This window comes from Tachypleus tridentatus, unplaced genomic scaffold, assembly GCF_004210375.1.
Source record: "Tachypleus tridentatus isolate NWPU-2018 unplaced genomic scaffold, ASM421037v1 Hic_cluster_1, whole genome shotgun sequence".
In the NCBI taxonomy this organism is placed as follows: Eukaryota; Metazoa; Arthropoda; class Merostomata; order Xiphosura; family Limulidae; genus Tachypleus; species Tachypleus tridentatus.
The window spans coordinates 17,947,247-18,019,335 of record NW_027467777.1 but is presented as its reverse complement, the minus strand read 5'-3'; the positions used below and the strand labels follow the sequence as shown (position 1 = coordinate 18,019,335).

At 34.3% G+C, this 72,089-nt stretch overlaps 2 protein-coding genes across 2 annotated transcripts in view; both read left to right on the top strand.

Moving 5' to 3' along the window:
* The first annotated feature begins 12,364 nt into the window (after window positions 1-12,364).
* On the top strand, window positions 12,365-49,505 carry LOC143241894 (uncharacterized). Its single transcript, XM_076485200.1, has 5 exons — window positions 12,365-12,470; window positions 32,698-32,815; window positions 33,673-33,774; window positions 42,865-42,898; window positions 48,321-49,505. Exons 2-5 carry the CDS (start codon window positions 32,741-32,743, stop codon window positions 48,422-48,424), a joined length of 315 nt encoding a protein of 104 aa, XP_076341315.1. The 5' UTR covers window positions 12,365-12,470; window positions 32,698-32,740; the 3' UTR covers window positions 48,425-49,505.
* Window positions 49,506-61,438: 11,933 nt separating this feature from the next.
* The window catches only part of LOC143241664 (alpha/beta hydrolase domain-containing protein 17B-like), an 11,618-nt gene continuing 967 nt past the window's right edge, over window positions 61,439-72,089 (top strand). Inside the window, exons 1-2 of the mRNA XM_076484891.1 lie at window positions 61,439-62,302; window positions 69,800-72,089. The exon at window positions 69,800-72,089 is cut by the window's right edge and continues 967 nt beyond it. Coding sequence (XP_076341006.1) covers window positions 61,638-62,302; window positions 69,800-70,013 — 879 coding nt within the window. The 5' untranslated portion in view covers window positions 61,439-61,637 and the 3' untranslated portion in view covers window positions 70,014-72,089. The remainder of the gene's footprint in view (window positions 62,303-69,799) is intronic.

The following is a 72,089-nucleotide window of genomic DNA, read 5'->3' as shown; positions in this document are numbered from 1 at the left end:
GCGTGAGCAACAAAAAGGCCTGCATTAAAATTGTTCTGGTTTATTAACGGACTTTTCTGTAATTCAGTTACGCAAATTTCGAAAATAATATTAATTTTTTTTCTATCGGGTAAGGATTTTTTACTATTCGGAAAGAGAAACACTCTTACTGAGATCAAATTTACCACAAGTATAATAGAATACGTTTGGGTTGTTTACACAACATCTTGTTGCCATATCAACGAATAAATAACACTGAAAGAAAAAAATAATGTTAAATGCAAGCACTAAGAAATACTATGTAGCAATGAAGTGTCATGTGGCCTCTTAACTGTTCATATTCTCGCGGTGTGTGTCTCGTGGGTTCTAGAACGATCGGTAAGACTCTCACGTCGCAATTGGCTTAGAGAAATCTATAGCCAGTGGTTGTCAACAGTTTAAACATAAGGAAACCTTACCCGATTTCGATGAAAACGATTCACTTATGTAAAAGCACATATGACGTTTTGTAAAAATTCTGTACGTGATGGAGAGAAATGGATATCCTTTTCGGATTCAGCGTACTGTGATTACTGTAGAACATGTACATATTTCAAGACAATAAAACCATCGCAGGCCTGTGTTGTTGACATTACTTCTTTAATGCCACTTTCTTTAACAGTCGAAATTATTTTTCTTCATAGGAAAAATATAGACAGATTGATATACCGGTAGATAGAGACTTACAGGTTTAGTGTGTCGTATTTAACATTGTTTGGTGCTTCGTAGGTAGTGTGATGCCACCTAAATTATTGCTGTTGGGATGGGCGTGTAACAACACTTTCGGATAATAAAGATGTGTCAATATCGGGGATTTAAAATGCCTGAATATATCTTATACTAAAGACATTGACAAACAAGAAGTATGGATCAACTTGGGCTTTAAGGGCCACCGAGAAAGAGACCTGAGCCAAGTCGTATCCCACTGTGGTTAGCAGAGTGCAGCGTTTTGTAATAGATGGCATTCAACATACACAAAAGTTGGTAGAAATAGCTGTCTACGTATCCATGGCAACAATACGTAACATGATCAAGAACGGTTTCCGTCTGGATGAGCGACACAAGTACCGTGTATACAAGCTGCTTCCACGACTTGTCAGTTCAACTGTCACATACCTGATCCAACTGGAGAATGAAACGGGTATACGTGCTATTTTATTTGAACTGTCGAAAGGAGTGTTGGGAAACTGTCGTCCTTGTATGTTAAATATATGACAGCCTTACAACAGAGCCCATTGCAAGGAAAACTAAACTGTAAGGTTATTATATAGAACATGGTAAGTGGACTTTAACAATGTTGTGAAACTCCAAAATTACTGGAATATGACGTATTCAACTTTGGTATGCTTAACAACTTATAAATGTAATGTTCGAGACATGGGCATGGCATATGTATTCCGTAATGAATTTGCAGGGATTGTAGGTGAGATAGGCTTAACATGTCTTTATTATGTAAAGAATTTCATAGACGATGTTTGGAACATGGTTTACCTTCATCGTACGAGGAATTTAATAAATGATATTTGCGACAAGTGTACTACGTTTATACCATATGAAAAAATATGCATTTGTTATACGAGAGAGTATTGGGATATTCCTACTGAGAGTTTCTTATATAGATAATACTTGCGAAAAATGATATAACAGATATGTATACCAACGACATTGAAAATCTCAACCTAATATCCGAATACGACACAAAACCTTGACATTTCTACAAAAATAATAGATTCAAAGCGTGTTTATGAAAACCAATGCTGAACGAGACTTTTTAAAAATGTTTTTTTATTTCTTTTTGCTGTATGAACGACATGAGGCAAAGTAAGACAGTCCACAAAAGCCAGAATCTCCCGCTGTTCATGTTGACCTCTCACGTGACGTTCTAATAGGAGGCCTCGAAGAGTCAAGAGGTTGGCTTGTCAAATTCCAGAAAAAATATCTTTACAGACAGCTGTACTGATAAATACGACGCATTCCAATGCGTACTCAAGTCTTATGACAACCCTCCCCGTCCTCTTTAAATATGCTCCTGTCAGGGCACGAACAGTGCATCTAATATGAAACGTAGTGAAAATCTAGCGGTAGAAAGTAAATACGTTGTTTCTCGATAGGAGTGTTTTTTTTTTTTTATCTTTGCTTATAAATTCCTTTGACTCCTTTCTTCAATAGCACAGCGGAATGTCTGCGGATTTACAAAGCTACAATCCGGGTCTCAATACCCATGGTGGGCAGAGTACAGATAGTCCATTGTGTTGTTTTGCGCTTAATTTCAAACAAACAAAATCTACCGAAATGAACCGCACTGGTATGTCATTCTGCCAAAAACATTCAGAGAAATAAATATTCTATTTGTTGCTTCGAATTAATAGGCTATCTGCGTGTGGAATCGAACTCTGAATTTTAGCATTGTACATATTGCATATTTCGTAAGCAGGTTGCCAAGGAAATTTAAATTATCAGAGTAAATGATAATTTATTTTAGCTTTTCTATTATTATTTATTATAACTAGTGTTACACCAGGGTTTTTATGTTATAACTAGTGTTACACCAGCTTTTCTATGTTATAACAAGTGTTATACTGGCGTTCCTATGTTGTAATTCGTGATACACTAGTGTTCCAGTGTTATTATTACTGTGACACCAGTGTTACAATGTTATGATTAGTCTTAAACCAGTGTTCTTATGTTATAATTAGTTTTACACAGGCGTTCCTATGTTACAATTAGAGAACTGTTATAAAATAGGTAAGGTTAAAACAAGTTTGGTTTATTTTTAATTTCGCGCAAAGCTACATGTGGGCTATGTGTGCTAGCCGTCTTTAATGTGGTAGTGTAAGACTAGAGGGAGGGCAGCTAGTCATCACTACCCACCGCCAACTCTTGGGCTACTCTTTTACGAACGAATAGTGGGATTGATCGTTGGTTATTGCATTCTCACATGTGAGAGGTCCAACACTCTGAATAAAGGTATTCGAACTCGCGACCCTTAGATTACGAGTTGAGTTCTCAACCACCAGACCCTTCGTTGCCGTTTACTTATAAAGTTACCCTTTGTTTTATTGTCTTTAAGAAAGTTTTGACCAATCCTGGTTAAGAGTAGACTTTCTCTAATTATTACTTATAAACCATGATATCTTTGATGTAACCGTTTAGCCCTGTACTTTGGTGTCTCTGATGTAACCGTTTAATCCTGTGTCATGAGGTCTCTGATGTAACCATTTAGTCCCTGTACCATGGTGTCTCTGATGTAACCGTTTAATCCTGTGTCATGAGGTTTCTGATGTAACCATTTAGTCCCTGTACCATGGTGTCTCTGATGTAACCGTTTAATCCTGTGTCATGAGGTCTCTGATGTAACCATTTAGTCCCTGTACCAAGGGGTCTCTGATCTAATAACCTTTAAGCCTCCACCAGGTGTCTCTATTATAGTCTCTTAGCCCCGTTCCATGGTGTCTCTCAATGAAGCTGTGTCGTACAAGGAAAAATAAATTCCCATTGAAAATTCCAATCCGAACATTAAGTAGCGATACAATAGTGGGCAAGAATTTGCTGTTAAACCTACGTAAAACAGAAGACAAACGACATGTAGTGTTTGTTTTATTTATTTTTTTTAGATTTTTGACTTGTCATTTTTGGATTACTTGTGCATCATTTTATTTCTAGATTTGTCTACTAGCATTCAAGACTGGTTTATGTTATAAAGCCTAAAGCTACACAATGGACTAATTGTGCTAACCCACCGCAGGTATCGAAACCCTAATTTTGCGCTACAAGCTCACTGATTTTACACCAGGAGACACCAAGGCCAGTTAGTACGTGCCGCTTTTTTAACTGTGAAATATGTGGTTGAATAAGGTAAGTCCAGTCAACAGAATAGATTAATCTATCACATGTTCCGGAGGTGACAACAATATAATAAAAAAACCTTCATTGTACTTTTAAAGACGCTTGGTTTGTATCCAAATAATTCTTCTCCTATCAGAATATTAAATCTTGCCAGTGATAATAGAGACATTCTTTGTATAAAATAAACAACATATTAGATAATTACTGTTCCGTCCATGAATACAAATATGGAATTATACTTTTGATTCTGTTATTAGCGACAAAAAATACAAGAAAAAATAAAAGTAATAAAAAATTCCTGTGATTGAGAGTCAACTTATAAAGCTGCTGCCATCTCGTGTTAATATTTGTAACTACCTTTTCACTACATGCTGAGCACAGGTTGATTTTAATTCTACGCAAATATTTAACTGTTATAATAAATCTTTCTGTAAATGTATTATATTAAGGAAAAAGTAATATCTGATAATGATGTGAAAACAATTTAACCTTTGGAAGATAATAAAATTGCGTGTTCGTCTTGCCACAATTATTCAACCTACAGAACAAAACAACGCTAAAAGTTCCTTACGTCATCACAGACGATAATCTAGTTCTAGACCTAATGCAAGTTAAATTACTGACAAATTAGTATAAATAATAAAGAAACTATGATGCTGTTTTTATGATGTCGATATAAATTGGATCTATTAACTGAAAGCTCAAATTAACCAATGATACTCGAAGAACTTGCGCAGGACCCTCCAAATCAGTTAACAATACACACAAAAAAGTATTCATACATTTATGTTTTATAACGACCGCACTTCTTTCTCAGCCTATTAGCTCAACTATAAAGTGTTGTATCTAAGTGGGACAGATCCGTAAACTTACAACTCTAAAATACGGGATTCGATTTTGTTTAAGGGTCATAACAGACAAACAGGTGCAGGAACAAGGTTTTTAATTAATTCTATTTGACAGTAGTCTCCTTACGTAATAATACAAACTCTACAAGGGCTCTTCTGATATTTACCTCTAGAATGTTCCGTCTTGCTCAAAAAAATCAAGTTTGTATTGTCCACACGGTGGATTATTGGGAAAAGTGCTTAACTTTTAAAGCAGTCGTAGGCTCCAGGGTGTAGATCCTAGGGGTATGAGGGTATACATCTCCCTCTTCATTTTAGGTGGGGGTATGGTGCATACAATCATCCCCCCCAACAGTTTGGTCTGTTGAATTGTTTTATTGCATCACAGTCCTACAAATTGTGTGTTTGTTCTTGTGGTTCTCGTGTTCTTACCAATCGAATTACATAATTAGGCCTAGATGTAGGCTTTTTCAGTAGCCGAAATGTACATCTTTAATATAGGCGTGCGTCTAAGCTTTCGATCTAAGCGATAGTTCGTAAGTATCAGTCAGTAGGCCTAAGTATACATGCAAGTATCGTGGCAACAAGATTACTCTGTGACTGCATGTTTACAGCTTTCAGGTTCACGTAATCAGAGATTACCAATTTGCAAATTGAACAGTCCACATAAGTGGTTGTAAAATCATCCCCCCATCGGGTGTAAAAAAGCATTTATACTAATTTGATGAGTGTCAATTTTACTGAAAAGAGGAAGTCACACACGACCTGGAGAGAGTGACTAATTTAAACTTAATTATAAACTGAAATTTTTATTTCACTTCTTTAAAAGTTTAGCGTATCTAATGTCACTGTATTTACATTTTTGTTTTCAACAAGTTTTGAGGCCCGGCATGGCCAGGTGGTTAAGGCACTCGACTTGTAATCTGAGGGTCGCAGGTTCGAATCCCCTTCATACCAAACATGCTCGCACTTTCAGAAGCAGGAGCGTTATAATATTACGGTCAATCTCGCTATTCGTTGGTAAAAGAGTAGCTCAAGAGTTAGCGGTGGGTGGTGATGACTAGCTGCCTTCCCTTTAGTCTTACACTGTTATATTAGGGACGGCTAGCGCAGATAGCCCTCGTGTAGCTTTGCGCGAAATTCAAAAACAAACAACAAGTTTACTCTTTGGCGCAAAGAGCATCTCGAAACCATGTAGGTACGACAATAATATCAGTTACGAGAAGAAACCACAACTGTTTAAATTCAGTGCTAACCAATAAACAGATGGGTTTACTATTTCTAAAAGGGAAGTTTTAACATAGTGGTAATAAAGCAATAGAAACGTTGCTAATGGTAAATAACCCATTTAAAATGTTAGATAATAGATAAAGTTATTCAAGAGTTACTTCAAGCATAGACATAAACAGTCGTAACCAAAATGTTGATCTAGTGACATGTTCCTATCACAATGTCTCTATAATTACTACAGTAACTACAAGGTCTAGTTACAAGTTCTTACCAACACGTTTCTATAATTACTACAGTTACTACAATGACCTAGTTACAAGGTCTTATAAACACATGTTTATATAATTACTACAGTAACTACAATAGCCGAGTTACAAGTTCTTATCAACATGTTCCTGTAATTGCTACAGTAACTACAATGGCCTAGGTACAATATTTTATTAACACAAGTTTCTATATTTACTGCAATAACTACAATGTCCGAGTTACAAGTTCTTATCAACACGTTTCTATAATTACTACAATAACTACAATGTCCTAGTTACAAGTTCTTATCAACACTTGTTATTTGTTATCAGTGTAATACGTCTTAGTGACATGAACTATCAAAGGCTATTTGATTGAATTCGTCTGGAAGTAAACAAAACTTGTCGTTTCATATTCTCGTGTTCAATTGTGTGATATGTGTCTAACTGAGACATAATTTTCTTGTAAATATTTCATCGATGTGTGTCTAACTGTGACATAATTTTCTTGTAAATATTTCATCGATGTGTGTCTAACTGAGACATAATTTTCTTGTAAATATTTCATCGATGTGTGTTTAACTGAGACATAATTTTGTTGTAAATATTTCATCGATGTGTGTCTAACTGAGACATAATTTTTTTGTAAATATTTCATCGATGTGTGTCTAACTGAGACATAATTTTTTTGTAAATATTTCATCGATGTGTGTCTAACTGAGACATAATTTTCTTGTAAATATTTCATCGATGTGTGTTTAACTAACACATAATTTTCTTGTAAATATTTCATCGATGTGTAACTAACTGAGACATAATTTTATTGTAAATATTTCACTGATGTGTGTCTAACTAAGACATAATTTTCTTGTAAATATTTCATCGATGTGTGACTAACTGAGACATAATTTTCTTGTAAATATTTCACTGATGTGTGTCTAACTAAGACATAATTTTCTTGTAAATATTTCATCGATGTGTGTCTAACTGAGACATAATTTTCTTGTAAATATTTCATCAATGTATGTCTAACTGAGACATAATTTTCTTGTGACTATTTCACCGATGTGTGTCTAACTGAGACATAATTTTCTTGTGACTATTTCACCGATGTGTGTCTCACTAAGAGATAATTTTCTTGTAAATATTTCATCGATGTGTGACTAACTGAGACATAATTTTCTTGTAAATATTTCATCGATGTGTGTCTAACTAAGACATAATTTTCTTGTAAATATTTAATCGATGTCTGCTTAACTGAGACATAATTTTCTTGTAAATATTTAATCGATGTGTGTCTAACTAAGACATAATTTTCTTGTAAATATTTCAACAATGTGTGTCTAACTGAGACATAATTTTCTTGTAAATACTTCACTGATGTGTGTCTAACTGAGACATAATTTTCTTGTAAATATTTCATCGATGTGTGTCTAACTAAGACATAATTTTCTTGTAAATATTTCATCGATGTGTGTCTCACTAAGACATAATTTTCTTGTAAATATTTAATCGATGTCTGCTTAACTGAGACATAATTTTCTTGTAAATATTTAATCGATGTGTGTCTAACTAAGACATAATTTTCTTGTAAATATTTCATCGATGTGTGTCTAACTGAGACATAATTTTTTTGTAAATATTTCATCGATGTGTGTCTAACTAAGACATAATTTTCTTGTAAACATTTCATCGATGTGTGTCTAACTGAGACATAATTTTCTTGTAAATATTTCATCGATGTGTGTTTAACTAAGACATAATTTTCTTGTAAATATTTAATCGATGTCTGCTAAATTGAGACATAATTTTTTTGTAAATATTTCACCGATGTGTGTTTAACTAAGACATAATTTTCTTGTAAATATTTCATCGATGTGTGTCTAACTGAGACATAATTTTTTTGTAAATATTTAATCGACGTGTGTCTAACTGTGACATAATTTTCTTGTAAATATTTCATCGATGTGTGTCTAACTGTGACATAATTTTTTTGTAAATATTTCATCGATGTGTGTCTAACTAAGACATAATTTTCTTGTAAATATTTCATCGATGTGTGTTTAACTAACACATAATTTTCTTGTAAATATTTCATCGATGTGTAACTAACTGAGACATAATTTTATTGTAAATATTTCACTGATGTGTGTCTAACTAAGACATAATTTTCTTGTAAATATTTCATCGATGTGTGACTAACTGAGACATAATTTTCTTGTAAATATTTCACTGATGTGTGTCTAACTAAGACATAATTTTCTTGTAAATATTTCATCGATGTGTGTCTAACTGAGACATAATTTTCTTGTAAATATTTCATCGATGTATGTCTAACTGAGACATAATTTTCTTGTGACTATTTCACCGATGTGTGTCTAACTGAGACATAATTTTCTTGTGACTATTTCACCGATGTGTGTCTCACTAAGAGATAATTTTCTTGTAAATATTTCATCGATGTGTGACTAACTGAGACATAATTTTCTTGTAAATATTTCATCGATGTGTGTCTAACTAAGACATAATTTTCTTGTAAATATTTAATCGATGTCTGCTTAACTGAGACATAATTTTCTTGTAAATATTTAATCGATGTGTGTCTAACTAAGACATAATTTTCTTGTAAATATTTCAACAATGTGTGTCTAACTGAGACATAATTTTCTTGTAAATACTTCACTGATGTGTGTCTAACTGAGACATAATTTTCTTGTAAATATTTCATCGATGTGTGTCTAACTAAGACATAATTTTCTTGTAAATATTTCATCGATGTGTGTCTCACTAAGACATAATTTTTTTTGTAAATATTTAATCGATGTCTGCTTAACTGAGACATAATTTTCTTGTAAATATTTAATCGATGTGTGTCTAACTAAGACATAATTTTCTTGTAAATATTTCATCGATGTGTGTCTAACTGAGACATAATTTTCTTGTAAATATTTCATCGATGTGTGTCTAACTAAGACATAATTTTCTTGTAAACATTTCATCGATGTGTGTCTAACTGAGACATAATTTTTTTTGTAAATATTTAATCGATGTCTGCTTAACTGAGACATAATTTTCTTGTAAATATTTAATCGATGTGTGTCTAACTAAGACATAATTTTCTTGTAAATATTTCATCGATGTGTGTCTAACTGAGACATAATTTTCTTGTAAATATTTCATCGATGTGTGTCTAACTAAGACATAATTTTCTTGTAAACATTTCATCGATGTGTGTCTAACTGAGACATAATTTTCTTGTAAATATTTCATCGATGTGTGTCTAACTAAGACATAATTTTCTTGTAAATATTTAATCGATGTCTGCTAAATTGAGACATAATTTTTTTGTAAATATTTCACCGATGTGTGTTTAACTAAGACATAATTTTCTTGTAAATATTTCATCGATGTGTGTCTAACTGAGACATAATTTTTTTGTAAATATTTAATCGACGTGTGTCTAACTGTGACATAATTTTCTTGTAAATATTTCATCGATGTGTGTCTAACTGTGACATAATTTTCTTGTAAATATTTCATCGATGTGTGTCTAACTAAGACATAATTTTCTTGTAAATATTTAATCGATGTCTGCTTAACTGAGACATAATTTTCTTGTAAATATTTAATCGATGTGTGTCTAACTAAGACATAATTTTCTTGTAAATATTTCAACAATGTGTGTCTAACTGAGACATAATTTTCTTGTAAATACTTCACTGATGTGTGTCTAACTGAGACATAATTTTCTTGTAAATATTTCATCGATGTGTGTCTAACTGAGACATAATTTTCTTGTAAATATTTCATCGATGTGTGTCTAACTGAGACATAATTTTCTTGTAAATATTTCATCGATGTGTGTCTAACTAAGACATAATTTTCTTGTAAACATTTCATCGATGTGTGTCTAACTGAGACATAATTTTCTTGTAAATATTTCATCGATGTGTGTCTAACTAAGACATAATTTTCTTGTAAATATTTCATCGATGTGTGTCTAACTGAGACATAATTTTCTTGTAAATATTTCATCGATGTGTGTCTAACTGAGACATAATTTTCTTGTAAATATTTCATCGATGTGTGTCTAACTAAGACATAATTTTGTTGTAAATATTTCATCGATGTGTGCCTAACTGAGACATAATTTTCTTGTAAATATTTCATCGATGTGTGTCTCACTAAGACATAATTTTCTTGTAAATATTTAATCGATGTCTGCTTAACTGAGACATAATTTTCTTGTAAATATTTCATCGATGTCTGCTTAACTGAGACATAATTTTCTTGTAAATATTTCATCGATGTGTGTCTAACTAAGACATAATTTTCTTGTAAATATTTCATCGATGTGTGTCTAACTGAGACATAATTTTCTTGTAAATATTTTATTGATGTGTGTCTCACTAAGACATAATTTTCTTGTAAATATTTAATCGATGTCTGCTTAACTGAGACATAATTTTCTTGTAAATATTTCATCGATGTCTGCTTAACTGAGACATAATTTTCTTGTAAATATTTAATCGATGTGTGTCTAACTAAGACATAATTTTCTTGTAAATATTTCATCGATGTGTCTAACTAAGACATAATTTTCTTGTAAATATTTCATCGATGTGTGTCTAACTGAGACATAATTTTCTTGTGACTATTTCACCGATGTGTGTCTCACTGAGACATATTTTTTTGTGACTATTACACCGATGTGTGTCTAACTGAGACATAATTTTCTTGTGACTATTTCACCGATGTGTGTCTAACTGAGACATAATTTTCTTGTGACTGTTTCACCGATGTGTGTCTAACTGAGACATAATTTTCTTGTGACTATTTCTTCTTTCGTTTATTGACTTTAAAGCTGAAGGATATTTGGGGCAAGGCTAGTTTGGGGCAAGGCTAGTTTTAATGTTATGAAGTAACGTGTTTCTTATTCCCCACTATTTCTTTTCTTTTTTCCCGTCAAAATGAAGAAAGGTTGAAGGTTAATCTTTACGTTTAAAAGTTTCAATATAGGTTCACATGTACCCAGTGCTAAGAACGTTATATCTAAACTCTACAATGTCAAGTTGGAACGGAATGTATCAGAACTACATTTGACATTTTGGTGTTTTAGTGTGATTGCAGCACAAGAATATGACATCTAGCACCCACAATAAATTAATTTAACGAGGCTTTGCCATCATCGGTAGGACAAAACAACAACTGAGGTATGACGCTGATTTATAAACGTTTAAACGGGTCCAATTAGTAAATAATTCTCACAAACGAACCTGCAATCTCGTAATGCATTCTGTAAGAAGCTGTTTTTCAACAATTGTATATTCGTTGAAATTATAATTGTTTTTATTCCTTATCCTTGATATCATTTCTTGTAAAAGCTGTTTACGAAGTAAAAATTAATATGGATTTTGTCTTCTTTATACAAAATTTGATGTTGTACTTAAGATTCAGTCAAACCATGACAGACGTTACTTTATATAAATTAATCTACAAGGATATCTAATAAAATTATAGCTACTTTTGAATTTTTTTATAACTTTCATGTTGAAAGGTGTTAAAATTTATAAAAATATTAAAGCAAAACTCTTATTGTTTTAACTTTCTATAATAAAACATGAAGATGGAAGAAACATTTCAGAAGAACCATTACAGTGGAGAAGTCTTTATACAACGTAATACACGGTGTGCAGTCTAGGGCCCTAGAAAATGTATATTATCTATCGTGCAGTACAGGGCCCTAGAAGATGTATAACACCTGTTGTCCATACGACCTTTGAAGTTGTACAATACCTGTGTAAGGGACTATTTTTTTTTTTTCTCGTGAATTTAGTCGAACAGTTTTGTCTCTAATTTTTATCTTTTTTTACTATGGTTGGAAAACTATTTTCCGTTGCAAAGGAAATATATTTGTATATATATATATCTTTGTAGTCAATACTTTGATTGTTTCCCTCTAATGTTGGGTTTGACATGCCACTTATATTCAGGTTTCTACTTCTTAATCTAAAAATAAAACACTATGTGTTTTTTTCCAGCACATTTTTGCTCTGCGTTACTAAATGTATTACAGTGTTTACCTACGCGTTACTCTCGAGACTGGCTGTTCGAGAGCCCTGGAAACAAGTAACACCTTAGAAACTCTCCACAGCTGTTTCCATAGCAACGATAAGCAGAAGCCATAACTATCCAGGAGACATTGAAAATATGCGCCAGCACTAAACGCGTCTCACAAGAAGGCAGGCTGGCTTCTGCTGGGGTCGTTTGAAACGGTTACAAGGTAAGGTTTTCTTAGAATAAAACATCAAAAAATACTTATCGATATTTAACCCAAATCTTTACGTTCGTGAAGTAAGAGACTGTAAGATATAGTCGTGTTTGATTAACAGTGTAGTTACTATTTTACTGCTCATGTTTGATTTAAATGTATGTTTTAGTGTTCAAACAAGATCGTGTTAACTAACTTAACCTATCTAACGAGTTTTTAAACTTAAGGCCGTTTTATAATAACTTAACGTTTCTAACGGATGTATAAACTAAAGCTATTTTATATCTCTTTGAATTAACGTCTCGAAAAGTATTAAAACTGAGGCAGATTTAGGTGTTAAACTCAACAGATATGAACGCCTAAATTAAAAAGCCACAACAAGAATTGTTATTGCTTTTAAGCGACTAATCCACTTCCCTAGTTTAACCTAAGTATTGCCAAGGTTCCTTGTATGCTTGTGGTCTTTCACAGCGGTTCTTTCCAAACTGTGTGACGCAGAATTTTGTAAATATTAAGTAATTTTATCTATTAACGTAAATTTATTACCAATTTAATATATTTTTTTAACATTTGATTTATTTTATCCTTGAGACACAATATAACAGTAATATTTTGCTGTAGGACGGCGTCACTAGGCCTGCCAAATGGACTTGTTTACGTATGTTGCAAAACACTTTGGTACATTAAAAGAGTGTCTCGAAGTGAAAGGGTTTGAAAAGCAAGTCCAGGGCTCTAGACACTGGTATGCTAATGGGATTATATAGTTTAAGGCCTAAGACGAGGATGCTTACGGCCTTCTGCAGTGTAAGGCCTTAGACGAGGCATAAACACTAAACGACCGAATAAGAAAACGTTCGCTCATTTCGAACGTCATATTAACAAACGTTTTATATTTGATTCATGATGTCAAAGTACACGTAGGTTCAGTAAGTATTCACACAAAACAATAAAAGCCTATATAACCTTCGAACGGTGGACCTCTCGTCTGAAGGAAAAAACAGTCAAATAAAAAATATCTTAGTAAAATAGTTATGGTCAATGTAGCGGTGTAGAAAATTCGTATACAGTTGTAACCATTCTTTACGTAATTCAGAAAAGAATTAGTTACCTGCCTCCTGACTTTGTACAGATTTGTACATCATTTGTACCCTGTAGTTCTGTAAACTGTACATAACGTACAGTACTTTAACTGATTTACAGGTGAATATAGTTAATTATGACAGACACCTGGTGAATAATATGATAAAACATGACATATTCCTGGATAATGTAATAGAAAGTGACAGTTATCTGGTAACTATAATAGATCATGACAGTTATCTGGCTATTATAATAGATCATGACAGTTATCTGGCTACTACAATAGAGCATGACAGTTATCTGGTTACTATAATAGAGCACGACAGTTATGTGGTTACTATAATAGATCATGACAGTTATCTGGTTACTATAATAGATCATGACAGTTATCTGGTTATTATAATAGAGCGTGACAGTTATCTGGTTACTATAATAGATCATGACAGTTATCTGGTTACTATAATAGAGCATGACAGTTATCTGGTTACTAAAATAGAGCATGACAGTTATCTGGTTACTATAATAGAGCATGACAGTTATCTGGTTACTATAATAGAGCATGACAGTTATCTGGTTACTAAAATAGAGCATGACAGTTATCTGGTTACTATAATAGAGCATGACAGTTATCTGGTTACTATAATAGAGCATGACAATTATCTGGTTTCTGTAATAGAGCATGACAGTTATCTGGTTAATATAATAGAGCATGACAGTTATTTGGTTTCTAAAATAGAGCATGACAATTATCTGGTTGCTGTAATAGAGCATGACAGTTATGTTCTATCCTGTTGTTATGTTTCTTCTGGCGATCCACATTCACAGAAACAAAATACAGTCTGATTGTTTGGCTACTTTATATCTGTACTGTTACTCTAGCTTTATGAGAAATGGATTAGTTTCTTATCTAACATGTTCCCATACATAGTTACTGTTGCTAAGCTACGTGTTAACAATAATTAAACAAGAATAATAGAATTTGGAAACAAGACAAATAAACTACTAATTCGTAGGTACCATGACAGTTTATTAAGAAGACAGAAAATTAGGAAACAACAAGGAATAATAACAAGCACGTGCCAAAAGGTAGCTTTTTGGTAAAAGTGTTAAACTGTAGATGTACTTTGTTGAACGAAGTGTTTCAGTGTCTGAAAAGATAAAGTCTCTTCTGTATACATGGAGTGTTAATATATCTCTTTAACACCCATCCTGGGACTCCAAAGCTATTGTTTCAACACCACACTAGTCTGAATAACGATCTGTTTACACATCCACATATTTTAACGTTTCGCCTTTGCAGTTTTCTCAGAGTAAAGGGCCCGGCATGGCCAAGCGTGTCAAGGCGTTCGACTCGTAATCCGAGGGTCGCGGGTTCGAATCCCGGTTGCGCCAAACATGCTCGCCCTTTCAGCCGTGGGGGCATTATAACGTTACGGTCAATCCCACTATTCGTTGGTAAAAGAGTAGCCCAAGAGTTGGCGGTGGGTGATGATAACTAGCTGCCTTCTCTCTAGTGTTAAACTGCTAAATTAGGGACGGCTAGCGCAGATAGCTCTCGATTAGTTTTACGCAATATTCAAAACAACCAAACTCAGAGTGAATATATACAATTGAGAAAGCCGGATAGGCGAAACGTTGATTAGAGTTTAAGAAAATTGTATATGTATATATATATGTATATGGAATTTAAATGCAATGTTTTTCTAATCATTTTATTAAAATATTTAAATTCCTCCAGTAAGCACAACAATTTTTTAAAGAATGCACACAAAGTAGGCCTAATAGCACCAACATAACACATTATTTTAGTGTGAAATTAATAGTGTAGCATAATCACCATAGTTATAGTGTCAAATAACATATTTTTGTCCATATGTAATTATTTATACTGACATCCTGATCTGTTGTCGTGATTACAAACATTATGATGTTCAAGTGTCTGGTTGACATTTTAACGAACATAAACTAATTGTTTGTCGTGAATGGAATGATAAGTGACGTCATTTCAGAAGAATTCGATGTTTAACATCTAATGTGTCAAACCGACAGTGTGTAATAAACACACAATGTGTAGCACATATATTTTTTACTTAAGTTGTGTAGCACAGACAATGTGTAACAAGCACACATTGTGTAGCACATATACCATTGTGTAACACTCACAAATAAGCCACGTGTCAAATAATTTCAATTTCATTCCATTCAGTTTAATCGTTATGAGCTATCAAGTGACAAACATAGTAAGATGTGAAATGAAACAGGTTAAACTATATCATCAGGAGTGGATGGGTTATAAGATGTGTCCATGCTCGTGGACAAAGTCGATACGTACATTTACGTGTACATTGCGACGTTAATTAAGTGGAAGTTGGCTGTAATTTTTATAAACGAATTTTAGTACAGTACTTGATGACGTAAGACTGGCTCTCAAACAGATATAACATTAACAACATAGGCTGAATCGTCACCTCTTGACCTTTCGTATTAATATGACTTTGTGTTACACGTGTGCATGTTGTTTGGTTATGACCGTAACCGTGTTACATATAGGTTTGTTTTGATAACAGTTACGTTACGCGTGTACATGTAGGCTGGTTATAGCAATAATTGTGTTACAGATGTACGTGTAGGTTGGTTATGACAATAATTGTGTTACACTTGTACATGTAGGCTGGTTATGACAATAATTATGTTACACATGTACGTGTAGGCTGGTTATGACAATAATTGTGTTACACTTGTACATATAAGTTGGTTATGACAATAATTGTGTTACACTTGTACGTATAGGCTGGTTATAGCAATAATTGTGTTACACATGTACGTGTAGGTTGGTTATGACAATAATTGTGTTACACTTGTACATGTAGGTTGGTTATGACAATAATTGTGTTACACTTGTACATGTAGGTTGGTTATGACAATAATTGTGTTACATGTGTACATGTAGGATGGTTATGACAATAATTTTGTTACACATGTACGTGTAGGTTGGTTATGACAATAATTGTGTTACACATGTACGTGTAGGTTGGTTATGACAATAATTGTGTTACACTTGTACATGTAGGTTAATTATGACAATAATTGTGTTACACTTGTACATGTAGGTTGGTTATGACAATAATTGTGTTACACATGTACGTGTAGGTTGGTTATGACAATAATTGTGTTACACGTGTACGTATAGGTTGGTTATGACAATAATTGTGTTACACTCGTACGTATAAGTTGGTTATGACAATAATTGTGTTACATTTGTACATGTAGGCTGGTTATGACAATAATTGTGTTACACTTGTACATATAAGTTGGTTATGACAATAATTGTGTTACACTTGTACATGTAGGTTGGTTATGACAATAATTGTGTTACATGTGTACATGTAGGATGGTTATGACAATAATTTTGTTACACGTGTACGTATAGGTTGGTTATGACAATAATTGTGTTACACTCGTACGTATAAGTTGGTTATGACAATAATTGTGTTACATTTGTACATGTAGGCTGGTTATGACAATAATTGTGTTACACTTGTACATATAAGTTGGTTATGACAATAATTGTGTTACACTTGTACATGTAGGTTGGTTATGACAATAATTGTGTTACATGTGTACATGTAGGATGGTTATGACAATAATTTTGTTACACATGTACGTGTAGGTTGGTTATGACAATAATTGTGTTACACATGTACGTGTAGGCTGGTTATAGCAATAATTGTGTTACACATGTACGTGTAGGTTGGTTATGACAATAATTGTGTTACACTTGTACATATAAGTTGGTTATGACAATAATTATGTTACACATGTACGTATAGGTTGGTTATGACAATAATTGTGTTACACTCGTACGTATAAGTTGGTTATGACAATAATTGTGTTACATTTGTACATGTAGGCTGGTTATGACAATAATTGTGTTACACTTGTACATATAAGTTGGTTATGACAATAATTGTGTTACACTTGTACATGTAGGTTGGTTATGACAATAATTGTGTTACACTTGTACATGTAGGTTGGTTATGACAATAATTGTGTTACATGTGTATGTGTAGGATGGTTATGACAATAATTTTGTTACACATGTACGTGTAGGTTGGTTATGACAATAATTGTGTTACACATGTACATGTAGGTTGGTTATGACAATAATTGTGTTACACATGTACGTGTAGGTTGGTTATGACAATAATTGTGTTACACTTGTACATATAAGTTGGTTATGACAATAATTGTGTTACACTTGTACATGTAGGTTGGTTATGACAATAATTGTGTTACACTTGTACATGTAGGTTGGTTATGACAATAATTGTGTTACACGTGTACATGTAGGATGGTTATGACAATAATTTTGTTAGATGGCGCTTTCGACGTGAAACTGTTTTTGTTGTTACACGAGTTTTATTATAACGCCTTGAAGTTATTGAAATACACAGTGTCACTGGCAGGGTTATCTGGTTACTAAACACATATTTCTAAACTGGTTATTGAACTAATTGTCTGTGGTCCATGATTGTGTTTGTTATAACCTTATTAATAATATCTGTATTTTAAAAAATATATATATCAATAGAACAACTCTAGGATATTGTAAACGTACAAGGTTATGTTTAAAAGGTTAAAGATAACCTACAGGTTGATGTTTTAATGGGAAAAATATAATATTCATAGATCATATTTTTATAGTAAAATTATATAGAATATCTCTTGCTAACCCCTGGGTTACTTACTTATTGTAAAAACCAATGGAAAATCATTCTATTTTCCGCTTGATTTGTTTGTTTGCTAAAGAGAAAACTTCATAATGAGATACCTGTGTTGTATCGACCACATGTATCGAAACTCGGTATTTAGGGTTATAAGCTAGTGGGAGTAAAACTTGACTTATATGTTTCAATGCAAGTATAACTGAAATTGGTAAAAGTGTATTTCGTTTATTAATTTTCTTTGCTTTCAATTATATCCTAATGTTAATATAATCTCTATTATAAAACTGGTAAAAGTATGTATCGTTTATTAATATTATTTGCTTTATATTATATCCTAATGTTAATATAATCTCTATTATAAAACTGGTAAAAGTATGTATCGTTTATTAATATTAATTTATTTTAAATTGTATTCTAATGTTAATATAATCTCTATTATAAAACTGGTAAAAGTATGTATCGTTTATTAATATTATTTGTTTTAAATTGTATTGTAATATTAATATAATCTCTATTATAAAACTGATAAAGTGTGTTTCGTTTATTAATATTATTTGTTTTAAATTGTATTCTAATGTTAATATAATCTCTATTATAAAACTGATAAAGTGTGTTTCGTTTATTAATATTATTTGTTTTAAATTGTATTCTAATGTTAATATAATCTCTATTATAAAACTGGTAAAGTATGTTTCGTTTATTAATATTATTTGTTTTAAATTGTATCCTAATGTTAATATAATCTCTATTATAAAACTGGTAAAAGTATGTATCGTTTATTAATATTATTTGCTTTAAATTATATCCTAATGTTAATATAATCTCTATTATAAAACTGGTAAAAGTATGTATAGTTTATTAATATTATTTGTTTTAAATTGTATTGTAATATTAATATAATCTCTATTATAAAACTGATAAAGTGTGTTTCGTTTATTAATATTATTTGTTTTAAACTATATCCTAATGTTAATATAATCTCTATTATAAAACTGGTAAAAGTATGTATCGTTTATTAATATTATTTGTTTTAAATTGTATTCTAATGTTAATATAATCTCTATTATAAAACTGATAAAGTGTGTTTCGTTTATTAATATTATTTGTTTTAAATTATATTGTAATGTTAATATAATCTCTATTATAAAACTGGTAAAAGTATGTATCGTTTATTAATATTATTTGTTTTAAATTGTATTCTAATGTTAATATAATCTCTATTATAAAACTGGTAAAAGTATGTATCGTTTATTAATATTATTTGTTTTAAATTGTATTCTAATGTTAATATAATCTCTATTATAAAACTGATAAAAGTGTGTTTCGTTTATTAATATTATTTGCTTTAAATTATATCCTAATGTTAATATAATCTCTAGCATAAAATGATAAGGTTAGTAATTAGAATATCGACCTGAGTGTCACAGGATCCAAGGTTCGAGACGTGAAGACACTGCACACACTCTTACGTTTATAACTGTTATAATAGTCAATACGATTGTTTGATTCAACAAAACCTCTGCTGCGGTATGTGTCACCACCGGCTGGTTGATTCAACATTTTATCACTAGTTGGGAATTAGAAGCTTCTACAACTAGATTACTATGAGCTAGTGAAATATTCACAAGCCCACGTGCGAACAACGTGCCATTCGAGTGCACAATTCCAACGACTGTTTGATAATTACATTATCTGATTTAAACAACATATCACTGTTAATATAACCCACATTATAAAACAGTTGTGTTTTCTTTACTTTAATATTAGTGTTAAAGCAAGTTGTGAAACTGTTAGAGTTATATATTTTTATATGTGTGTGTGTGTATAACTTCAGTATTACTGTTCATATAACAACCTTTTTTTACTAAATATAAGGCACACCATTAATCCAGGGCTGTTTCTGTTCTAATGTTAAATTTTTTTGCATGTTCGACACACACTAAAATAATTGTCTTATCCCATCTGATCTGATATAATTAACTTATATTAAACTATCCTCGTCTCCTATTACTGACAGTTTTCTCCATAAAAAGATATATTTTTAGGCTCCATGTTGCTTTTGTACCTTTCTTTAAATCATCGGTTTGTGTCCAGTTAGATAGATAGCCACGGATAGGGGCTGTGGCCCGACATCACGGTTGCTATTGTAATAAACTTCTGTGATGAATGGTGAAGTTGATTTTATGTAACACTCACTTTGATAAACGTTTCATGAGTCCTCCAACTTTATGAGTGAAGGGTCAAAGGGTTCTCCTTGGTAACATTAGCTTTGTTTTTACATACTTTAATACAACTTCTGTATAATAACACTGTACAACAATTTTTTTGAAAAGTTTTTGCTGATTGTGACAGGTACCTGGTGGGTATGCACAAATATAGTTTTGGTTTTGCTTCATCACGTAGGGACTCTGAGAAATAGACAGTTAACTGTTTACCGGCAGTAACGTATTTAATTGCGTTTATGTTTCTAATACGCTATTAAGTTCAACATAATTAAAAGTGTTTTGCTCCTGATCTTCGTTTGTATTCAATGTCCGGTGCATCACGTCACAGTGTCCAACAGTAGTTAGCAAGCATTGACAGATTCCAGTTGCCCTGATATCGTTTCTCCATTGTTGCAGTGTCCTGGTGAAACTGAAGATTTCGAAGAAACGGTACGTGATGGGCAAATTTGGATGTGATTTTCGTGATCAGCAGCCAAACATCTATAAAAAACACCCAACAGTGTTCAAGAAGTAAAACCTTTGTTGTGTAGTGTAATCCACTGTACACATCACAACTGTATTATATGTCATACTTGTAGGGACAAACAGGTCATTAGCTGTGCAATTAGTTTTTATATCAGATTAACACTCTGTACAGCCTGTAGTCTTATTCAACGGTTGTTATTTTCTATCTCGGATTTCCACGTCTTAAATAAACATTATAAATGCTTCTTGCACGAGTAATTTATTCGGAAAATTTTCATGGAATTGATTATTTTATTCACGGAAACAGCGGCTTTGTCTCAGGAAAACAATGGTTTGTTTTTTTGTTTTGAATTTCGCGCAAAACTACTCGAGGGCTATCTGCGCTAGCCGTTCCTAATTCAGCAACGTAAGACTAGAGGGAAGACAGCTAGTCATCACCACCCACCGCCAACGATCAGTTTTCGATAGTACTTGAGCTACGCTTTTACCAACAAATAGTGGGATTGATTGTAACATTATAACGCCCCTACGGCTAAAATGGCGAGCATGTTTGGTGTGATGGGGATTCGAACCCGCGACCTTCAGATTACGAGTCGAATGCTTTACCCACCTAGCCATGCCGGTCCAGTAAAACAATGACTGGCTATTTTACGTAATTTCCTTACACGTGTGTCTGTCAAAGTGATTACATTTCAGTTGGAAGAAAATCTCAATCATTGCTCTATACACCCCGACATAAGTTCATCATTGCTCTGTACACCCCGACATAAGTTCATCATTGCTCTGTACACCCCGACATAAGTTCATCATTGCTCTATAAACCCCGACATAAGTTCATCATTGCTCTATAAACCCCAACATAAGTTCATCATTGGTCTATACACCCCGACATAAGTTCATCATTGCTCTATACACCCCGACATAAGTTCATCATGACTCTATAAACCCCAACATAAGTTCATCATTGCTCTATACACCCCAACATAAGTTCATCATTGCTCTATACACCCCAACATAAGTTCATCATTGCTCTATAAACCCCAACATAAGTTCATCATTGCTCTGTACACCCGACATAAGTTCATCATTGCTCTATACACCCCAACATAAGTTCATCATTACTCTATAAACCCCAACATAAGTTCATCATTGGTCTATACACCCCGACATAAGTTCATCATTGCTCTATACACACCGACATAAGTTCATCATTACTCTATAAACCCCAACATAAGTTCTTCATTGGTCTATACACCCCGACATAAGTTCATCATTGCTCTATACACCCCAACATAAGTTCATCATTGCTCTATACACCCCAACATAAGTTCATCATTGCTCTATACACCCCAACATAAGTTCATCATTGCTCTATACACACCGACATAAGTTCATCATTGCTCTATACACCCCAACATAAGTTCATCATTGCTCTATACACCCCAACATAAGTTCATCATTGCTCTATACACCCCGACATAAGTTCATCATTGCTCTATACACCCCGACATAAGTTCATCATTGCTCTATAAACCCCAACATAAGTTCATCATTGCTCTATACACCCCGACATAAGTTCATCATTGCTCTGTACACCCTAACATAAGTTCATCATTGCTCTATACACACCGACATAAGTTCATCATTACTCTATAAACCCCAACATAAGTTCATCATTGGTCTATACACCCCGACATAAGTTCATCATTGCTCTATACACCCCAACATAAGTTCATCATTGCTCTGTACACCCTAACATAAGTTCATCATTGGTCTATACACCCCGACATAAGTTCATCATTGCTCTATACACCCCAACATAAGTTCATCATTGCTCTATACACCCCAACATAAGTTCATTATTGCTCTATAAACCCCAACATAAGTTCATCATTGTTCTATACACCCCGACATAAGTTCATCATTGCTCTATACACCCCGACATAAGTTCATCATTGCTCTGTACACCCTAACATAAGTTCATCATTGGTCTATACACCCCGACATAAGTTCATCATTGTTCTATACACCCCGACATAAGTTCATCATTGCTCTATACACCCCAACATAAGTTCATCATTGGTCTATACACCCCAACATAAGTTCATCATTGGTCTATACACCCTAACATAAGTTCATCATTGGTCTATACACCCTAACATAAGTTCATCATTGCTCTGTACACCCCAACACAAGTTCATCATTGCTCTATACACCCCAACACAAGTTCATCATTGCTCTATACACCCCAACATAAGTTCATCATTGTTTTATACACCCCAACATAAGTTCATCATTGCTCTATACACCCCAACATAAGTTCATCATTGCTCTATACACCCCAACATAAGTTCATCATTGCTCTATACACCCCAACATAAGTTCATCATTGCTCTATACACCCCAACATAAGTTCATCATTGCTCTGTCCACCCCAACATAAGTTCATCATTGCTCTATACACCCCAACATAAGTTCATCATTGGTCTATACACCCTAACATAAGTTCATCATTGCTCTGTACACCCCAACATAAGTTCATCATTGCTCTATACACCCCCACACAAGTTCATCATTGCTCTATACACCCCAACATAAGTTCATCATTGCTCTATACACCCCAACATAAGTTCATCATTGCTCTGTCCACCCCAACATAAGTTCATCATTGCTCTATACACCCCAACATAAGTTCATCATTGGTCTATACACCCTAACATAAGTTCATCATTGCTCTGTACACCCCAACATAAGTTCATCATTGCTCTATACACCCCACACAAGTTCATCATTGCTCTATACACCCCAACATAAGTTCATCATTGCTCTTTACACCCCAACATAAATTCATCATTGTTTTATACACCCCAACATAAGTTCATCATTGGTCTATACACCCCAACATAAGTTCATCATTGCTCTATACACCCCAACATAAGTTCATCATTGCTCTATACACCCAAACATAAGTTCATCATTGCTCTGTACACCCCAACATAAGTTCATCATTGCTCTGTACACCCCAACGTAAGTTCACCCGTAAACACTACAAAACTAACCAAATAACATTTTTCAATCTCAGGTTCACGAGATACACAAGTCAAAAGAGAAATCCACAGAAAAATCACCCATACTGGACTATACATTCCCTGGGTCTCGGCACACTAAACGAAACAAAAACTCAACATATTAAGAAACCAAATAAACACAATCACAAAACTATGTTCACCTGATAAAATTAATGATGAAATCAACAAAATAAAACAAAACTTCATCAACATCAACAAATTTCCTCAGAAAACTTTGAAAAAAATTATACACACACACCTAGACCAACAACAAATCCCAAGATACAACAAACTACAAAACCTTATACTGCTGTGTACCATATGTTCATGACATCAGCGAACAAATAACCAACATTTGGAAACAAAACTTATAACAGAACATTCCAGTAAACACCAAATTTATTCAACAACCAGGTTCAAAACTAAAGTCCATACTATGAAAAAACTACACTGACAAGCACAACACCAACACGACTTCAAAATTGGAGATACAAGCAGAAAAATGATTTGTTTGTTTGTTTTCTTATAGCAAAGCCACATTAGGCTATCTGCTGAGCCCACAGAGGGGAATCGAATCGCTGATTTTAGCGTTGCAAATCCGTAGACTTATCGCTACACTAGCGGGGGGCCAGAAAAATGGAAACCAGATTCAGAGAACACACACACACAAAACACCTTCACACGTTTTGAACACTGCAAATCAAATAAACACAACATAACAATAAAAAACACCAACATACTAAGTAGGGAAACAAATATAAACAAGCGCAAGATCAAATAATCCCTACTTATACAGCAACTAAAACCAAAATTAAACAAATTCAAAGGAACCTCTTTATACCAACACTAATTAATAACCTAACATCTAACTGCAGCGCCCTCTACAATCCCGTACCCATTCACTCTCTCGTTCTTAAGACATGCACTTAACAATGGTCAGTTGCAAACTCTCTTTGTTACCTGCAGATGACCTAATAAGGTCGAAACGTTGTTCTGTACTTTATATTAATAAAAGTTTTAATATCCAAAGCAGCCATCTTTAGAATACATTTTCCCTAGATTCCATCTTCATATTTTACGAATATACTAAAAAGAAGATTTTTTTCCAATTTATGTACCTATTTACAGAACTTAGCAATGAGCAAAATATGGTCTTATTTTTGTTTTTTAATAATTTGAGTCCAAGTCGCCTTCTTTACGATATGAAATATGTTATTATTATTGTCTGGGATGACCAATAAAATGAAACGTCATCGCTCGAGACAACGTGCGCTATTTATAGAGAGTCATCGAAATCACTCTTCTAGCTCACGTTCCAGGTAGCAGTATTAATAAATACGGTCACGTGCTTCAGTATTCCCAGCAGGCCTGAGCCACTTGCATCCTCATACAAGAGGCAACTATATAAAGAAACATGTTCAGTCATGGATATTTGGTTAAACAGCTGGTGAGGCTCTCAAACTGCACACACCTGCTGATAAGTAGCAACAATTGTGTTCTACCGTTAATGAAAGACGGATAAACAACTGCGTAAAGTAGCATATGGACCAGTAACCTTGTTCTGTTATATCCTGAATTAATTGTCATTGTGTGCCTTTCGAAACAAAATCCAAGGAAACGCACTTTCTGTATGTACATATCTCGATATTTTATAAGTAGCGACTCGTAATCTGAGGGTTGCGGGTTCGCATCCCTGTCGCGTCAAACATGCTCGCCCTTTCAGCCGTGAGCGCGTTATAATGCGACGGTCAATCCCACTATTCATTGGTAAAAGAGTAGCCCAAGATTTGACGGTAGGGGGTGATGACTAACTGCCTTCCCTCTAGTCTTACACTGCTAAATTCGGGACGGCTAGAACAGACAGCCCTCGAGTAGCTTTGTGCGAAATTAAAAAAAACAACAACAAACAAACTCATTTCAAAGACTGATCTCAGAGACTGAAGGAATATTACTTCATTGTTATCTCTTTAAAAACTACAGATATACTAAAATATTTTTGAGCTGTGTAATAAAAAACAATTATTTGTGTACGTAATTAAGTTCGCTTGAAATGTTCTTTTTCCTCGTGCGACTAATCGACATTAGATACGTCACGAATGTCAACAAAACTGCTTTAAGTGTTTGTGTAGCAAATGTGACTAACACAACACAGCTTTACTTTATTCTTACTTCAAAACATTTGAAGTGCAAATCGTTGAACAAATTAAAGGAATAAAGAACGCACAGACTTCTTTCCTTTAAAATATAATATTTTGTTCTTGACTCTACTATCAATACTTGGTTTCCATTACCCTGGTTCAAAGATACTTTGTTGTTGGTTCTGTGAACAGTAACAAAAGTGAGGTTACTAATACACACTATTAACTGTGTGATCAATAACACAAGTGAGGTTACTAATACACACTATGAACTGTGTGATCACTAACACAAGTGAGGTTACTAATACAAAATATTAACTGTGTGATAAATAACACAAGTGAGGTTACTAATACACACTATTAACTGTGTGATCAATAACACAAGTGAGGTTACTAAAACACACTATTAAGTGTGTTTGATGAATAACACAAGTGAGGTTACTAATACACACTATTAACTGTGTGATCAATAACACAAGTGAGGTTACTAATACACACTAATAACTGTGTGATCAATAACACAAGTGAGGTTACTAATACACACTATTAACTGTGTGATCAGTAACACAAGTGAGATTACTAATACACACTATTAACTGTGTGATCAATAACACAAGTGAGGTTACTAATACACACTATTAACTGTGTTTGATGAATAACACAAGTGAGGTTACTAATACACACTATTAACTGTGTGATCAAAAACACAAGTGAGGTTACTAATACACACTATTAACTGTGTGATCAATAACACAATTGAGGTTACTAATACACACTATTAACTGTGTGATCAATAACACAAGTGAGGTTACTAATACACACTATTAACTGTGTGATCAATAACACAAGTGAGGTTACTAATACAAACTATTAACTGTGTGATCAATAACACAAGTGAGGTTACTAATACAAACAATTAACTGTGTGATCAATAACACAAGTGAGGTTACTAATACACACTATTAACTGTGTTGATCAATAACACAAGTGATGTTACTAATACACACTACTAACTGTGTGATCAATAACTCAAGTGAGGTTACTAATACACACTATTAACTGTGTGATCAATAACACAATTGAGGTTACTAATACAAACTATAAACTGTGTTGATCAATAACACAATTGAGGTTACTAATACACACTATTAACTGTGTGATCAATAACAGAAGTGAGGTTACTAATACAAACTATTAACTGTGTGATCAATAACACAAGTGAGGTTACTAATACAAACTATTAACTGTGTGATCAGTAACACAAGTGAGGTTACTAATACACACTATTAACTGTGTGATCAATAACACAAGTGAGGTTACTAATACAAAATATTAACTGTGTGATCAATAACACAAGTGAGGTTACTAATACAAAATATTAACTGTGTGATCAGTAACACAAATGACGTTACTAATACACACTATTAACTGTGTCGATCAGTAACAAAAGTGAGGTTACTAATACACACTATTAACTGTGTTGATCACTAACACAAGTGAGGTTACTAATACACACTATTAACTGTGTGATCAGTAACACAAGTGAGATTACTAATACACACTATTAACTGTGTGATCAATAACACAAGTGATGTTACTAATACACACTATTAACTGTGTGATCAAAAACACAAGTGAGGTTACTAATACACATTATAACTGTGTGATCAGTAACACAAGTGAGGTTACTAATACACACTATTAACTGTGTGATCAAGAACACAAGTGATGTTACTAGTACACACTACTAACTGTGTGATCAATAACACAAGTGAGGTTACTAATACACACTATTAACTGTGTGATGAATAACACAATTGAGGTTACTAATACACACTATTAACTGTGTGATGAATAACACAATTGAGGTTACTAATACACACTATTAACTGTGTGATCAATAACACAAGTGAGGTTACTAATACAAACTATTAACTGTGTGATCAATAACACAAGTGAGGTTACTAATACAAACTATTAACTGTGTGATCAATAACACAAGTGAGGTTACTAATACAAAATATTAACTGTGTTGATCAATAACACAATTGAGGTTACTAATACAAAATATTAACTGTGTGATCAGTAACACAAGTGACGTTACTAATACACACTATTAACTGTGTTGATCAGTAACAAAAGTGAGGTTACTAATACACACTATTAACTGTGTTTGATGAATAACACAAGTGAGGTTACTAATACACACTATTAACTGTGTGATGAATTAGACAACTGAAGTTACTAATACAAACTATTAACTGTGTGATGAATTAGACAACTGAAGTTACTAATACAAACTATTAAATGTGTGATGAATTAGACAACTGAAGTTACTAGTACAAAGTATTCATTGTGTGAACTATAAGTGATGAATGTAAAAATTACATTCCTTTTGTGATTTATCACCTAAAACTGTGTGATCCCTGGCTTGTTGCGTTTATATTAATACTTCCAACAGTCTTTGTAAGAATGTTTTAAGAATTTCGCAACTGGACTTGAAGAACCAGACCTTCACTGATTAGTGTGTATACTGAAGGCTGTAACAACATACCATAAAACATATTCAAACTTGAATTTTGAAATGAAACGAAGTTTAGCTTAATTATGAAAAAGCTAAAGTATGTTTCTGAAGCAAGAGGCGATGAAAACTGTTAAGAGCCGACACTAGTACACCGGACACTTAATACACTGTATTAGTAGTGTTACTACTTTTTTGTTCGTTATATTATTCCTTCAGTACCTTGCTGTTAACACTCCTACGAAAAGACGTTTCTAGTCCTGATTTCTCGAAGCCCGTTCCCCTGGCTGTGGTTTCGCTAGATAGTAGATAGGGACAGTGGGAATCTCGTTAATCCATTCATTAATGGATTTAAATGGCAATTTCATTTAAATACAAAATTATTAGCCTAATATTAATAACCTTTCAAGTTGCTCTGGGGCCTATTAGGCCCCACTTTTCGTAGGAGTGTTAATATTTGACAGAATAAGATCTGAAACTTGAGATAAATATATATCTGATTTTATTTCTTTTAGAGCAAGCTTGTTTTATTTGACACATAGAACATTTTAATAGTCGTACAAGAATGTGAGATTTATGTAAATTAACACTTGTCGTATTGAATACGATGGCAGTATTGTTGAGTGTTCTACGTCGAAACCCAAGAGCTTAATTAACTGCGTTGTTGATATTGTGACGTAAATAATTCGACGGTAAATCTTTTCTGTCTATCTGTTATTGAACGATATCTGATATATTCCCCTCAATCTGTTATAGCAACGTCGTACGGAACCTTATTGCAACCACTTATTGAAGTAGGCTTAGCAAATAGAGTTTAATCGTGTTCTGCTTACCAGTTTATCTCATCAATCTTGTGTCGATAACACACAGCCAAGAAAACTAGCGTGGAATTTGAGTCAGTAGAAATAAACGGTGTGATTTAAGTTAAAAATAATTACTTATATTTATGAAAACTATAAGAAGACAGATCGAAACTAGATAACTAAGGAGAAACATGGAACAAAGCCAAGAACCCAGCGGCGTAATTCACGAGAATTGAAAACCCTGTGAAGTTACCAAAATGTTATCAAAAAAAGAGAAAAGGTGACATGTTAGATTTATACGGAAAGTCGGAAAAGGTGGAATAATGGTGTCTAAAATAAGAAAATATTAAAAAGATATATCGTGATTAAGAACCAGTTTGTGGAAGGAAAGTATACAATAGTAGAATGTTGTCGGTTGAGGTAATTTGTACAATAAACGAACTATTACTGGAAAAATGTAGGTTATATAATTATAGAACGAAAAAATGAATAGAAAAGGAAAATGATTTACTAAAGAAGGAAACAACAGTCCAAACGAATAGGAAATTTATTATCCCATAGTTTATGTACTGTATATATAGCACTGCTCAGTGTACGTTAACCACGTTAGTGTTATAAATATGTGGCCTGCCTACAACACTTGATTGGATCATGTCACGGTAAAGGACATGTGGCCTACATTGTTTGAACCACGTGTCCTGGCATTCCTGTAATTTGTACATATCTGCTGTTATTTTATAGAGTATGCTCGTATTCCCTTTGTTTGTACATATCTGCTGTTATTTTATAGAGTATGCTGGTATTCCCGTTGTTTGTTCATATCTACAGTTATTTGATAGAGTATTCTGGTATTCCCGTTGTTTGTACATATCTACAGTTATTTTATAGAGTATACTGGTATTCCCGTTGTTTGTACATATCTTCAGTTATTTGATAGAGTATACTGGTATCCCCGTTGTTTGTACATATCTTCAGTTATTTGATAGAGTATGCTGGTATTCCCGTTGTTTGTACATATCTACAGTTATTTTATAGAGTATACTGGCATTCCCGTTGTTTGTACATATCTACAGTTACATATGTCCACGTAATGCTGAACCTTGACGCAGTAAGAAACGTAAACTTCTGAATATTCGACAATCAAACTCAAAAAGTCATATGCTTTCATTGTGCCAAGGCGGAAAGTAGAGGCCTTTTTACAGGGAAATTGGAGAGGCCAGTGGAACTCATCAAACCACTTGCCATGAAAGTTGATATTTTGAGATTTTGCTTTCTGTCGTGGTATTAGTTCTGGATGATGTGGCTTTCCACACTGTATCTGTGGAGTGTCAGATTTTTCATTACTGTATAAACTTGTTTCACAACTATCTGGTGGTTCATGATGTGCAGTAGTTGCACAAACATTTTCAGACTCGTTCTCTGATGAACATGGTATTTCCTCTGTATGGCAAGTTTCTATTCCTTTGCTTGAGGTTGTTGGATTATCTACATCTGCATTGTCACTTGTAGTACTAGTAACTGGCTTGTAGAACTGTCTAATATTGGAAAGTTTCAGACGCTTGCTTGTCATAATTGAAATCTGTTTCCCAGATGACTCAACAGGCTAAAATACAGTCTTTATTGAAAAACTCTAACGTACAACGAACGAAGATAGAACAGAATGGAAGTAGGACTGAACTGTACAATGTATTTAAGTCGAACTCGCGAACCTCACAGTGACTACCGAGCCGACTGATCGCTTGGGCATCGCTGGGACAATAATGTGTGCTAGTTACAACACAAGTTTCTCGAAAAATACTTAAACAATCACAAATATATTATGTTCCTGTTAAAGCTCATCAAAAGAGAAACACGTTGTGATATAATGTCTATAAGCACGTCTATTAAATAAAAACACCTAAACAAAAACTAGCAATACAATTCGAGTAGAGGCTTCAGGCCGTTGAAATCGCTCCTTTTGTGTTCTAATTATACAAGAAAATACAATATTTTTACTATCTACGATAAGAGAATATATTGTTTTTTTACCATAAAGTACTAGCACTTTATTAGAGGGCGGTGATAATCTGAAATTTTATGGATTAATGAGGGCCACAAACACAGGTCTAATGAGCCCTGTTGTAAAATAGAGGCTCAGACTAAACGGAGCGGAGGGGGGTAATGTAGGGCGCGTCTGGATCGGAGCGACCAGAACCTGTTGTTAACTGTACATTAAACGTACACTATGGTCAGCGACTTCGGCAGCTAAGGAGAGTAAGGCGTTCGACAATAAAACCGGCTAGACATGCATAAGAACAAATGGCGTAGGTAAACCGTACGATATACACATAAGATTGATGCAGCTACAAGCTACAAATGGTCTGCCAGATCTACATCACAGGAGTTTACGCTTGGGAGTAATATTTTCGAATTTCATGCTCTGTTCAATCAGCTGTGATGAAAATTGTACGTAATCTTACACTACGCACAAGACGTAGGTAGATTCTGTGATAGTGCTTGCAAGCCTTGCATATATACTTAGGCCTACTGACTGATACTTACGAACTATCGCTTAGATCGAAAGCTTAGAAGCACGCCTATATTAAAGATGCACATTTCGGCTACTGAAAAAGCCTACATCTATGCCTAATTGTGTAATTAGATTGGTAAGAACACGAGAATTACAAGAACAAACACACAATTTATAGGCCTGTGATGTAATAAAACAATTCAGCAGACCAAACTGTAAAGGGGATGATTGTATGTACCATAACCGCCACCTAAAGTGAAGGGGGATGTATCCCCCCAGGATCTACGCCCCTGCTTGTATACATCATAATTTTATTAAGTATTTATTAAGTTATTTGTAATTTGTTTCGTTTGTACATAATACTATTAAGTACGAATTTTAATATAAATTTGATACATTACATAAAGGTATTAGGCACTACTTTGATATTTGTTTAATATAACGTTCAATTACATTATTAAGCACGCTTAATGTTTAGTGCCATGGTTTTAATGATTATTAAATATGACTAACTATGATACAGTCTTAAGAACATTATTACATTTGGCGTTAAACTCGTGGAGTTAAAATATTGTTATAAACTATTTTAAAACAGTTTAATACAGTTAATCGTATTTCTGTAAGTACGTATTATTTAAGGTTTCTACTTTAAACTTACGTTATTGTTTCTGATGAGGTAAATATGTATTTTGTTTTTAATCAGAAAAGTTCCTGGTAATTTATTAGCTGAATTCACTGTAGCAGCTATGCCAGATCGTCAAGGGTCAGTTAGGGCATTGAACAAGATAGATATTCAGCTACCAAATGAATCTCTGAGAGAAGTAAGATCATAAATATTTTTACGTATCTGTTTCACAGTTGTAATCTTCATTTTGTAATCATAAATATTTTTACGTATCTGTTGCACAGTTGTAACCTTCATTTTTAAGTACACTAAAATCATAACTATTTTTACGTATCTGTTGCACAGTTGTAACCTTCATTTTTAAGTACACTAAAATCATATATTTTTACGTATCTGTTGCACAGTTGTAACCTTCATTTTGTAAGTACACTAAAATCATATATTTGTACGTATCTGTTGCACAGTTGTAATCTTTCATTTTGTAAGTACATTAAAATCATATATTTTTACGTATCTGTTGCACAGTTGTAACCTTCATTTTGTAAGTACACTAAAATCATATATTTTTACGTATCTGTTGCACAGTTGTAACCTTCATTTTGTAAGTACACTAAAATCATATATTTGTGCGTATCTGTTGCACAGTTGTAACCTTCATTTTGTAAGTACACTAAAATCATATATTTTTACGTATCTGTTGCACAGTTGTAACCTTCATTTTGTAAGTACACTAAAATCATATATTTGTACGTATCTGTTGCACAGTTGAAACCTTCATTTTGTAAGTACACTAAAATCATATATTTGTACTATCTGTTGCACAGTTGTAATCTTTCATTTTGTAAGTACACTAAAATCATATATTTTTACGTATCTGTTTCACAGTTGTAATCTTCATTTTGTAATCATAAATATTTTTACGTATCTGTTGCACAGTTGTAACCTTCATTTTGTAAGTACACTAAAATTACACATTTGTAAAGTATCTGTTACACAAATTCATTCGGAAAATGTGTGTACATTGTTTTAATAATATGTATTTTCCCCCAATAGAATGGAGAACGTACAGATCCTACTATAAATGAAATACGAGAATACGCCATGTCCTACGTTAAAGACGTACTATTAGCACAGGGTGTTGTAATGGCGGAAAAGGTGAGTGAGGATTTTATTGATAAAACAAGTGTGGTGAGCGAGGATTTGGTGGATAAAACAAGTGTGGTGACTGAGAAATTTATTGATAAAACAAGTGGAATGACTGAGGATTTGATGGATACAACAAGTGTGGTGAGTGAGAATTTGATGGATAAAACAATTGTGGTGAGTGAGGGTTTTATTGCTAAAACAAGTGAAATGAGTGAGGATTTGATGAATAAAACAAGTGTGGTGACTGAGAAATTTATTGATAAAACAAGTGGAATGACTGAGAAATTTATTGATAAAACAAGTGTGGTGACTGAGAAATTTATTGATAAAACAAGTGTGGTGACTGAGGATTTGAATGTTTAAAATTAAACTCAATAGGATTCTACCAGTTATATACTCTTTAAAAAAAGAAACGCAAAAGGCAAAATATGAGACAAATTGTTAACAAGTTTATTCCGGGTAGTTCTGTATAACATGTGTGAAACTTTGCACATTCACTGCTGAACATCCAAAGTCTACAAAGGCGAAGTCCACGCTTACTAGGTAAAGTTTAACATCACTCAACGTCAATAACGAGTATGCCCCCCGTGAGCATCAATAACTGCTTGGCATTTCCTGCCCATGGAAGCGATGAGATGACGAATCACATCCTGTGGAATGGCTGTCCACTCAGTCTGCAAAGCTGCTGCAAGCTGAGGTAGAGTCTGCGGTTGAGGTTGTCGCCGTCGCAGACGTCGGTCCAACTCGTCCCAAAGATGTTCGATGGGGTTTAAATCTGGTGATCTGGAGGGCCAGGGAAGAACGTTGATGTTGTGGTGTCTCAAGAAGACAGTGGTGAGTCGGGTTGTGTAAGGACGGGTGTTGTCATGTTGAAACGTCGTTGTCGTTCACCATGATGGGTTGCACATAGGGCCTACGAATCTCGTCGACGTATCGTTGAGCCGTAAGATTCCCTCGAATGTGCAAAAGGTCTGTTCTGGCATTGTAGGCGATGGCAGCCCACATCATGACGCTGCCAGCACCAAATCTGTCAACTTCCTGCACACAGTTTGCTGCAAAACGTTCACCTCGGCGACGGTAAACACGGGTCCTTCCATCCTGCCTACGAAGCATAAAACGTGATTTATCGCTGAACCAAACATGCCTCCATCGTCGATGAGGCCATACCCGATGTGCCCCAGTCCACTGCAGCCGTGCTTGACGATGTTGCTGGGTGAGGATGACGCCTCTGACTGGATGTCGAGGTCGGATTCCTGCATCTCGTAGACGGTTGCGTACGGTCTGATCGGAAATCCTACGCAGCCCTGGTATGGTTGAGGCAGTAGACGTCGCAGTGGTGGTCCTATCCCGAAGGTGACGTAACCGGATGTAGCGATCTTGTGCAGGCGTGGTCACACGAGGTCTGCCAGATAGTGGACGGTCACGAGTTGATTCATGTTGTTGGTGACGATTCCATAGCCTTGTGATGGTGCTTGGGTGGACATTCACAGCTCTGGCAACATCTGATCGAGATTCTCCTGCTTCCAATTGACCAATGGCGTTGTTGCGTTGTGCTTCAGTCAGTCTTGGCACAACTGTATTGCGTGTCAGTGGCTTAACACTGAGCTATGGAAACCGAGAACCCGTCACTTTTATAGGGATTTTGCACATGTTGCACTTGCAGAACATGCAGATCTCTCAAACAAATTTATTGGACACGCATGCGTTTTGGCGAAAAATCCGATGTTTTCCTCCGTTTTCAAAGTGCACAACTTTTATTGTCATTTTGGTCTGACAATCAGTGCCTTAACACGTGTAACATCACATACTCTGAGCTTGTAACGTTATTACATATATTTCTCTTTAAAATAAAAAAAATATCCCTTTTGCGTTTCTTGTTTTGAAGAGTATGTTTTATATTTTCCAAGTTTTGTGTCGAAATCTTTCACAAGAAAATGTTTAGAAGTCACAGGCGTAAATGAACTCAAAAAAGGTAGAAGGTGCTAAATAGAAGGGTGCTAAATATCGGGTTTGAATACCGTTAGTGAACAGAGACAAAATACTCTAACGTTCAGTAATACCACCAGGTGTTTTTACCAACCATCCATCAAGACGCCAGAGTGGACATATTTCACGATACGTGAAGTGAGGGACCATCCCGGTATGTTTATGAAGAGTTAGTTAAGTGAGGGACCATCCCGGTATATTTATGAAGAATTAGTTAAGTGAGGGTCCATCCCGGTATGTTTATGCTGAGTTAGTTGAGTGAGGGACCATCCCGGTATGTTTATGAAGAATTAGTTAAGTGAGGGACCATCCCGGTATGTTTATGAAGAGTTAGTTAAGTGAGGGACCATCCCGGTATATTTATGAAGAATTAGTTAAGTGAGGGTCCATCCCGGTATGTTTATGCTGAGTTAGTTAAGTGAGGGACCATCCCGGTATGTTTATGAAGAATTAGTTAAGTGAGGGACCATCCCGGCATGTTTATGAAGAATTAGTTAAGTGAGGGACCATCCCGGTATGTTTATGAAGTATTAGTTAAGTGAGGGACCATCCCGGTATGTTTATGCTGAGTTAGTTGAGTGAGGGACCATCCCGGTATGTTTATGAAGAATTAGTTAAGTGAGGGACCATCCCGGTATGTTTATGAAGAGTTAGTTAAGTGAGGACCATCCCGGTATATTTATGAAGAATTAGTTAAGTGAGGGTCCATCCCGGTATGTTTATGCTGAGTTAGTTAAGTGAGGACCATCCCGGTATGTTTATGAAGAATTAGTTAAGTGAGGGACCATCCCGGCATGTTTATGAAGAATTAGTTAAGTGAGGGACCATCCCGGTATGTTTATGAAGAATTAGTTAAGTGAGGGTCCATCCCGGTATGTTTATGAAGAGTTAGTTAAGTGAGGGACCATCCCGGTATGTTTATGAAGAGTTTGTTAAGTGAGGGACCATCCCGGTATGTTTATGAAGAGTTAGTTAAGTGAGGGACCATCCCGGTATGTTTATGAAGAGTTAGTTAAGTGAGGGACCATCCCGGTATGTTTATAAAGAATTAGTTAAGTGAGGGTCCATCCCGGTATGTTTATGAAGAGTTAGTTAAGTGAGGACCATCCCGGTATGTTTATAAAGAATTAGTTAAGTGAGGGTCCATCCCGGTATGTTTATGAAGAGTTAGTTAAGTGAGGGACCATCCCGGTATGTTTATGCTGAGTTAGTTAAGTGAGGGACCATCCCGGTATGTTTATGAAGAATTAGTTAAGTGAGGGACCATCCCGGTATGTTTATGAAGAATTAGTTAAGTGAGGGACCATCCCGGTATGTTTATGAAGAGTTTGTTAAGTGAGGGACCATCCCGGTATGTTTATGAAGAATTAGTTAAGTGAGGGTCCATCCCGGTATGTTTATGAAGAGTTAGTTAAGTGAGGGACCATCCCGGTATGTTTATGAAGAGTTTGTTAAGTGAGGGACCATCCCGGTATGTTTATGAAGAGTTAGTTAAGTGAGGGTCCATCCCGGTATGTTTATGAAGAGTTAGTTAAGTGAGGGACCATCCCGGTATGTTTATGAAGAATTAGTTAAGTGAGGGACCATCCCGGTATGTTTATGAAGAATTAGTTAAGTGAGGGACCATCCCGGTATGTTTATGAAGAGTTAGTTAAGTGAGGGACCATCCCGGTATGTTTATGAAGAGTTTATTAAGTGAGGACCATCCTGGTATGTTTATGCTGAGTTAGTTAAGTGAGGACCATCCCGGTATGTTTATGAAGAATTAGTTAAGTGAGGACCATCCCGGTATGTTTATGAAGAATTAGTTAAGTGAGGGACCATCCCGGTATGTTTATGAAGAGTTTGTTAAGTGAGGGACCATCCCGTATGTTTATGAAGAATTAGTTAAGTGAGGTCCATCCCGGTATGTTTATGAAGAGTTAGTTAAGTGAGGACCATCCCGGTATGTTTATGAAGAGTTTGTTAAGTGAGGACCATCCCGGTATGTTTATGAAGAGTTAGTTAAGTGAGGGTCCATCCCGGTATGTTTATGAAGAGTTAGTTAAGTGAGGGACCATCCCGGTATGTTTATGAAGAATTAGTTAAGTGAGGGACCATCCCGGTATGTTTATGAAGAGTTAGTTAAGTGAGGGACCATCCCGGTATATTTATGAAGAATTAGTTAAGTGAGGGTCCATCCCGGTATGTTTATGCTGAGTTAGTTGAGTGAGGGACCATCCCGGTATGTTTATGAAGAATTAGTTAAGTGAGGGACCATCCCGGTATGTTTATGAAGAGTTAGTTAAGTGAGGGACCATCCCGGTATATTTATGAAGAATTAGTTAAGTGAGGGTCCATCCCGGTATGTTTATGCTGAGTTAGTTAAGTGAGGACCATCCCGGTATGTTTATGAAGAATTAGTTAAGTGAGGGACCATCCCGGCATGTTTATGAAGAATTAGTTAAGTGAGGGACCATCCCGGTATGTTTATGAAGTATTAGTTAAGTGAGGGACCATCCCGGTATGTTTATGCTGAGTTAGTTGAGTGAGGACCATCCCGGTATGTTTATGAAGAATTAGTTAAGTGAGGACCATCCCGGTATGTTTATGAAGAGTTAGTTAAGTGAGGGACCATCCCGGTATATTTATGAAGAATTAGTTAAGTGAGGGTCCATCCCGGTATGTTTATGCTGAGTTAGTTAAGTGAGGGACCATCCCGGTATGTTTATGAAGAATTAGTTAAGTGAGGGACCATCCCGGCATGTTTATGAAGAATTAGTTAAGTGAGGGACCATCCCGGTATGTTTATGAAGAATTAGTTAAGTGAGGGTCCATCCCGGTATGTTTATGAAGAGTTAGTTAAGTGAGGGACCATCCCGGTATGTTTATGAAGAGTTTGTTAAGTGAGGGACCATCCCGGTATGTTTATGAAGAGTTAGTTAAGTGAGGGACCATCCCGGTATGTTTATGAAGAATTAGTTAAGTGAGGGACCATCCCGGTATGTTTATAAAGAATTAGTTAAGTGAGGGTCCATCCCGGTATGTTTATGAAGAGTTAGTTAAGTGAGGGACCATCCCGGTATGTTTATAAAGAATTAGTTAAGTGAGGGTCCATCCCGGTATGTTTATGAAGAGTTAGTTAAGTGAGGGACCATCCCGGTATGTTTATGAAGAGTTTATTAAGTGAGGGACCATCCCGGTATGTTTATGCTGAGTTAGTTAAGTGAGGACCATCCCGGTATGTTTATGAAGAATTAGTTAAGTGAGGGACCATCCCGGTATGTTTATGAAGAATTAGTTAAGTGAGGGACCATCCCGGTATGTTTATGAAGAGTTAGTTAAGTGAGGGACCATCCCGGTATGTTTATGAAGAATTAGTTAAGTGAGGGACCATCCCGGTATGTTTATAAAGAATTAGTTAAGTGAGGGTCCATCCCGGTATGTTTATGAAGAGTTAGTTAAGTGAGGGACCATCCCGGTATGTTTATAAAGAATTAGTTAAGTGAGGGTCCATCCCGGTATGTTTATGAAGAGTTAGTTAAGTGAGGGACCATCCCGGTATGTTTATGAAGAGTTTATTAAGTGAGGGACCATCCCGGTATGTTTATGCTGAGTTAGTTAAGTGAGGGACCATCCCGGTATGTTTATGAAGAATTAGTTAAGTGAGGGACCATCCCGGTATGTTTATGAAGAATTAGTTAAGTGAGGGACCATCCCGGTATGTTTATGAAGAGTTTGTTAAGTGAGGGACCATCCCGGTATGTTTATGAAGAGTTAGTTAAGTGAGGGACCATCCCGGTATGTTTATGAAGAGTTTGTTAAGTGAGGGACCATCCCGGTATGTTTATGAAGAGTTTGTTAAGTGAGGGACCATCCCGGTATGTTTATGAAGAGTTAGTTAAGTGAGGGTCCATCCCGGTATGTTTATGAAGAGTTAGTTAAGTGAGGGACCATCCCGGTATGTTTATGAAGAATTAGTTAAGTGAGGGACCATCCCGGTATGTTTATGAAGAGTTAGTTAAGTGAGGGACCATCCCGGTATATTTATGAAGAATTAGTTAAGTGAGGGTCCATCCCGGTATGTTTATGCTGAGTTAGTTGAGTGAGGACCATCCCGGTATGTTTATGAAGAATTAGTTAAGTGAGGACCATCCCGGTATGTTTATGAAGTATTAGTTAAGTGAGGGACCATCCCGGTATGTTTATGAAGAATTAGTTAAGTGAGGGTCCATCCCGGTATGTTTATGAAGAGTTTGTTAAGTGAGGGACCATCCCGGTATGTTTATGAAGAATTAGTTAAGTGAGGGTCCATCCCGGTATGTTTATGCTGAGTTAGTTAAGTGAGGGACCATCCCGGTATGTTTATGAAGAGTTAGTTAAGTGAGGGACCATCCCGGTATGTTTATGAAGAGTTTGTTAAGTGAGGGACCATCCCGGTATGTTTATGAAGAGTTAGTTAAGTGAGGGACCATCCCGGTATGTTTATGAAGAGTTAGTTAAGTGAGGGACCATCCCGGTATGTTTATGCTGAGTTATTTAAGTGAGGGACCATCCCGGTATGTTTATGAAGAGTTGAGAAACCCAGCGGTTGATTGGATTTAAAATTCTTATGAGCTTTACAGAAATACATTAGTTTTTTTCGAGAGAAGGCTTTTGTTCATCTATGAACAAGCGTTACACTGTCCACTTGAACTTGTTATCACAAAATAGTACTTGAACAACACGTACGAAGGCCAATGTTGTAAACAAAACAATGAAATAGAGGTTGGATCCAAGTTTTCTCCTTCATTTAATGACCTCTACATGTCCGTATTAAAAGAAAGACTGTTTCGAAACAAACTCGTTCACAGCAAGAAACCTGAACTTTGGTTAAGACGATATATTCAGCATGTGGACACATGGGAACAACATGCTATTTAGTTTCATTAGGTTATCAAACACTTTATGATCCAATGTCAGAATTTTTCACACATGCAATAAAACCCAACAGTTGTCTTCCGTTTTTAGATGCGAGATAAAAACAAAGTTACTCCAGCAGATACCTTGCCACCCACCACCTATCGCATATATATCCTTATTACTTCATTTACGTAAATCGAGTTGTACACAGATACACCCACAAAGAAAACCACAACAACAACAACTTACGGTCACAACTTAGAGCACCACAGTACGTCTTTGTCATACAAAAGTTTTTAAGTTTATTATTAATTTAATATTATAGTTTATGTTCCCTTTGTTTTGTATTGAATGTCACCATCTCATGAACTCTTCTATATTATAAAGATCGTATCAGACAGGGTGTGTGTATCTTTCTCGTATCAAACACTATTTTAAAGTATAAAATAAATATTTTGTTTCTATTTTTGTTTGTTATTGAACTAAAGCACATATAGAACACACCATTATCTAGCAGTTTCAACCCAAACATCGCATGTAGGGCTTTTATGAAACTTATAAACACTGAAACATGTTAGCTCTAATCTTTCCTCTTTCAACAGAACCAAACTTAACAAATGTGATTTTTCTTTGTGTGCCAGAAAATTCTAACGAACTTACTAGCCTAGTGAATTATTGAAACCTTTACCTAAAACCAACGTCTTACTATCCTAACCTGAAAGTGTCCATATTGGAAGAACAAAAATATGGTATTTCATGCGAAATACATGGGACAAACACCGAGTCCCTAAGAAATAAGGGGCAAAGATCTACATGATCGCGTGCATAGAAGTGATTTCCAGTTATCAGCCTTAACGAATAATCCATATAATACGGGAAACAATACATTGGAATACAACTCTTCCCATAGACCAACCTAAAAATAAAAACAGAGTCCATGTAGAAACCATAGAAATCACCGGAACAAACGATCTCTGACAAACCTTTGTCCAGTCACATTTAATACCTGGGTCCTGTCTTTGTAACGATATATAAACCTTGCAGTGTTCTGACCATACTTGAAGGAGACATACCACTGTTTTGTTAAAACGTAGTTTGTTCCACCATTAATAAAACTTTTTATTAAACTTATAAATCGTTGTTTCTTTACATATTTAATTTCCAAGTTACATCTCCATGTCAACATGAGAACGAGTTCTACAAGACACTATTTTTGTATATATAACAACGACTATGTAAATCGTTTACGATAAAGAAACTGTGTTTTCTTGAAATCATTCGAAACTATAATTAAAATAAACTAACTACATAGTTTCTCAAAGAAATATTTGTTTTACCTGATCTTAAATATGCTCTAATTAGTAGATCAACTTAAAATAAATTCACAGTTGCAAATCATACCGCGTCAGTTCCGTTAATAGATATTATTTATACTATTTTAATTTGATCACTAGGCCAATTGAATATATGTTCTTTGTTGTATAGGTTAATTGATATTGTCAACTATCGTGTTAAAAACTTTTCTAAATATTATTAGGGTATTTTCTTATCATAATTATTTTCTTGTGGAAGGATTATGTTTCATGGTTATTTCAGTATGTAAACTTAATATTAATCTAAATCTTCTAAGATGGCCGATTCTTGTTACATTTTATTAGGATTACGGCCAAAAATGTCGCCACTACCTTTTATAGATCTGACTTCACTAATTTATAGTTGTCGATTTTTCCTGAGTTGTAATTACCCTAAAGACTAATAATAATTGATTAATACAGTTTTATAAAAATTCCCTTTACTGATATGATAATTAAAGATGTTAAGTTTTCTATACAAATTCACGTGCAACATTAATGTACAGAAGTAAAAGAATTATTTCACCATTCGCATGTTGCATGTTTTACAGTATATTTTAATTACGTTTTAAAATTTTTTAACGGTTGGTTGGATTATTTATAAACATTCAAAAAATTTTATAAAACAGCGACATCTATAAAAACAGATTTTTAACCGATTTATTTTTCATTTTTCACTGCTCTGAACGTTAGAAGAAAAAATTTAAAACGATTTTAAAAGACATTTTAGCTATATCGTAACAAACGAATATTAGTGAAGGTTTCGTTAATTTATTGTAACAAACAATAATTTCAATTTAAGTATCATTTTAAATTTAATGAATCAGCTTTGGGTTCAAGAAAGAGACTAATATTACATAATTTTTTTTTTTTTGTTTAGCGGATTGCAGCGACAGACGATTCTTGCAAGTTTGGTGAGTAACATCAAGGACTAGTTAAAGTTTACGTTAAAATGAATCGTTAAGTGCCTCACCGTAGTTATTTAATTAGACAGTTAGTTGATAGTTAAGAACGAAGTAAATTTAAAATGGTCTATTCGTTTGTTTCTTGAATTTCGCTCAAAGCTACTCGAGGGCTATTGCGCTTACTGTCCCTAATTTAGTAGTGTAGGACTAGAGGGAAGGCAGCTAGTTATCACCACCCACCGCCAACTCTTAGGCTACTCTTTTACCAACGAATATTGGGATTATTCCGTCATATTATAACGCCCCCACGTCTGAAAGGGCTAGCATGTTTGATGTGACGGGGATTCGAACTCGTGACTCTCGGATTAGGAGTCGAGTGCCTAAACGCACCTGGCCATGCAATGGCCTGACCAATTCTTACCTTTCTTTGTTGTTGTTAGAAATAGTAGTGACCAATACTTGTTGTTAGTGGCAAATCTGGAAATAGTAGTGACCAATACTTGTTGTTATTAGTGGCAAATCTTGAAATAGTAGTAACCAATACTTGTTAGTGGCAAATCTTGAAATAGTAGTAACCAATACTTGTTGTTAGTGGCAAATCTTGAAATAGTAGTAACCAATACTTGTTAGTGGCAAATCTTGAAATAGTAGTAACCAATACTTGTTGTTAGTGGCAAATCTGGAAATAGTAGTGACCAATACGATATCATGTCTTCCCCCTACGGACGGGGCATATTGTAATTTCTGTTTACAGATGTTTGCTGCTCATTTATTTTATGTCAGTCATCTTGAAACCGTTTGAACTTAAGAATTAAAGTGTATAGAAATGTGTCAACCACACTGTTTTCGTCATATACCTTGCCGATGAGACCTTTCGTAGAATACTAGGACTCATCAGGCCAGCTGGGCTACAAGAGATACAATAGTGCTAGAAAGGCTGTGTATATATCAGATTACATGGACAACAAGTGTTGGTGACATGTTCAGCACGTTCACACTGTTTTGTGTTTTTGAATTAAGATCCTGTTCCGATTTTCGGGAATCAAAGGTCAAACATTACGAAAATCACATACGTTGGCCTGTTGTTTCTATAAATGTCCATTAATCCAAATAAAATTTGTCACTAAGATACCTTCCTAAAGTCTTCACAGGATTTGTATAAGTTTTGTATTACAGGGGTTAAAGGTTAAAACAATTTATAATGTACGTAATACGAAGTGTTGCACCTATAAACGTTGTCCACATAAACGCCCTTGTGTTACTAAGAGAGTTTTTACTCACATAGTGCTTTTGTTTGTTTATACCTAAGCACAAACGTACACAATGGACTTTCTGGGCTCTGTTAACCACGGATATCGAACCCGGTTTCTATCGTTGTAAGTCCGCAGACATACCGCTGTGCTACTGGAAGAGATGGACTCACACGATGCATAAATTTGTATAGTCCATGTCAAAATGCTTCCCAGTGGCTCAGCGGTATGTCTGAGGACTTACAACGCTAAAAACCGGGATTCGATACCCGTGGTGGGCAGAGCACAGATAGCCCATTGTGTAGCTTTGTGCTTAATTCAAAACAACAACTACCGTGTCAAAATAGACCTTATTTACCCACAAATCACCTGTAAAGTTCTATTATTGTGTATAAATATATTTACGTAGATTCTCCGGTGTGTCACTTGAAATTCTTACAACTCATAAAACAAGGTTCGATCCCGCGCAGTGGTCAGGTCTTTACGCTAAGAAAACCACAACAACAACTTACGTTCTACGGTCATAACTTCGAGCACCACAGTACGTCTTTCTCATACAAAAGTGTTTTTTAAGTTGATACTACGTTAAGTGTATGTTAATTTAATATTGTAGTTTATGTTCCCTTTGTTTTGTATTAAATGTCACCATCTCATGAAATCTACTATATTATAAAGATCTTATCAGACAGGGTGTGTGTATCTTTCTCGTATCAAACACTATTTTAAAGTATAAAATAAATATTTTGTTTCTATTTTTGTTTGAGCGTTAGTTGAAAAAGGGGCCCGACGTGGCCAGGTGGTTAAGGCGGTCGATTCGTAATCTGAGGGTCGCGAGTTCGAATCCCCGCCACACCAAACATGCTCGCCCTTTCAGCCGTGGGGGCGTTATAATGTGATGGCCAATCCCACTATTCGTTGATAAAAGAGTAGCCCATGAGTTGGCGGTGTATGATGATGTCTAGTCTTACACTGCTAAATTAGGGACGGCTAGCGCAGATATCCCTCGTGTAGCTTTGCGCGAAATTCGAAAACAAACAAACTGTTGAAAAATATTGTATTATTTTGTTCCTGCTGTTATCCGAAAATCATGTCAGAGAATTAAGTTGATTCAGTAACATGAATTTGGGATTACAGCCAATAATCACAATAATATAATTATTGACCTTAAACATTTAATGAACAAAGTTCACTCAGAACACATCGAAACAAGGGCTAATCTTGGTCTAGTGGTCAGCGTGGCTAGAGTGCAAACCGGCGTGGGTGTGTAATAAGAGTAATAATCAAATTCCACTATTCATTCAGACAAGAACAGTCCAATAGTTGACGGTGGGCACTTTTGATTAGCTGCCTTAATTTGGTCTATCAGTTCAAGATTAGGACCATCTCTGTGAAGATAGCCCTTCAGTAGCTTCGTCCAGAATTTCTCAAAAGAACAAACAGTTCACGTGAAACAAAAACATATTCTAAAACAAACATGTATTTAATAAAATTAACATCGGTTTTAAGTTTGAATAATTATATAACTCTTAAGTTCCAAGAGAACGGAAACGACAACGTTCCTCTTGTTAACAATATAATATGAGAAACGTTTCCAGAGTCGGAGTGGGGACAACGTTTCTCTTGTTAACAATGTCATGTTAGGAATATTTCTAGAATCGGACTGGGGACAACGTTCCTCTTGTTAACAATATAATGTGGGAACGTTTTTAGAGTCAGACTGGGGACAACGTTCCTCTTGTTAACAATATAATGTGAGAAACGTTTTTAGAGTCGGACTGGGGACAACGTTCCTCTTGTTAACAATGTCATGTTAGGAATGTTTCTAGAATCGGACTGGGGACAACGTTCCTCTTGTTAACAATATAATGTGGGGAACGCTTTTAGAGTCAGACTGGGGACAACGTTCCTCTTGTTAACAATATAATGTGAGAAACGTTTTTAGAGTCGGACTGGGGACAACGTTCCTCTTGTTAACAATATAATGTGAGAAACGTTTTTAGAGTCGGACTGGGGACAACGTTCCTCTTGTTAACAATGTCATGTTAGGAATGTTTCTAGAATCGGACTGAGGACAACGTTCCTCTTGTTAACAATATAATGTGGGGAACGTTTCTAGAGTCGGACTGGAGACAACGTTCTTCTTGTTAACAATATAATGTGAGAAACGTTTTTAGAGTCGGACTGGGGACAACGTTCCTCTTGTTAACAATGTCATGTTAGGAATGTTTCTAGAATCGGACTGGGGACAACGTTCCTCTTGTTAACAATATAATGTGAGAAACGTTTTTAGAGTCAGACTGGGGACAACGTTCCTCTTGTTAACAATGTCATGTTAGGAATGTTTCTAGAGTCGGACTGCGGACAACTTTCCTCCTGTTAACAATATAATGTTAGGAATGTTTCTAGAGTCGGACTGGGGACAACGTTGCTCTTGTTAACAATATAATGTGAGGAACGTTTCTAGAGTCGGACTGGAGACAACGTTCCTCTTGTTAACAATATAATGTGAGAAACGTTTTTAGAGTCGGACTGGGGACAACGTTCCTCTTGTTAACAATGTCATGTTAGGAATGTTTCTAGAATAGGACTGGGGACAACGTTCCTCTTGTTAACAATATAATGTGAGGAACGTTTCGACAGTTGGATTTCACAGTTCCAGTTGTCCCAAACTTTTTCGTCAACCAGCCATTGGTTACGTTGGTTTTTATCTTGTTTTATGCAAAACTGATAAATCTCCGTATTTAATCTCACAAGCCACTAGCTTTGTTAAATATTAAGATACTAGATATATACAGTATATGTATATAGTAATATAAAAACCTAGCTAGTGGCTGATCAGTGAGGTACTGATATTAACAGTATAATTATATGTACTGGTATGTATAGTAATATAAAAACCTAGCTAGTGTACTGATATTAACAGTATAATTATATGTACTGGTATATATAGTAATATAAAAACCTAGCTAGTGGCTGATCAGTGAGGTACTGATATTAATAGTTTCTTTTGTTTGTTTGTTTGTTTGTTTTGAATTTCGCGCAAAGCTACTCGAGGGCTATCTGCGCTAGCCGTCCCTAATTTATCAGTGTAAGACTAGAGGGAAGGCAGCTAGTCATCACCACCCACCGCTAAAGAATAGTGGGATTGACCGTCACATTATAACGCCCTTACAGCTGAAAGGGCGGGCATGTTTTGTGGGACCGGAATTCGAACCCGCGACCCTCGGATTACGAGTCAAACCCCTTAACACGCGACTGTTGATGGAATTTTATAGACAGGGGAGCTTTAGTCTCTTATATAGATACTGGGGTATAGTTTGTCAAAAATAATAAAGCAAGTACTACCAACCCCATCCCATAGTATACCCTAACTTCACATTTCATAGCTAACTGAAATAAATACGTTTCGTGAAATAAAGCTTGACCAACAAAAAGGAATCAAAAGTACAGTCAAAACAGCCATAGGTCGGTAAATTACTTTGTGAATTTTGTAAATTAAGATTATTCATGAAATTAATTCATGTTTTATTCATGTACTAATTATTGTTAAAAATTAATTAGAATTATAACTTATAATATACACATAATCCAGTATGTATTAATTACACTCCGTTCCAACAATGTCTTTTATGGCATGTCGCTTAACAATGAAAGTATAATTTATTGTTGTTGTTACTCTATTGTTGATTTCTTAATTTAGAGTTTCCATGGATTAAAGAGTTTTTATACTTTTATTGTTAAAAACGTTGATTATATGACATAAAAGAGATTTATGTCAGAAACGATTTACATTTAAAACTGAATTGGTGTATTTACTTTCATAATAAATATTATACATTTTGCTCTAGGCTAGTGATTCCACTTTGCCGTTTTACTTTAGGCTTGTTATACCTACACTCACTACACTTATAAGGTTTCACGGCCCTCTTCACTCTCTCACTAAGATTGTAATGTGCGAACAGTAATGAAATTATTTTACCTGTATAAATGTATAGGGACACACTAGCTTTTATACAGGTTAGGCTTAAGAAAATATTAAAATAATGTAGTCTTCTTTTATCACGGTTGTACAGTTTGTCTTGTTAAATATTATACATGTTTACACTGTTTTAGATTAGTCTCAATGTTGTTCTGTACCGATGCTGTTTCTGGTTTAATAATTGTTTTTTTTCTCCCTCTAGAAAACAAACGTAAAACATCAGATCCTTGGTATCGAAGACTACGAACATCTCTCAGAAAATGTGGTCGTCGTGTTTTTACATGTCACAAGAAAAGACGCCAGTAATCACAGCAGAACTGGATACATTTCTTGTTTCTTTTTATTTTCAGTGGATACAGCTAATATGTTTGTGTGAACTACACAGTCTTTGGTAAGAAAATGTGGGATTAAGGGAAGAAGATATTGGAGAAGTTGGCTAGTCAGACTTTTCAGATGACACAAAAGCAGATAGAAAACGTATACGTAGATATAATTAAAGATTGGGGGTGAACAATAAATTTTACACACCGAGTTTTCTGGTGTCATTCAAAGCATTTATATACATGTAACGTTATGCGCTTATACAGACTTATAAATTGTGGACTGATACATTTCTCTTTGAGCATAATAAGGTTGTATATAGGTAGGTAATGAGGGATCTATCTACACACATATATATTTATTAAATAATCCAGTAACGTTTTTTAAATTTAAATGCGGGTTTTTCTGTTTGTTGTTTTGTTTTGTATCAAGGAAAAATATTCGTTTTTGACCGTTTTTTAACATAATTTCTACACAGTTTCACCTTTTCTATTTTTTTTTTCAACTGCGTTTCATATATGTTCAGTTTCGTCAAGATATGTTGACTTTAGCACATTTTTTATTTTCATATTTTGTTTTTATAAACATGTATTCATAATTACAAACTTATTATTTATTATTGTTTATTAATAAAACATAACATGATACCACGTAATTCATGTATATAGAAAAACGCTATATTAATACTAGATCACGCGCACTGCAACTGAGAGGTATATAAAATAGACTACGTTTCATCAACTTGAGCTGGTATCGATCTTATGAAAAGGCTGTGCTCTTAACATATCTTTTAAATCAAGTAAACTCGAGCTATGAACCTAAAATTTTCTCGAATTACCTCAACGTCTCTGCATGGAAAATATTATTGTTCTGTTTGTGTATTCTTAAGGCGTAAATATTATGGGTGACTGTAGGCCTGCCAAACAATGTAGAAAAACCTTTAACTTCTTGTGTCAAGATATATATTGTTACATTTTGAAAGTTTTTCATGTAATGCATTACATGTCTGTACAGTTTTGGTTTGTCTGTGTAATCTTGAACTAATAAACGTTGTAATGAGCGAGGAATTGGTTTGTTTTGAATTTCGCGCAAAGCTACTCAAGGGCAATCTGCGCTAGCCGTCCCTAATTTAGCCAACTCTTGGGCTACTCTTTCACCAACGAATACTGTGATTGAGCGTAACATTATAACGTTCCCACGGCTGAAATGGTGTGCAAGTTTGGTGTGACAGGGATTCGAACCCGTGACCCTCGGAGGACGAGTCGAGCGATTTAACCATCTGGCCATGCCGAGCCAATGAGTGAAGAACTGACCACAATAAGGAAATATTTAGAGATGATAATGTTTCTTGGTGTTCATGGACAAAATAGTGCACTCTGCTTCTCTACATTAAACGAAAATGTTTCCGTAATTTTTGTAATTCTGTGGAACGTATTTTTGTCAAATTTACCGATTCTCCGTATTATTATTATTTTTTACATTTCTTGAATTATTCAAATTTATTTAGTTAATAACGTAAAAACACTGTTGAAGACAACTCTTAGGTCGATTGTAAAATAATGGATATGTGTTTTGTTTGGCACTTCCATGGAATGTGTTACGTCAGTGTTTTTATCTCCCGCACAGTGTGTTATATCAGAGTGTGTAACTTCCATGGAATGTGTTACGTCAGTGTTTTTATCTCCCGCACAGTGTGTTATATCAGAGTGTATACCTTCCATGGAATGTGTTACGTCAGTGTTTTTATCTCCCGCACAGTGTGTTATATCAGAGTGTATACCTTCCATGGAATGTGTTACGTCAGTGTTTTTATCTCCCGCACAGTGTGTTATATCAGAGTGTGTAACTTCCATGGAATGTGTTACGTCAGTGTTTTTATCTCCCGCACAGTGTGTTATATCAGAGTGTATACCTTCCATGGAATGTGTTACGTCAGTGTTTTTATCTCCCACACAGTGTGTTATATCAGAGTGTATACCTTCCATGGAATGTGTTACGTCAGTGCTTTTATCTCCCACACAGTGTGTTATATCAGAGTGTGTAACTTCAAGGGATTATGTTATATCAATGTGTACATCTTTCATGGAATGTGTTACGTCAGTGCGTTTAACTCCCACACAGTGTGTTATATCAGTGTGTGTAATTCAGGGAGTTATGTTATATCAATGTGTACACCTTTCATGGAATGTGTTACGTCAATGTTTTTATCCCCCACACAGTGTGCTATATCAGTGTTTTTATCCCCCACACAGTGTGTTATATCAGTGTTTTTATCCCCCACACAGTGTGCTATATCAGCGTCTTTATCCCCCACACAGTGTGCTATATCAGTGTTTTTATCCCCCACACAGTGTGCTATATCAGTGTTTTTATCCCCCACACAGTGTGCTATATCAGCGTCTTTATCCGCCACACAGTGTGCTATATCAGCGTCTGTAACTTCAAGGAGTTATATCAATGTGTACACCTTTCATGGAATGTGTTAGGTAGGTTAATGCGCATAATTTCACCCCCTGCCCCAAGATGATCACCAGTATCTTTACGGATTGAAAAAGCTAAAATGTGGGGGCCAATTCCCCTCGTTGGACATGAACAAATCCAGCGGTTTATTTCTACTTTTTGTGAAGTACTTCTAGAAGTGAGAATACCTACAGATATGCTATAACACTGATGTATAAATTACTTTATTCGGTCAGATAAGGACACCCATGAACTGGACGTAAGTTTCCTTCTAGTTCATCACTTCAAAACTGGGGCTGGTCCGGCACAGACCGCCCTTGTGCATCTTTGTATGAAATCCCAAGATCAAGTAAACAAGTTTACCCTTCCCAGTTACCTCCCAAGTGGCCCAGCTGTACGTCATAACTCATAACATTAGAAACCAGCTTTTTATACCACTGACCACTAGAGCACAGATAACCCCATGTGTATCTTTGTGCTTAACTTATGACACCTTTAAAGAAAATCATTTTTTTTCTAAACAGAAAAATTAAAATTACCATAACTTTAAAATGAATATAATTTTTTCAGTACTTCCAATTAGGGGTCGAAGTTGAGGGTAACAGAATAAAACGCCATTTTAATAGTTTTCGTCTCCCTCCAGTGTTAAGAAAGCCACGTGCACGGAGAAGGTTTTCACTGTGAAATATCTCGTCCTCGTTTGAAACTGAAATACCTTGAATCTATATCAAATATGTCCATCGACCATTGTTTGAAGCACTTTGTTTTACGCAAAGTTATTTTTAAACCTTAATTTTAAACTTATTAGTGACCGATCGATGAGATAATTAAATTCACAGTATGCGCATGTGTATCACAAAACCAGTATACTGTACAGCTTTTTTTAATCCATCGTATTTACAAATGTTAATGTGCACTTCTCTTATTATTCTCGAGTCCTTGTTATTGTAGTTTTAAATCAAACATGTATATCGCCATCTATTGGCAGAAAAAGCAATATTTCATTTTACAAATTATAATTTGCTGCAATTTTGTAGCGTTAGAAAATCGATTTTCGACACCACAACGGCCAATGTAACTTTGACCTTTACAACAAACAATATTAACTCTAGACTCGTCCGAATATTAATGGAGTATTTAATTATCGCGTATAAAAACGTACGGAAATCGCAATTTTAGAAGAAATGGTCAATTGTTGAATCGACATTTCTTGATGATTTAGGGTTATCAGTGATTTTCAAACGATATTTTTTTTATCAAAACCCGTTTTACACAATTGAATTCAAACAAATATCTCACAATAAATATTAACAGGTTTCGTACAGTTCACAAGCAGCATAGACGGGATTTGTGACGAAAGTTTGAGCGGGGTGCGTGAGAGAGACAAAAAGTATTTCTTTGTCATTAAATAAAAAACTATAAGAGATGTCAATATAATGAAATAAAATGGTATGAAATACCTCTCTCTCATGAAATTAGTGATGATAAGAGATGTCCATGTCATGAATTACAAAGTATGAGAAATGTCTATGTCATGAAATAAAATAGTATGAGAGATGTGTATGTCACAAGATAAAATATTATGAGATATGTCTTTGTCATGAAATAAAATATGAGAGATGTCTATGCGATGAAATAAAATATTATGAGAGATGTGTATGTCACAAGATAAAATATTATGAGAGATGTCTTTGTCATGAAATAAAATATGAGAGATGTCTATGCGATGAAATAATATAGTATGAGAGATGTCTGTCTTGGGATAATATATTATGAGATATTCTATGTGATGATATCAAATATTATGAGAGATATCTATGTGATGATATAAAATATTATGAGAGATGTTATGTGATGAAACAAAATATTATGAGAGATGTCTGTTTTAGGATAAAATATTATGAGAGATGTCTGTTTTGGGATAAAATATTATGAAAGATGTCTATGTCATGAAACAAAATAGTATGAGAGATGTCTTTGTCATGAGAAAAAATATTATAAGAGATGTCTATGTGATGAAACAAAATAGTATGAGAGATGTCTTTGTCATGAGATAAAATATTATAAGAGATGTCTATGTGATGAAACAAAATAGTATGAGAGATGTCTTTGTCATGAGATAAAATATTATAAGAGATGTCTATGTGATGATATAAAATATTATAAGAGATGTCTTTGTCATGAGATAAAATATTATAAGAGATGTCTATGTGATGAAACAAAATATTATGAGAGATGTCTTTGTCATGAGATAAAATATTATAAGAGATGTCTATGTGATGAAACAAAATAGTATGAGAGATGTTTTTGTCATGAGATAAAATATTATAAGAGATGTCTATGTGATGAAACAAAATAGTATGAGAGATGTCTTTGTCATTAGATAAAATATTATGAGAGATGTCTATGTGATGAAACAAAATAGTATGAGAGATGTCTTTGTCATGAGATAAAATATTATAAGAGATGTCTATGTGATGAAACAAAATAGTATGAGAGATGTCTTTGTCATGAGATAAAATATTATAAGAGATGTCTATGTGATGAAACAAAATAGTATGAGAGATGTCTTTGTCATGAGATAAAATATTATAAGAGGTGTCTATGTGATGAAACAAAATAGTATGAGAGATGTCTTTGTCATGAGATAAAATATTATAAGAGATGTCTATGTGATGAAACAAAATAGTATGAGAGATGTCTATGTGATGAAACAAAATATTATAAGAGATGTCTATGTGATGAAACAAAATAGTATGAGAGATGTCTTTGTCATGAGATAAAATATTATAAGAGATGTCTATGTGATGAAACAAAATATTATGAGAGATCTCTTTGTCATGAGATAAAATATTATAAGAGATGTCTACGTGATGAAACAAAATAGTATGAGAGATGTCTTTGTCATGAGATAAAATATTATAAGAGATGTCTATGTGATGAAACAAAATAGTATGAGAGATGTTTTTGTCATGAGATAAAATATTATAAGAGATGTCTATGTGATGAAACAAAATAGTATGAGAGATGTCTATGTGATGAAACAAAATAGTATGAGAGATGTCTATGTGATGAAACAAAATATTATAAGAGATGTCTATGTGATGAAACAAAATAGTATGAGAGATGTCTTTGTCATGAGATAAAATATTATAAGAGATGTCTATGTGATGAAACAAAATATTATAAGAGATGTCTATGTGATGATATAAAATATTATGAGAGATGTCTATGTGATGAAACAAAATATTATGAGAGATGTCTGTTTTAGGATAAAATATGAGAGATGTCTGTTTTGGGATAAAATATTATGAGAGATGTCTGTTTTGGGATAAAATATTATGAGAGATGTCTGTTTTGGGATAAAATATTATGAGAGATGTCTATGTGATGAAACAAAATATTATGAGAGATGTCTTTGTCATGAGATAAAATATTATAAGAGCTGTCTATGTGATGAAACAAAATAGTATGAGAGATGTCTTTGTCATGAGATAAAATATTATGAGAGATGTCTGTTTTAGGATAAAATATTATGAGAGATGTCTGTTTTGGGATAAAATATTATGAGAGATGTCTATGTGATGAAACAAAATATTATGAGAGATGTCTATGTGATGAAACAAAATAGTATGAGAGATGTCTTTGTCATGAGATAAAATATTATAAGAGATGTCTATGTGATGAAACAAAATAGTATGAGAGATGTCTTTGTCATGAGATAAAATATTATAAGAGATGTCTATGTGATGAAACAAAATAGTATGAGAGATGTCTTTGTCATGAGATAAAATATTATAAGAGCTGTCTATGTGATGAAACAAAATAGTATGAGAGATGTCTTTGTCATGAGATAAAATATTATAAGAGATGTCTATGTGATGAAACAAAATATTATAAGAGATGTCTATGTGATGATATAAAATATTATGAGAGATGTCTATGTGATGAAACAAAATATTATGAGAGATGTCTGTTTTAGGATAAAATATTATGAGAGATGTCTGTTTTGGGATAAAATATTATGAGAGATGTCTATGTGATGAAACAAAATATTATGAGAGATGTCTATGTGATGAAACAAAATAGTATGAGAGATGTCTTTGTCATGAGATAAAATATTATAAGAGATGTCTATGTGATGAAACAAAATAGTATGAGAGATGTCTTTGTCATGAGATAAAATATTATAAGAGATGTCTATGTGATGAAACAAAATAGTATGAGAGATGTCTTTGTCATGAGATAAAATATTATAAGAGATGTCTATGTGATGAAACAAAATATTATGAGAGATGTCTGTTTTAGGATAAAATATTATGAGAGATGTCTTTGTCATGAGATAAAATATTATAAGAGATGTCTATGTGATGAAACAAAATAGTATGAGAGATGTCTTTGTCATGAGGTAAAATATTATAAGAGATGTCTATGTGATGAAACAAAATAGTATGAGAGATGTCTTTGTCATGAGATAAAATATTATAAGAGATGTCTATGTGATGAAACAAAATAGTATGAGAGATGTTTTTGTCATGAGATAAAATATTATAAGAGATGTCTATGTGATGAAACAAAATATTATGAGAGATGTCTGTTTTAGGATAAAATATTATGAGAGATGTCTGTTTTGGGATAAAATATTATGAGAGATGTCTATGTGATGAAACAAAATAGTATGAGAGATGTCTTTGTCATGAGATAAAATATTATAAGAGATGTCTATGTGATGAAACAAAATAGTATGAGAGATGTCTTTGTCATGAGATAAAATATTATAAGAGATGTCTATGTGATGAAACAAAATAGTATGAGAGATGTCTTTGTCATGAGATAAAATATTATAAGAGGTGTCTATGTGATGAAACAAAATAGTATGAGAGATGTCTTTGTCATGAGATAAAATATTATAAGAGATGTCTATGTGATGAAACAAAATAGTATGAGAGATGTCTATGTGATGAAACAAAATATTATAAGAGATGTCTATGTGATGAAACAAAATAGTATGAGAGATGTCTTTGTCATGAGATAAAATATTATAAGAGATGTCTATGTGATGAAACAAAATATTATGAGAGATCTCTTTGTCATGAGATAAAATATTATAAGAGATGTCTACGTGATGAAACAAAATAGTATGAGAGATGTCTTTGTCATGAGATAAAATATTATAAGAGATGTCTATGTGATGAAACAAAATAGTATGAGAGATGTTTTGTCATGAGATAAAATATTATAAGAGATGTCTATGTGATGAAACAAAATAGTATGAGAGATGTCTATGTGATGAAACAAAATAGTATGAGAGATGTCTATGTGATGAAACAAAATATTATAAGAGATGTCTATGTGATGAAACAAAATAGTATGAGAGATGTCTTTGTCATGAGATAAAAATATTATAAGAGATGTCTATGTGATGAAACAAAATATTATAAGAGATGTCTATGTGATGATATAAAATATTATGAGAGATGTCTATGTGATGAAACAAAATATTATGAGAGATGTCTGTTTTAGGATAAAATATGAGAGATGTCTGTTTTGGGATAAAATATTATGAGAGATGTCTGTTTTGGGATAAAATATTATGAGAGATGTCTGTTTTGGGATAAAATATTATGAGAGATGTCTATGTGATGAAACAAAATATTATGAGAGATGTCTTTGTCATGAGATAAAATATTATAAGAGCTGTCTATGTGATGAAACAAAATAGTATGAGAGATGTCTTTGTCATGAGATAAAATATTATGAGAGATGTCTGTTTTAGGATAAAATATTATGAGAGATGTCTGTTTTGGGATAAAATATTATGAGAGATGTCTATGTGATGAAACAAAATATTATGAGAGATGTCTATGTGATGAAACAAAATAGTATGAGAGATGTCTTTGTCATGAGATAAAATATTATAAGAGATGTCTATGTGATGAAACAAAATAGTATGAGAGATGTCTTTGTCATGAGATAAAATATTATAAGAGATGTCTATGTGATGAAACAAAATAGTATGAGAGATGTCTTTGTCATGAGATAAAATATTATAAGAGCTGTCTATGTGATGAAACAAAATAGTATGAGAGATGTCTTTGTCATGAGATAAAATATTATAAGAGATGTCTATGTGATGAAACAAAATATTATAAGAGATGTCTATGTGATGATATAAAATATTATGAGAGATGTCTATGTGATGAAACAAAATATTATGAGAGATGTCTGTTTTAGGATAAAATATTATGAGAGATGTCTGTTTTGGGATAAAATATTATGAGAGATGTCTATGTGATGAAACAAAATATTATGAGAGATGTCTATGTGATGAAACAAAATAGTATGAGAGATGTCTTTGTCATGAGATAAAATATTATAAGAGATGTCTATGTGATGAAACAAAATAGTATGAGAGATGTCTTTGTCATGAGATAAAATATTATAAGAGATGTCTATGTGATGAAACAAAATAGTATGAGAGATGTCTTTGTCATGAGATAAAAATATTATAAGAGATGTCTATGTGATGAAACAAAATATTATGAGAGATGTCTGTTTTAGGATAAAATATTATGAGAGATGTCTTTGTCATGAGATAAAATATTATAAGAGATGTCTATGTGATGAAACAAAATAGTATGAGAGATGTCTTTGTCATGAGGTAAAATATTATAAGAGATGTCTATGTGATGAAACAAAATAGTATGAGAGATGTCTTTGTCATGAGATAAAATATTATAAGAGATGTCTATGTGATGAAACAAAATAGTATGAGAGATGTTTTTGTCATGAGATAAAATATTATAAGAGATGTCTATGTGATGAAACAAAATATTATGAGAGATGTCTGTTTTAGGATAAAATATTATGAGAGATGTCTGTTTTGGGATAAAATATTATGAGAGATGTCTATGTGATGAAACAAAATAGTATGAGAGATGTCTTTGTCATGAGATAAAATATTATGAGAGATGCCTATGTGATGAAATAAAATATTATAAGAGATGTCTATGTGATGAAACAAAATAGTATGAGAGATGTCTTTGTCATGATATAAAATATTATAAGAGATGTCTGTGTGATGAAACAAAATATTATGAGAGATGTCTATGTGATGATATAAAATATTATAAGAGATGTCTATGTGATGAAACAAAATATTATAAGAGATGTCTATGTCATGACAAATAAGCTAAAACTATAAAATTTATCCTTAACATTTATCCTCCATATTGAAATACAAATTTTAATTTTTCTATAAAAATAATTTAATAACTTTTCTGTAAAACTAAATATTTATTTTATTTACTATTCAAACATAAGTATAAACAAATAGTACTACGGCGAAAATGTGTCTATATACATATAAGGTATTATATTTTTGTGTTAAATTAATTTCTTGAACCTACACGTTTCATCAGAGAAGCTTCAAGAAATATGAATTTCATTTGTCTCTAATTTTGCAGTGTAAGACTAGAGGGAAGGCAGCTCGTCATCACAACCCACCGCCAACTCTTGGACTACTCTTTTACTAACGAATAGGGGAATTGAACGTCACATTATAACGCTGGGAGGGCGAGCATGTTTGGTGCGACCGGAATTCGAACCCGCACCCCTCGGATTACGAGTCGAACACCGTAATCCACTTGGCCAGTGTAAGACTAAAGCGAAGGCAGCTAGTCATTACCACCCACCGCCAACTCTTGGGCTACTCTGTAACCAATATAACGTTTTCACGGCTGAAAGGGCGAGCATGTTTGGTGTGACGGAGATTCCAACCCGTAACCCTCACATTACGAGTCCAACGCCTTAACCACCTGGCCATGCCGGACCTGACAGGCGATGTAAAATGATGTATACAATATCTTTCAAACAATTTTGATATTTCTTTGCATTTCCATTTTAGTAATTAAATATGATCTCCTGTATAAACAAGAAAGTTATTTCAAAGTGTACAACACCCACCTGGCTCGGCCTAAGTCTGAGGGCTTAAAACGCTAAAACGTTGCCTATCGATACCGGGGGTTGTCAGACCAAAGATAATCCTTTGTGTAACTTTATGCCATCTTATGACGGCTTGTATGGGTATTAAAACTCTAATTAAAATAAAGTACAGAACAACGGTCTTTTAAGGTGATCTTCAGGTTCAAAGAGTAATTAACGTTTTAATACCCATACCAACTGTCTTGAGCATACATATGTTGTTTCTTTTTGCTGTACAGGGGTATAAGTTTTCAATTTTAACTGAAATTAATTTTTGAATTGAAAGAAAATATTTATTTTTTAAAATAAGTTTGGAATAAAGTATTAGTGAACACGAACACACATAACTTCTTGAACTTATAAATAATAATTTGTATCATAAAAGATATTTTACGATATACATGCTGTATAAAACAGTTTGAAACAAGAGACTGAAACGTTAAAAAGCACTCAAAACAATCGTTTTCGTTTTTAATACCAAAGATATTGAAATTTTGGACAACAGATGACACTAGCTCGGGTGGAGTTGTGGAAACAGGTTTGGTTCGTTTTGATTGGTTTTTAAATTTCATGCAAAGCTACACGAGGGCTATCTGCGCTAGCCATCCCTAATTTAGTAGTGTAAGACTAGAGGAAAGGCAACTAGTCATCACCACCCACCGCCAACTCTTGGGCTACTCTTTTACCAACGAATAGTGGGATTGACCTTAAATTTATAATGCCCCCACGGCTGAAATGGCGAGCGTGTTTGATTCGAACCCGCGACCTTTGGATAACGAGTCGAACACCTTAACACGCTTGGCCATGCCGGGCCCTTACTAAGTCATATTTTAACACTCTTGGCCGTGCCGGGCCCTTACTAAGTCATATTTTGACACGCTTGGCCGTTCCGGGCCCTTACTAAGTCATATTTTAGTTCTGATTTCAATCAAAAGATAATGATAATTAGTCGCATGTTATGTATATTAACTTAAAATAGTTTTATTGCAATGTCTTTATTTGAACTCTCGACGTTATTCGATGGTCTATAAATAGTAACACTTTCAGGCATTTCTTTACGTGATGTAATTGAAGTTAACTGCAGAAGATTTTTGAAACATCGCCTTCTAAACTCGTGTTTCTACAACTGCAGTTGCAGCCAATTCGATACTTTTTCTACATTGTTCGAGCATGTAATGGTGCGAAACACGTATTGCATTTTCGACTGTAGGCGCGTTATAACAGTGACAGTCAATCTATTGTTCAGTTAAAAGAACTGGACAAAGTTCTTGTGGCGGTAGATACCATTGGCTGGCTGTTTTTGTTTTGTTTTTCTATAATAAGTTTCTTATAACCAAGAATGACTATAACTTAACCCTAAAGATTGTTTCACCTATTTTCTACATAAAATGTTGTTCAGGTAGGAAATTACAGTTCTGTTCCTTTATAAGTTTGTAAAGTTTATTATTATTATTTTGTTGTTTTAAAGTAAAGCCACATTGGAATATCTGCTGTGGCCACCTCGGGGAATCGAATCTTGGATTTTAGTGTTATAAATTCGTAAGCTTATCTCTACCCCACCGCAGGGTATCCTGTAAAAAAAAAAAAAAGGGTATTTGTAGAATATGTCTACAATGTGAATAAACGAATAGGTGAATTTAACAATTGTACCCTCTGATCAAAATTTAAATAAACGAATAGATGAATTTAACAGTTGTACCCTCTGATCAAAATTTGAATAAACGAATAGGTGCATTTAACAGTTGTACCCTCTGATCAAAATTTTAACATTAAAAAACAGTTTGTTTTTCTGTAGTTAGGCACAAAGCTACACAAAGGGATGTCACTGCTGTACCTACCACGAATATCGAAACCCAGTTTCTCGTGTTGTAAGTCCAGAAACATACCGCTGTTCCATTGGGTGTCTGCATACTAACAAATATTTACAAGTTATTAACACAATGTACTACGAAATAGTTTCAAAGTTCATAACGACAGTTTTGCATTACTTCTTCTTTGCACTTCCCGCTGGTACAGCCGTAAGTCTACGAACTTACAACGCTGAAATCATGGGTTTGATTCCCTTCGGTGGACACAGCAAATAGCCCGATCTGGCTTTGCTTTAAGAAAACACATACACGCACAAGCTTCTTAGCGAGTTTTGTTTTTGTATTAATGTATTACATAGTATAGTATATACCCAGATGCATTTCTCATACTTATCCTTTGATAGCAGAAAACAAGTATTAATAAAATAAAATGTAATGTTATAAATAGAAAATTATTACCAAGAAAACTTTTAACTTACTACTTTTTTATTATTTCATTTATCAAACCGATGTTCTCCATTGGCTGACTTTGGACTGTGCTACATTTATTTGGTATTAATATACTAAACAACAAGAGTGATACGTAGTTTGAGTAAAGAAATATGTAAAATGTAATATTTTAACAGAAATTGTAAAAATATTTTCTTACGAAATACGTTTTAAGTATTTTGAATAATTTTGATACTAATATTATTATTTTATCTACCAATCAGACTTACAAAATAACAAAGTGCGGTACTATCTTTGTGACGTCATAAGTGGAGTTCAATTGGGTGTGTGGTGAATGCTGACATTCAGAAAAGAAAGTGAATTGAATTGTAGTTTAAAAGTGAATTTGTGTTTTGTTTGTCGATTTATTATTATGGTGTAATTGCCATCGTAGACGTTTATAAAAGTTTAGAAGTGGAGGAATAGTTATACTTCTAATTGTTGTTTCACCACCACGAATGCCGAAAAAGTCGGATATGAATGGATTATCGTTCAGTGACATCTGTTGTCTCTTTTGTTGTCCACCGTTTCCCTCTAGAATTGCTGCAAAGTTGGCGTTCCTTCCCCCAGAAGCAACATATTCATTTACTCCTGATGAAGCTGGGACAAAGTTCACTCTCAAATTATCAGACAGAGCTGAATGGCAATATTCACAGAAAGAATTAGAAAACTTTGAGGTGTTTTATACCCGAACGTCCAGAGGAAATCGCATAGCATGTATGTACGTACGTTGTTCCCCTAGTGCAAGATATACAGTGCTTTTCAGTCATGGAAATGCTGTTGATTTAGGACAAATGAGCAGTTTTTACTTAGGTTTAGGGTCTCGGATAAATTGTAATATATTTAGTTATGATTATTCAGGCTATGGAATTAGTAGCGATAAACCATACGAAAAAAACTTGTATGCTGACATTGATGCAGCTTGGCATGCATTGAGAACAAAATATGGTGTGAGCCCAGAAAATATCATTGTTTATGGCCAAAGTATAGGAACTGTCCCAACTGTGGACTTGGCGTCTAGATATGAAGTGGGTGCAGTTATTTTACACTCACCATTGACCTCTGGAATGAGAGTTGCCTTTCCAAACACCAAAAGGACTTGGTTTTTTGATGCGTTTCCAAGGTACACTTGTAATGTTTTCATTTTTTCAAGTGAAAATATATGACTTTTAGAAATCACTACAAAGAATTAAGTTTTACTAAATGTCAAGCCTTAAGTACATGTATAACATAGGACTTTATTTAAAACAGTAAATATTTTTTAAAGTAGATTGGGGTAAACAAACTTTTAAGATGGGGATATGACCGATGATGACAATATGACTAAGTTATTAAATTGTGCTTTCTCTTCAGTTTTTACTAATGAACACTTCAGAAATATTCTGTATTTTGAATAATTAATAGATGAAAACAAAGTTGAACAAGACAGTTGCATAAATTTTGAGTTTGTTAAAATAAATTGGGAAGTTTAAAGAATGATAATACCCCATGAACCAGATGATATTTCTCTGAGAGTTTCAAAGGTGGGTGTATGAGCCAGAATTTGTTTGTAAGTTCTTAAATAGTAAGCAAGTATCAACAGATTGGAGATTAGCTGACTTCACTCCTATCTTCAAAGGAGGCAACAGAAGTTGTCTCCGTATTTGTAGGCCTATGAGTTTTACATCAATTGCGGGAAACGTTCTGGAAAGTCTAGTAAAAGATACTTTGCAAAGTCATTTAACAAAGTCTGTAATTTTATTGGATAGTGAAAATGGTTTCACTGAGGGGACATCTTGCATTACAAATGTTTTGAAATGTTACTGCTGTGGGTAAGGGTGTAGGTTTGATGTATCTGGAGTTTAAGACATCATTTGAAAAGTTTCCATATAAAAGGTTTGTAATATTTCTGTAAGTGTGGAGGATAACTTAAGTTGAATACAAGAGTGGCTGGATAAAAGAAGACAATATTGTTACAAATGGAGTTATGTCAAACTTGGTTAATGTTGCAAGTGGTGTACCTCAGGGCTCAGTCTGGAGTTCTGTCAAACTTGGTTAATGTTGCAAGTGGTGTACCTCAGGACTCAGTCTGGAGTTCTGTCAAACTTGGATAATGTTGCAAGTGGTGTACCTCAGGGCTCAGTCTGGAGTTCTGTCAAACTTGGTTAATGTTGCAAGTGGTGTACCTCAGGGCTCAGTCTGGAGTTCTGTCAAACTTGGATAATGTTGCAAGTGGTGTACCTCAGGGCTCAGTCTGGAGTTCTGTCAAACTTGGATAATGTTGCAAGTGGTGTACCTCAGGGCTCAGTCTGGAGTTCTGTCAAACTTGGATAATGTTGCAAGTGGTGTACCTCAGGACTCAGTCTGGAGTTCTGTCAAACTTGGTTAATGTTGCAAGTGGTGTACCTCAGGGCTCAGTCTGGAGTTCTGTCAAACTTGGTTAATGTTGCAAGTGGTGTACCTCAGGGCTCAGTCTGGAGTTCTGTCAAACTTGGTTAATGTTGCAAGTGGTGTACCTCAGGGCTCAGTCTTAGGACCATTCCTCTTTTTGATTTGTATTAATGATACAGATAAAGGAATAATCAATGAATTACATAACTTTGTTGGTGGCTGTGAAGAAGATGTTACTGATTTACAAAAGGATTTAGATCATTTATTGAGAAAATAAATGTCAGATGGGTTTTAATTATGACACATGCAAGATAATGTATGTGGATTATCATAATTTGGATTGTAATAACCCTAAGAGCATTATGAAGAAAAGATATAGTGTTGTAATGGTTGATCAGTCTGAAGCCATCCAAGCAACGTGTTGTTGTTTGTGGTAAGGCAAATAGGATTTTATATTCTATATACAGAAGTATTGAATACAAGTCTAAAGAGGTTATAATTTCATTGTATAGGCCACTGGTTAGGCCACATTTGGAATATTGTGTTCAGTCTTGGGCTCTTTATATTAGGAATCACATTGAATTGTTGGAAAATGATTACTAGAACAGTAGCTCGGATGGAGAGGTTGTCATATTAGGAGAAATTAAAATGATTAAAATTGTTTTGTCTTGAAAAAAGAATAGGTGATTTCACTGAAGTGTTTCAGATTCTAAAATGACTTATACTGACTGATAATGGTGGATATGTCACTGAAGCCATCAAAACAGTATTTTGTTGCTGGTAGTAATATAACTGTATGATATAAACACATTGGTTACCATTCAAAAAGGCAGTAACCCTATTTTAAAACTGTTGGGATACTTTGCACCTAAGGAAGGATATGAACTTATTGGATAGGGTTAAGAGAAGATCTCCCAGTAATACCAGGATGTTTCTAGAGATGGATAAGTGATACAAGTTTATATCAACATCTAGGATAGTGTTGGTATGAAGTTATCTTGTTGAATGTGATAAGATATTTGGGACATCAATCAGATAAAGGTCTCTCGTGTTGTTGTGCTATGTTCTAAAGTTAACTGAAAGGCAGGACGTGAGTTTATGGTTTATAAAAACAGACTAAGCTACACCTAAGGTTCATTTTTTTTAACAGAGTGACTGACTTATGAAATGAATTGCTGTTGGAAGTAGTTGAAGTTAATATTTAACATCTGTTAAAGAAAAAAACAATCATTTTCTGAAACACAGAGACTGGATTTGAATTGTGGATGATGGATCAGCGAAGTCAGCTTTGAGAGACCAAACAGTTCAACATTTTTCATGTATAACTGCAAGAATTATAGATCTAGGAGGTAAAAATGTAAATTTAGGTAAGGTGGAAGCCACCTTCAACTAAAACAATTTTACTTTTCAAATAGGGTGGTTGGTCTATGGAATAGGTTGGCTTTAAACTGTTTTAAATTGTATTTATTTGGCAGTTTTAGTTTGGTGTTGAGAATGGAACAGCTGAGATGGACCAATAGGTTTTTAAATATTATGTAATGTGAACCTTTCATACAGATCTACTGAGAAGGAAAGAGTAAACATTTATTGTAATATGGACATTCACTCAGAATGTAACTTGTAAGACCCTTAACAAAATAAAACTACATTGTTGTTTGTTATTAAATTTTAATACTTTAAGACCAGAACTTGTGAAAGCAGTGTGGAAGGCCATATGACTTGTTCACAACCCCCTGTACCATGTACATAAAGAACTTGTCTCAAACATAGCCTTTTGATTCTATATACCCATCCAAAAAATGCAAAAGAAGCAAAATCTGACAAAATTATGTTTGTACCTAAATCGTCAAGTGTGAATACATATTTTATCTTCAACAAGATAACTTCATACCAACATTAAATAAGTTTATTTCAACATATAGGATCACTCATCCATCTCTGGAAATATCCTGGTACTTACAAGCAAATCTTTTCTTAACCCTATCCAATAAGTTCATATCCTTCCTTGGGTACATATTATTCCAAGAGTTTTGAATAGGGGTTACTGTCTGTTTTAAATGGTAATCAGTTTGATTATAAATATATCGTACAGGTATATTAATATTACTGATAGCAACAGAATACTGGGCCCAGTGTAGCCAAGTGGGTTAAGGCATTTGACTAGTGATCTAAGGTTCACAGGCTCAAATCCCGGTTGCACCAAACATGCTCGCCCTTTCAACCATGGGAGCGTTATAATGTGACGGTCAATCCCACTATTTGTTGGTAAAAGAGTAGCCCAACAGTTAGTGGTGATGACTAGCTGCCTTCCCTCTGGTCTTACATTGCTAAATTAGGGACGGCTAGCACAGATAGCCCTGGAGTAGCTTTACGAAATTTAAAAAACAAATAAACAAACAGAATACTGTTTTGATGGTTTGAGTGAAATATTTACCATTGTAAGTCAGTATTATTTCCTTTAGTAATATCTACCATTATAAGTCAGTATTATTTCCTTTAGTAATATCTACCATTATAAGTCAGTATTATTTCCTTTAGTATATCTACCATTGTAAGTCAGTATTATTTCCTTTAGTAATATCTACCATTATAGGTCAGTATTATTTCCTTTAGTATATCTACCATTGTAAGTCAGTATTATTTCCTTTAGTAATATCTACCATTATAAGTCAGTATTATTTCCTTTAGTAATATCTACCATTATAAGTCAGTATAATTTCCTTTAGTAATATCTAACATTATAAGTCAGTATTATTTCCTTTAGTAATATTTACCATTATAAGTCAGTATTATTTCCTTCAGTCATGTCTACCATTATAAGTCAGTATTATTTCCTTTAGTAATATCTAACATTATAAGTCAGTATAATTTCCTTTAGTAATATCTACCATTATAAGTCAGTATTATTTCTTTTAGTAATATTTACCATTATAAGTCAGTATTATTTCCTTTAGTATATCTACCATTGTAAGTCAGTATTGTTTCCTTTAGTCATGTCTACCATTATAAGTCAGTATTATTTCCTTTAGTAATATTTACCATTATAAGTCAGTATTATTTCCTTTAGTAATATTTACCATTATAAGTCAGTATTATTTCCTTTAGTATATCTACCATTGTAAGTCAGTATTGTTTCCTTTAGTCATGTCTACCATTATAAGTCAGTATTATTTCCTTTAGTAATATCTACCATTATAAGTCAGTATTGTTTCCTTTAGTCATGTCTACCATTATAAGTCAGTATTATTTCCTTTAGTCATGTCTATTAAGTTGGTTTTTATTGATAATAACATTTATACAATCCAAGAACATTACCTTCACTAACCATAAAGATTTTTTGCTAAATGTTTAGTAATATGTTGAGCAAACATCCTTAATACAACTAGTTTTAATTATACCAAAATGTTATTCAAATAACTAGTAATTTTGAACATCTACATAAAGTATGTTTAATTTTAGAAAAATGTTCATAACTTTAAACTTAAATGAAGTTAACCAAGTATTACTTAATAGTTTACTCTTCTTGTGTAAGTATCCTTCTTGCTGTAAAAGAACTTGTTCAGATTATGTGCAACAGCTTTGATTTAAATTGCTGAACATTTATTATAACATTTCAGGCTTCACACAAAATCTTCATTTCTGTCAACTGTTGTGTTTGTTTTTCTTATACATGAAGCAATGTCAGATTTGGTTAGATTTGGAGCATACTAACAATAGAAATTATTTAGAAATTCTAGGGTGTGTGTTATTTGATATATAGAGTATTCAAGAGTGGAGTTCATACTTATACAAATATCCGTTAGGACTCAAGACATAAAACATGGTGGTCAAGAGTTTGAACCTTTACTGGTCACAAGTTTCAAAGGAAATCATGGTCATCTGTTGTACTGTCTCCAGTGATGTGGTCCTCTGGACTACTACTCATTTTTCCCTTCTTTCTTCTAGTGGAATATGGGAATCCTCACCAGTTCCTAGCTGTTTAGGTGATAAACCACGAAGACCTGTTCTCCTGAACAGTGGATCATACAGTTTGGTTGAGAGGAAAATGGTGCATCATACTTCCTATCATGGAATTCCTTCTTCATTTCATTCTCCAGAAGTATATTCCGAAATGGGTCTGGTGTTGGTTGGAGGAGACCTGTTCATAATTAGAATCGTATTAGCTTTCGTGCTGTGGACCTGATGTATAATTCCAGATATCATCAGGTTTTGGTTGAAGCACTCTGCCATGCCACAGATATAAATACACATCTCCATGATGGTGGTTTTCTCTTCCTCCTGAGACATTCGTTCTACCTATCATGCTGTGGATGTTCATTCCCAATGATTTTGATGTCAGTTGGAAACAGTCCAGCCAAGTAAGTCCTCATACATATGCTAGCCAGTATTCCTCTTCCTACCATAGACTGGATAACACTTGCCCACTGCCACCTGGTTTTGGTCTAGAGATGCACCCCAGCTTTGTGGTTGATTTTCTTAACATCTGCTGGATATTAGTTCCTAACAGATCTGGTATTGGTTGTAGCTAGATTGAACACATTTTCCCACTTGTGCATACCTTCCTACTATAGAATGGAGGTGTTGTACCTCTTGACACCATGTTTTGAACTGAAGATGTCATCCTACTAGGGCTTTCCACCTTCCTACCATCCACTGAATGTTGGTTCCCAGTACATCTGGTGTTAGAAATATGTGCAAGTGGAGACAGATTTTGGTATGGAAGTTTGTCTTATCTACCAGTTTGTGTTTCTGGATGGAGACGTAGGTGATCTTCTGTTTGCTATGGATTTGATGCATTATTCCAGAGACCACCTGGTGCTGGATAAGGTCAAACTACTACAACAGTATGTTGCACTCCAGCCATTTGACACTCAGGAGTCCCATTAATCAGTTGCACATAACTTGGGATGTTTTTCTGCCTTTTATCTTTGCTACACAGTGATAAAAGAGTGAAGAGTACACTTGGCTTAGATGTGGTTCGATCTCCTCCTGAAATGTGATGTTTTCTCTTTGAACACTTTTCAAAAGGAACTTGTTCTTTCCATTGGCTCTCCACCAGTTCAGTGTGAATTCTAACTATTTCCAAGATGTGATAAGAGATTGAATTGGAAGTTAGCATTTTCCAACACTAAAAATGTGTTTCTGATAGGAGTTGTGTCCTGCTCCTATTGGCAGAGAGATGCTGTTTGATCTTTTGTATGGAGATGTGCAGAAGTTGTAGATGAAACGCTGAGTATTGAAAACGTTTGTACTGATAGAGAGTAGTAGTAATTGACAAAAGCTATTTTGTGGCAGGAGGTATTTATCATTCAGAAATACATTTTCAGTGTAGGATATTGGTAACTTAATATAATTTGGAAGGAATAACCGTAACAATGTCATGAAGAAACAGATCTGTTTGCTTGTTAGCGTAGGGCAGCTATGATTGTATCTACAGAAATATTGAATACAAGTCTAGAAAAAAGAAGTTATAATTTCATTGTATAGGTTGCTGGTTAGATCACTTTTAGAATATTCTGTTCAGTTTTGGATTCCTTACCATAGGAAAGACATTGAATTGTTGGAAAGGATTCAGAGAAAGATGACTAGAATGGTTCCTGAAATGAAGGTGTTGTCATATGAGGATAGGTTAAGATATTTAAAATTAGTTTATTTGAAAGAAAAAAGAGTTGGAGGGGATTTGACTGAAGTGTTTTTACAGAGAGTTGATAGTTTTGATGCTTTAACATATTTCATATTTAACAGTGATAACAGCAGGACTAGGGGAACATAAATATAATTTTGGCTGGGTAGCTGTCATCTTCAGCTGAGACAGTTTCATTTCTTTTGACAGTGTGGTTGGCCTTTGGATGTTGTAGAAGCAGCAACTTTAAGTGAGTTTAAGAGAAAGCTTGATAACTATATAAATGATATGAACTGGCTTTAAGATTTTTTAATTAATTTATTTAATGGTTAAGAGACTGTTTAGATAGACAAATAAGTCGTGTGTATTCTCAAGATGGCTTTGTGGGAAATTCAAATAGAAACAATTCTTGAGATGACTGGTATGGGTATTAAAATTTTAGTTCAAGTACAAAATAATGTTTCGACCTTCTTAGGTCATCTTCAGGTCAACAAACAGGGCTGATTTCTCAGTCTGCTGTTTGTATCTCTAAATTCATCATTGGTTAAATAACTTTTTTTTATAATTTTATGTGTACCTACTGAACAAAATAAACATTATTATTGTGTTTTTATTCTGACTCTCCAGCATTGATAAGATTCATAAAGTGTCTTCACCTGTGCTGGTGATCCACGGAACTGAGGACGAGGTTATAGAATTTTCTCACGGTCTTGCTATTTATGAGAGATGTCCTCGAGCAGTGGAGCCACTGTGGGTGGAAGGTGCTGGCCACAACGACGTTGAACTTTATGGACAATACCTGGAAGCGTCTGAAGCACTTTGTATCCGTGGAGCTGGTTAACTGACATCAGGATAACTCTAGCATAACAAACTTCAAGATTGGACCTAATAATCGTGATCCATGCTAATAATATTGTGTCAAAAATTATAAATTCCTGGAAGAAAGGATGGTGATTTATTGTGCTTTGTACGTACAAGTACACGTACATGACTTCTTCAGTCTCTCTGCAATACATTAAAATAAACAAGTCCTCCCAGTGTGAGACATAAAAGTTTAGGAGAGTTTTGGAACAGAAGAAATCAAGACTGAAAACATTATTTACATGCACATAAAAGATATATTTACTGTCAGCGTGGCAGTGAGAAGTAAACTATAAACAGTTTTATTTGTGTTGTACTTTCTAATATTATTTAAGAATGACAATTATTATGTTACGTATGAGGTAAATACTTCCAGTGTCTAAAAGGTGATCTAATTTGATTTGCGTAGGAAGATTATATCAGTAAATATTTGGTCAGTAGTTCTAGGGTCGTGTCTCAGGATAAGGTGGTAGTTAATGACGTGAACTGTTTACAAAGGTTTAAAGTAGCAGTGAAAACTGTTACATGCTGGTTGTTTTTTAAGAGTAAAGAGGAAAATAACCTTATAATTATTTAGTTGAATTGTAATAAAGTGAAACCTGAAAAGAGGCCACACTTTGAAAACCGTAATATGATTGTTAAGGTAAATACCAAAGTCAAAATTCTAATAATCAAAATATGCTAGAAAAAAAACTCTGTTACAACAATGAGTTTACATACCTTTAGAATAGGGGTTAGGCTTACCAAATATTGGGTTATTGTTATTAAACCTAGATATTTCATATGTGAAATGTTAGGATTACCAGATATTGGGTTATTATTAAACCTAGACATCTTAAGTGTGAAATGTTAGGACTACCAGATATTGGGTTATTATTAAACCTAGACATTTTAAGTGTGAAATGTTAGGACTACCAGATATTGGGTTATTATTAAACCTAGACATTTTAAGTGTGTACTGTGTTTAGAGGAAAGTTGACAAAATTAATTATTTTTAGTAAGCATATAAACAGAATGGTTGTGGAAACTTGGAGGCTCTGGGTGTTGTTGTCATGCTTCTTCCATTACTTGTTTTTTTCAGTTTAATTTGTATTCCCATTATTTTAAACCTTTGAAAACAAAAATGTTAGTGTTAGTCATGTTGTGTTCTAACGTCTGATCAAAGCAGTCTGCTTACTTAGATCAAAAATGTGGTAACATCTAATTAAATATATTGTCATCATGTTCTTACCTACAAATATTAGAGCCAATTGTATCATAAGCTGGAAACCCTCACTGCTAGTACTGTCTTGTATGAGAAGAAATAGGTAACATAATGTTGTGAAAAATTGATTTATTTCTTGAAGAATTGAAACTTATCTATGAAATTATTTGATGTGGACAACAAAGTCAGCTGAGAAGTAGTTCAGAATAATGGATAGTGTGTTTCACGAGGCTGAGTATCAGCTGAAAAGTAGTTCAGAATAATGAACAGTGTGTTTCACGAGGCTGAATATCAGCTGAGAAGTGGTTCAGAATAATGAATAGTGTTTCACGAGGCTGAGTATCAGTTGTGAAGTAGTTCAGAATAATGAACAGTGTGTTTCACAAGGCTGAGTATCAGCTGAGAAGTGGTTCAGAATAATGAACAGTGTGTTTCATCACAAGGTTGAGTATCAGTTGTGAGGTAGTTCAGAATAATGAACAGTGTGTTCCACAAGGCTGAGTATCAGCTGTGAAGTAGTTCAGAATAATGAATAGTGTGTTTCACGAGGCTGAGTATCAGCTGTGAAGTAGTTCAGAATAATGAACAGTGTGTTCCACAAGGCTGAGTATCAGTTGTGAAGTAGTTCAGAATAATGAACAGTGTGTTCCACAAGGCTGAGTATCAGTTGTGAAGTAGTTCAGAATAATGAACAGTGTGTTCCACGAGGCTGAGTATCAGTTGTGAAGTAGCTCAGAATAATGAATAGTGTGTTTCACGATGCTGAGTATCAGCTGTGAAGTGGTTCAGAATAATGAACAGTGTGTTTCACAAGGCTGAGTATCAGCTGAGAAGTGGTTCAGAATAATGAAT

Bases quoted from the DNA above. Each gene is read 5' to 3' on its own strand.
- LOC143241894 (XM_076485200.1), top strand. From the start codon at position 32,741: ATGCCAGATCGTCAAGGGTCAGTTAGGGCATTGAACAAGATAGATATT. The intron at 32,816-33,672 runs GTAAGATCATAA...TTCCCCCAATAG, and splicing joins CAAATGAATCTCTGAGAGAA to AATGGAGAACGTACAGATCC. The intron at 33,775-42,864 runs GTGAGTGAGGAT...TTTTTTGTTTAG, and splicing joins GTGTTGTAATGGCGGAAAAG to CGGATTGCAGCGACAGACGA.